The sequence below is a fragment of the Nuphar pumila genome, chromosome 1, assembly GCF_984573655.1.
Source record: "Nuphar pumila chromosome 1, dmNupPumi1.hap1.1, whole genome shotgun sequence".
Taxonomy (NCBI): domain Eukaryota; kingdom Viridiplantae; phylum Streptophyta; class Magnoliopsida; order Nymphaeales; family Nymphaeaceae; genus Nuphar; species Nuphar pumila.
Window position 1 is genome coordinate 153,539,757 of NC_143249.1, and position 72,089 is coordinate 153,611,845.

Sequence of the window (72,089 nt, forward strand, 5' to 3'; positions counted from 1 at the left end):
CATATTAGGAAAGCCTAAAAGGTTGTGCTATGGAGGTGGACAGTAGTATAATGTGAAAAGTATTCAAGCAATGTGTTATAGGAATATCCAGCTGTGTGTTGTAAAAGCACCAGGGGATATGATGTGAAAATATATAGCAACACACTGGTGAGAATATCAATTAATGTGCTGTGAACTTACCGAATTCTAGCAATTCATGAGAAGTTATAGCACCAAGGGAGTACTATGTATTTCTAACCGTCACAACAATTTACAAGAGTGTTGTGAGTTTTTAAGAAATCACAGCAACTCAAGGAGTTGTTGTGAGTTCCTAAGAAGATACAATACTACGAGGGAATTGTGAAGGATCGAATGATACAGTTCGAGGAATCAAGGATGTTACAAAGGTTTCCAATGACATGCTGTGAGGGTATTAAGTGAGAGATTTATGAAAATGTTAACTGAGATGTTGTAGGTAACATGCTGCGAGAGTGATATTGTAGGAAGTGAAGTGCGGGGGATGAAGGGAGAGTACATGTTGGTGCAAGGGATGTGAGTACACAGCAACTATGAGCTGCTGTGAACACTCATAACAGGGAAGGGGTTTGTGTATAGAAGGTGAAGAGGTAAGCTCACAGGCCAAGGTGCTATAAGGGATTGTAGCAATCAAGAGGGTGTAGAAGTAAGCTCGCAGGCCAAGGTGCTACAGAATATTGTAGCAATCAAGAGGGTGTAGAGGTGGCTGGAAGCATAGAGATGCAGTAGGTAAGTATGAGTGTGGTGGAAGTGTTGCAGTGATAGGCGGTGACGAGGTGCAGCAGGGTAAGGGTTGTTGTGCAGCAAGCAAGTGGACACAATATTGTTGTTGTAGATGATGTTGTTGTAAGTAAAGGTGTAGGGAGTGATAAGTGTGATGCAGTGTTGCAGTAGGTAATTCTGAGTGTTGTAGGTAAGTGGCAAGGTGCAAGTGTTATATAGTGAAAGGATGGGTGCAATACACACATGCAGGGATATTACTATGAAGAGGGTGCGTGGACATACAAAAATGTAGAAGTTAAGTGTGGATGCAGTGTTGCAGGTGCCCAGGTGATGTGTAGCATATAAGTGTTGTTGTGTGTAAGTGAAGGCAGCAAGTGTTGAATGTGATTTATCAGAAGTTGATATTGAAAGTGATTTATCAAAAGTTGATGCAGAAATTAAGTATGACATGCAAATGATGTGCTAACTGATAACAAGTGAATCAACTAGTAAAATGATAAAATGCAAGTGGGTTTGGTGATGCAAGTGATAGATGGTGCTATGAGTGATGAAGGTATAGCAGTGAAGTTGTTGTGGGTGATGGTGCGAGTGAAGGAGAATCAGCAGAAACCCCTGGACTTGACACAACCTGTGAAGATGGTGAAGAAAATAGGGAAGGGTTTGAAGCAGGAGATAGAGATGATGCATCCATTTATGTCTTTGTCCACTCAATCTTTTTCAACAGAAAACTTTTGATTATGAGTGCAGCATTACCCAAATGCTAAACAACAGCATACCCATGTCAAAACACAAGCTTTATAGTAAAATTGCATCAACCCCAACTGAAAACCCTAGACCTGTCTTCCACTTCATATTCTGTAAATTCTCTTATTCAATCAAAATGTATTTATGAAATACCTTTGGTGAATGAACCACCCTAGCATTGGCATTGAAAGAAGAGATCCTAGTGCTTAGGTAATGTCCAGAGGCCAATCTTGGATGGTCATATGAGAGGTTTTAGCAGGGAAACCATGATTGCAACTAAAACAATCAGAGCTTTCATAGAGCACCTGTTCTAAATTTTCATCCATGATTATTAACAAGTGTTAAACCAACTTTGAATTCATCTCAGGCTGGTCTGTTTCCAGTGTGGTGAAGTATGGAGCATCAAAAAGGTTATAGAAAACAATTTGTTTTCCCTTGTCACCCAAAAGCTTAAACCTAATAGATTCTGCACACTGAGAGTATGTAACAGGCCTAGTGAACTCAATGTACACTTGGTGGACAATAGTTCAAATCCTTCTACAGAGCGCAGGAGTTCTACACCTTCTAGAGTACCAACATTGTCATTAACAGAGGCAAGAAAACTTACAAAGCCTGAAGCATTCCCAGATGCATTAGTTCACATAGGCAAGAAAATTTACAAAGCCTGAAGCATTCCTAGAAGCACTAGTTCACACAACAAAATTGCTAAACCTGAGAAACCCACCCAGATCTTGTGGCTCATATTCACACCTATTTGTCCCAACTAAATTTTGTTGTTTCCGTAAAGGGTGATATCCCTCAAAATTCACCTTCTTTATTTGAAACAAAATAAAATAGTTGCTTTGCAGCCCTCCTGGAGCACCTTTTTGGATCATAAATGATGCCATGTATTTCGTTTTAGCCATGTAAATGTTCGGAGCAACACTACTACATCCAAGGTGAACAAACACTAAAATCAGGATGCTGAACTGAATTTGATATCGGATGAGGATGATGACCAAATGCAAGGCATATAACGAATTTAAAACTTGCAACAAGCATGGATTGAGTTGAATATTTAGAAGAGACAATCAGAAAATAAAATCAGTATAATTGATATGCTAAAATCAATATAATACGTTACTTGAATATCATCATTCAGCAGATTTGTTTCTCAGATTGTTATGACAGCTTGACAAACTACTTTCAGCCACAAATCAATTCACAGTGAATCGATCTCTGCGAGTTGATCTACGCTGAGCAAAATGATAAATGGCAAAGTAGATGGCTAAGCACTGTGATACAACATTGGCGTAGCAGCTTATTGCCACCATTGATGGTGTCCATGGTGGATGCATAAAACATGGATGGGGTTTAACAATAACAGAAAGGGTTTATAGAATCAGAACATGATGTTGTTGATGCAAATGAAATCCGTTGAATCAAAATGCAACGAGATTTATGAACATCATGCAAGAATTTGAAATGTAGATGATCCACATGACAATACGACATGGATTTATTGGTTCATTATGCAGAATATACATATGATGATGGAGAATGAAGGGATGATGTGCCAATGCAACGATATCGCAATAACAATGCATAACAAGTAAAGAAATGAGATGATGTATAATGTGATGAATATGAAACAGAAAGGATCAGATGAATGCATGATACTACACAGAAATATAAAAAAATGAATATATATTCAAACTACATAAACCAAAGCAATTGCCAAGAAAACAAAGAAAAACACAACAAAAAAAAGGTGTTGGAATGGGATCATTCCAATGCTATCGCATATCTGTAGATCGATTTTGCTATGATCAAATCGATATTACAGGGGTGCTTTAATGGAAAGAACAAGAAAAACCAGGGAAATAAGATAAAAGAGAGAAGGGGGATGGCACTTACCATGACCTTATGTTGCAGAGGTGGTCAACCTTTTTCAACCAACTTAGAGAAATCAAGAGAAAAGAGGTTGAGAAAAGGGAGAAGAGATCAAGAGATGAAGGCAATGGCGAAAGGGAAAGAAGAGGGGAGGAGAAGGGGAGAAGACGATCGTCGGGAGGGAGAGGTGAAAAGCGGATGAGGAGAGACCTCCCTCGCGGCTCTTCTTATAATAGAAAGCCATTGGGGGAGTTTACCAAAGTGGTCCCTCATTTTTTAAAGTTTTCAGAAAGATGGCTTTTGAAAGGAGGTTTTTCAAAACGATGGTTCTATTTGTAAAGTTTTTTTTTTTTCAGAAAAGAGGTTTAGGCTAATTTCTGATTTTTTTTTCTTTTTATATAAGGGAAAACCTGGAAATATACGAGGGAAATACAAGGATTTTTGAAATATTTTTTATAAAATATTTGTTTTAAAATTTAAAAATTTTCTGAAATGAAGTTTTTGAGAAAATACATGGTTAATTTCAAAAATTGGGTTTCAAAACGGGTCTGGATCCGAGATTTTGAGAAAATATCGAGTTTGGATCTTGAATTAAGATTAGATCCAGATACATCTAATTTATTTTTTTGATTTTTTTGAAAAATAGAAGATTCGAGTTCAGAATTGGATTCGAGATTGGGTTAAATATGAAATTTGAATTTGGATTTTGGATCTCCAACCAGTGAATCCGAGAAATGAATAGAAATTGATCAAAAGTTGACCTGATTTATTCAGAAGATGGGGGCCAGAGGCAAAAAGAGAATTTTTGATTTTTTGGGAAAATTTGGGGTGTTCACACCGATATAGTGGCGATTTATGAGATATTATTTTGTTTGTTAATATCAATTTGTAAGCTATTATTGGTGAATTGCCATATATCGATTTGTAAGATGTTATGTGTTTTCTAGTATCGATTTATGAGATATTGTTTTGTTTGTTAATATCGATTAGTAAGCTATTATGGTGAATTATCGTATATCGATTTGTAAGATATTATGTGTTTTCTAGTGTCGATTTGTGAGATATTGTTTTGTTTGTTAATATCGATTTGTAAGTTATTATGTTGAATTGCGGTACATCGATTTGTAAGATATTATGTGTTTTCGAATATCGATTTAGTGATATTGTTTTGTTTGTTAATATCGATCTGTAATATATTATGTTGATTTTTCGTACATTGATTTGGAAGATATTATGCAGAATTGCTGTAAATCGATTTGTAAGATATCAAGCCAAAGAGAAGTGAAAATTCTTAGAAGCTTTCTTAGAAATGGTCACTTTTAGGTCATTAATTTATGAAATAGGGAAAGATTAATCAGTGGGTTCAATCTTTGACTTCTTAGTGTCAGTCTGTTTACTGTTTTTGTCAGCACACCCTCTCTTTTCTCAAGAAAATTAATGAGGCAAAACCTCATTCGCAACCCGCCTTTTTGAGAATGAAGCTTTCTGATATAGTGTCGATTTGTGAGATATTGTTTTGTTTGTTAATATCGATTTGTAAGCTATTATTGGTGAATTGTTGTATATTGATTTGTAAGATGTTATTGTTTTCTAGTATCGATTTGTGAAATATTATTTTGTTTGTTAATATCGATTAGTAAGCTATTATGGTGAATTACTGTATATCGATTTGTAAGCTATTATGCGTTTTCTAGTATCAATTGTTGAGATATTGTTTTATTTGTAAATATCGATTAGTAGGTTATTATGTTGAATTATCGTATATTGATTTGTAAGATATTATACACAATTGTTGTATAGCGATTTATGAGATATTATGTGTTTTCTAAGGATGAGTTTTATGATATTTGTAGTATGATTTCTATTGTAGAATTACAACAAAGAATTATAATGTTACAACAACGAATTTTAGATTTACAACAAAGAATCATAAAATTACAAGAAAGAATTAGCGATTTACAATAATGAATTATAGAATTACAACAAAGAATTACAAAATGCTAAACATTACAACAATTTATACTGATGAAAGTTAAATGCTACAAGTATTTTGTAGATAAAGAATCCACACGTGATTCCTGTATTGTGTTGCTCACTTTTGAATTGAACTGAGCATGTCATTAAACAGAACAATATCAGACACTACAATAAGTTCAACAAGAAATGCAAACATCATTCTAAAATTGTTACATACCAAAAGACTCGTCAAACTCATGCCATCGTTTCATTGAAACAGGTCGGGGGGAATGCAGGTTCCAACATTGTAATGCACATCTGTAGGGTATTGCTGCATGTTAGAAATTACACAAATTAGATATTGATAAGTTGCACGTAATATAATTTACATGGAAAGCAATATACTGTATTACATACTTGTTATTGTGAAGGGCTTGGTTGCTTAAGGGTTGATTGTTTCTTACACATTCTCTTGTAAACCAATTTCAGTGAACCCTTTGTCCTCTAACGACTGTGATCAGAGACATGTTTCCTTTTAATACCCTTCGCTAGGTGAATATTTTCATCATAATGTACAAGGTTTACTCCTGACTTGTCGAAGATGATGTTGATACTTTGGTGCAACTTGTCATAAAAGTCAGGAAAAATATGAATTTCACCTACGCTATTCGATCCCGCTTTCTTAGATTGGTCTTTAGGAGCTGCAACAGACTCATGGTGAATTAATTGCATTTTTTTAAGTGATTCCCTTGACACTTCTCTCATATATACATAGGCTTCTTCTCTTTTCGATGCCAAATCTGCAATATGCATAAGTGACCTACATAGTTGTTGGTAACGGGAGGATATGTGGCACTTCTCATCAACACCAGATGGACTGACATTATTTCTATCCAGCAGTTCAATCTTTGTTTGTCTTGTCCATATTCGCATTATGTATGACTCATGTATTTCTTGTATCTTCTCTTGATTAAGTGCCTTTAATGCATGACGACATAAAATACCTTTGAATTCAAACATTTTGTACGTACATTCAACTATTCTGTTGTCAACATTGTATGTAACATGTGCTTCTTTCTTTTTTGGTTGCTCTTTGCCCTCCCATACCACATGGTATTTGTGCATATTCTCATATTGCACATATCCTTCTATGTTGTAATTCATGACCTGTATAACCTCCTTCTTAGTCCATTCAAATACAGTTAGTGTATACAAATCTGTAGGTAGCCTCAATATTTTCATGCCCAAAGTTACAAGGCAAGTGTTGAAGCATTTCACATCTTGTTCATGATCATTTTGTCTAAGACCGTCAACAAATAATTCATATTGTTCCATGAAGTGAAACATTGTTAAACATGAACACAGTTTTTTTTTCCAGTGTGGCATGCATAAATTCAGCTCTTTGTGTGCTTATCATACATGCACAAAAGTATTGTCTTCCATATGCCAATGCCCACTTGTCTTTGTCTACATATAAATTTTGTAACCACACACAGTCTTCAAGGTCGTACATCTGAATCATTTGCTCTCAATCAGACAGAAAAGTAACCTCGTTCATGCTCTCAAGTACACACTTTCTAAATATTTTATCAAACCCTGACTTCTGATTGTAAATGTGTCATATGTTCTTTGCTGCATTTTGAAAGACATGCCACAATCATAGGCGATAATGTGCATATGACCATACATGAGACATTGCAGTCGCAATTGCATGATCACCATCTGTAAGTACAGCTCCAGGGTGCTTCCCATTCATTGCCTGTGTAAATACTCTGAACAACCACTCAAAGGTTTCCTTGGTCTGGTCATACAAAAAAGCACCGCCTGATATGCAACTCCGTGAGTGATGGTTCACTTCGACAAACTGCGCAAATGACCACTGTTTCATATTAATCTTCACTGTTGTATAAAAAACAAGCACATCATTGAAGCATTCATAATCTACTCTTGACTTTGAATCTGCCCAAAACATATTGAAATGCATACCCATATTCATCCAGTTGCATTGCACTAAAAAAAAAATAGGGTCATTGCTTAAATTCTTATGTAGGTAATCAACCAAAGAACATATTTCTCCATTCTTCATGTTGTCTGACACCTTCCTTTTCAAATGGTTTCTTAGATCCATAGGTGTGAATGGTACATTCTAGCGACCACCATCTATACGCGCACACAAATTATATGTCTTCCTTGGTGCAATGCCGACACTATCAACTATTTCAGCAACTGCAGCATGCACTTCAGTCACTTTACGATGTGACCTTAAGATAGGAGTCAGAAAAGAAGGGGCTAATTCATGGTTATGATCATTGATTAAAGTCCAAACTACATATTTCCCATTCAGAAGTCTTCTTAACACCATTCTCGCTGGACAACCACATCTTGAATCTGACTTGCTCCTTGTTGGATTTCCACTTGACTTCTTCCAACCTTACTTAGAACAAACATATGCCTTTCTCACCACGACACCCTGTGCATCTTTTGCCCAAGAATACCTTCTAACACTGAATCCAAGTTTTAAGGCATAATCGTCATAAAATTTATATGTAGCTTCCTCATTATTAAACTGCATTCTCTCTACGGGAACAGAGTCAAGTGTAATATCATGTAGACTTGAGGTATCTGCATCTTTGTCAAGTGCACTGTCATGATCGTCTACCTCATTATCGAATTGCATTTCGTATGATGGAATATCATTATCGAATTGCATTTCATTTGCTGAAATATTCAAGTCTAGAATGAATCCAATGCCTGCACCCTTATTATCATGTGCATCAATAGTGCACATATTCACTTCTTCAGGTGCATTGATAGTACGAATGCTCGTTGCTCCATGACTTTCCAGTGATTGAGACACATCATCTTCACTGCAACCAGTTGATATACTCAACACTGTCATGAGCAAAACATTAATTTGCGTTAGCCAGCCCATACGTTTACAACAATTCAACAAAATATATTATAAATCGATAATAACAATAAAAAAAATATCTCAAAAATCGACACTGAAAAACAAATAACATCTTATAAATCGATTTACAAAAATTCAACCTAATATATTACAAATCGAGATTAACAAACAAAACAATATCTCACAAATCGATAATAGAAAACACAATATCTTACAGATCGATATATGACAATTCAACATAATATATTACAAATCGATATTAACAAACAAAACAATATTAAACAAATCGGCACTGAAAAACACATAACATCTTACAAATCGATATACGAAAATTCAACAAAATATATTATAAATCGAGATTTTCAACCAAAACAATATCTCATAAATGAATCTAGAAAATACATAATATCTTACAAATCCATATACAACAATTAAGCATAATATATTACAAATCGATATTATCAAGCAAAACAATATATCACAATTTGACACTAGAAAATACATAATATATTACAAACCGATATACGATATTTCAACATAATATATTACAAATCGCTATTAATAAACAAAAAATATCTCACAAATCGATATACGTGTTACTACAACCGCGATTTGCGTTATATTGAATATACTGAGTGAATGGATGATACCGGATGGAGTAGAGGCCCTTGCACGCATCTGTAACCAATCATTATTGTCAACAGGTCCCAGCGTCTTACAAATGTCTTTAAGTTTCCAACTGTTGAAACGATAAAATCTACGTGCAATAACAAAACAATGCCTTAATGACACTCACTACCACATATGTTCTTCAACAATAGCATGATGACATGGAAAAATACTCATAATGTGACCTTAATGGCACTTGTTGGAATGTTTGTGCATCATTGTTTTTTTCCATACTGCCTAACGGAAATGAAGAAGAAAAAACTGTAAAAAGAGATGACTGACAAATCTCCCTATGACGCCCATCAATGATCGAACCAGTCGTTCGATTTATAGTTATCTCCATGAGGTAGGAACGAATCCGAAATTTTTTTCTATATAACACAAGGTAGGAACGAGAAGACGACCATGTGTTGTAACACAAGCTAAAAACAAAGGCAAAACGTGCAAATCTATTTACGGAGAGCAGGAGAATATTTTTGTCTAACACATATCTATCATAGGGGGGACATTTCTGTCAAAAGCATATCTACCTTTTTTATATGTTATTTTATTATAAAGTCATTACGAGCAACATTGGCATATGAATTATCGCGGGTCCCAAAATATTCCTCCGTTCACACAGGAACAGCAATTTGTGTTCCGGGGAAAACACACAACACCCTCTCATCCAAGACTATTAGCATCGCACTCTTCCGAACGAGTTTTGGGCGAGGGAAGTGGCCGAGCTTATGAGCAGCACGTTTCGTACGTTAGCCTTAGCCACAAGGCAGCTCAAACTCGCCCATCTCAGGTCGCCTATCGGACCCGGAGAAAAAAAACCGCAATAAAAACCTAGAAGCCAACCCACCTTCCTTTTATCAGTTTCAGCCCCATTCGTTCGTCGCGTTGTCCAAGGAGCGGGGGCCGTTACAGAAACGCGAGGTGCCTCTCTCTCTCTCTCTATCCTGCTTTTTATTCGTGATAAGCTAACAGTTAGATGGCATCTCTCTATTTTGATGCAATATTGTACCTATTGTTATGATTATCATCTTTTGATGCATGTTGAAAAACCATGAAATACACGATCCATGAATTTCTCTATCTTGACTCCTTTCTCGATTATGATATTCACGGAGCTATATTTTGATTAAATGGGTTGTGCTTTCTCGACGACATTTTTTTGTGTTTTTAGTTCCTTTTTTTTTCTGTTTGCGATTTGGGGTAGGGAGGAGAGGTTGGTGGTTTTTGCTCTGTTTTTTCTATGAAGTTTGTGGTTTGAGGTTGGGAATTGGGAGGCTGTGTGGGGAGAGACTGTGAAAGGGTGGATAATATCTGTGTGTGTGGACTCATGGAGGTGGCTTTTGGGTTGTATGACTATGAATGTGCAGAGGAGGTGGAGAAGGAAGAACCGGTGGGTGGTGGTGGTGGTGGTGTTGCTGTTTCGTCGTGGACGGGGGCCTCTTGATTGTTTTGATATTTTGTTTGGATTGGAAGGATGGGTCCGAGGAGTAGGAGCCCGCCAAGAGTTCACCGTAGCCGCGGAAGCGATCGTTACTCGTACCGTGATGCTCCTTACAGACGGGATTTTCGTGGGAGTTCCAGGTTTCATATGCTTCTTTATCATTTGTTCCTTTATGTGTTTGGGCATGACTAGGGTGTGCATTTTGGTGCATGCTTTATGTGTTTTTCTCTGTGTTGAAGGTTTCCATCTTGTGCGGGTCTGTTTCCCTTTGCTGTCTAGCATATGCTTTTTGTCTATGCTGCATAGTGGAGGAGTCTATTAAGTATTAACTGTTAGATGGTTCTATACACATTCTCATTACATCTTCATATTGGGTATCTTTACATGTTTGATAAGGGTGGAGTTTGAGATACTAGCTTACCTAGGTATGTTGATAAATGAGTGTTGCAATCATGGTTGTGGCAACTTCATTTTTGTTTTATTGAAACCTTTGTATTTGCTACTATAGCCATTTAGACTTTCAGTATGCAGTTACTAGTGTTATCAGTATCGGATCGTGCCGTATGATATGTTGCACTATCGGTAGGAGAACCTACACTATAGTGTCCATGTACCAGAAAATTTATGATTATCGGTCCATATCGGACTGTATCTTACAAGATACAACTACTTTTTCACTTTTTTGGTTGAAAAATTTCAAGTAATTTATTTTGGATATTTTTTCTTTTATTGATAACTTTTTACATAAATAATACTTTATTAGAATCCTATTCACTTCTCTCATATGCTATGTGAACAAAAAATAGATGTTTCCTTTTAATTTATTGGGATTAGTGAAAACAAGAAAGAAGAGAAGTTTTATTATGGAAGAACACATATTATTCAACTCTTGTGCTTATTGTAACTAGTGAAATTAATTAATGAAAGACATTATGAAACTTCTTTTTTCAATGCTTACTACTTAGAAGTGACAGTACATTCTTTTTCTTTTTTACTTTTTAATGACTAATTTCATACCCTTTTGATATATGTAATGATACATTGTTATAACATCATAATTATAGCTTTTATATTTGATAATTTTAATATTTATTCATGCTTAATTTATTTATTAATTACATTTACTTAATATTGTAGTTTGACTACTTCAATGTGTTTTGTTTCAAGTGGTCATATTTTTAATTTTATTTTATTTTTGTATTATATGATTGTTATAGTTTACTTGAAACTTTTTTCTTTTGTTTGTCATCTAACGTGACTCTCTAATAGTAACCCTTTTGTTTTGTTAGTTGTTAGTTTTAATTGTTTATAATGCTTAAAATTGTTTTTTAATTTGTCTTTCTGTTTTTTGTGTATTTTTTATTTTTTCTGAATTTAAAATGTTTTTTTTTCTGTATCTCACTATACAATATGATATGGTATGATACACCCCTATCGCCAACCCTTCCGACACGATAATTACGACATTGACAGTTACATAATTTCCCTACTTTTGATTTGAGATCCACTTCTCTATACCCATATGGAGTGATGTATCTTATATCGTTTCAATATTGAAGGCTAAATGGGTTAATGAATTCTAATCTCAGTTTTGAAGATTTAGTTGCGTCCATTTTGCTAATCCAGCTCTTTTGTTGTGAGCGTTGTTTAGGATTTTAGGGTCTAGAACTTATTTTGTTATGTTGCATCATGTCATTGCAATTGTGGTTTCAAAAGCATCCTTTTTAGGTTGGTTTCAAATTTGTAAAGGCCAGGAATAAGCAAACTAAGGGGAACATTTTGAGGCAAGGGGTATTGATGCATATGCCACAAAAATTGGAAAGAATAAGAAAGCGTAATAGTGCTTGGAATTGAAACCAAATAACAAAAAAATAAAAAACAGCATGGATCTATTGTTAACTGTAGTCTAATGCTCATCATTCTTGTCATGAAATATTTAGAACAAATAAACCAAATTATATTCATAAAAACATTTAATTAAGAATTCCTTGTTTTGAGGGGAAAAAGTGAATATAGTGTAGAAGTACTGAGCATGAATAATTTGTTTCATAGCAATCAAGAAAGAAGAAAACTACTTTCTAGATGAAAAAATAGAAAAAACTGGAATATGAATAATATTAATTTTATAATTTAAGGTAAAACCATAATTTTATGTGATCTAAAGGATTATATGATTAATAACGAACATTAAAATATGCAAAATTCTTGAATAAGAAATCAATACATTAGATAACTTTCATAAAAAAAGAAAAGGAGGTCATAATCTCTATGTGCAAAATTCTTGAATAACTAGAGTTTGGGCCTCTAGTTTCTTTTTTTTGTTTCAAGGGAAAGATCATTTCCATTAAAAAAATGAGGATGAGGGTAGACCCCCTAGATAGGGAAAGCACTAGGAAAACAAAATACAAAGCTATAACTTTCCCAATCTATATAATGACACTTATTCTTGAGACGTAGTTCTATGCAGCATTTTGAATGATTAAATGAATGGGTCTTGGAGAATATTTTGAAACTCCCCAAAACATTGTGGTTTCTTCCTAGCTAGATATGCTACCACATGAGAGAATGCAACAGCTCCCACCTGCATGCTTTATCTTTGTGTTGATGTTTACTTAATTAAATAGAGTAGCTGCCTAATGGAATTGTTCCCATCTTAACAAATTTCCCAGTTATGCCATGTCAACCCTAACCACCTTGCATTAGATCACCCTACATTTGACCTAACACACACATGCATAGAATTTGGGAAAACACTAGGACCAAAGCAACCCGGACCCAACCCTATGCAACCTAGACTTTTGCCTACATGACCTAACAAATGGGAATACACAATGTGAACCTAGTGGTGCAAATCCATCCCAGAATTTACCTACAAACAAACCAACCTATGTCACATAGGTACTAGTGTGTGTTACTTGCATAGTCACAAATATTGGTCTCGGCGAGAAAAGATCTTGACATATTATTATTATTATTTTAATAAATATTGAAAAAGTTTTAGAAAACAAAAAAAAAGGAAAAATTGGAAAAAATAAGAAAAAAATGCATATTTACAAAGAAGCAAGAAAACACGAACATAAATATAAACAAGAAAAAATACATGTTAAGCAAAGAAGCAATAAACCATGAACATAAACCATAAATATAAATTCTTTGAGATTTTCTCGATATTATTGCGATAGATTTAAATTCTTGGTATTTTAAAAATATTGTGAGATTTTTTTTGTATTTTTTTTTTAAATTTTTTTGCATCGATAAATATCATTATATTTGAAAATATCACTGAAATTTGTGGTTATGGTTATAGGGTACGACCTATGTCACATAGACATGGCAACCAAGCAGCCATACCCGTGTCGGCGTACCGGACGTTGCACGAGTACGTGCTGGTCCAGATCGGGTACCCAACCCAATTTTTGTTTTTTTTCTTTTTTTTGCCCTTGGTGAAAGGCAAGGAGGAAGAAGAAAAATGAGGAGCAGGAAGAAGAAAAAGAAAGAGGAAGAGGAGGATTAAGAAGAAAAAAAAAGAAGGAAGAAGAAGAAAAGAAACAAGAGAAGGAAGAAGAAGATGAAAGAGGAAGAGGAAGAGGAAGAGGAGGAGAAGAAGGAAGAAGAGAACGAAAGAGAAAGAGGAAGAGGAGGAGAAGGAAGAAGAGGGCGAAAGAGGAAGAATAAGAGGAGGAGAAGGAAGAAGAGGACGAAAGAGGAAGAGGAAGAGAGGGAGAGAGAAAGGGGGAAGCATGTCTTTTCTTCTTCTTCTTGCAACAATCCGAGAGAGAGAGAGGGGAAAGGGCATGCCTCTTCTTTTTTTCTTCCTACAACAATCAGAGAGAGAGAGAGAGAGAGAGAGAGAGAGAGAGAGAGAGAGAGAGAGAGAGTGAGAGCTCACCTTCCCCTTTTATAAGAGAGAGTGAGAGGAAAGAGTTTGGGTCTGGATCGTATTTGGATCCAGACCCAAACTCTTTCCTCTCTCTGGGTCGTATTTGGATCCATACCCAAACTCTTTCCTCTCTCTCTTATAGATAGAGGAAAGAGTTTGGGTCTGGATTGTAAATGGATCCATACACAAACTCTTTCCTCTTCTATATATATATATAGTTGGCAAACTCGTGACTCGGGGCCGGATCACCCAATACTTGATTCACGAGTCATTGGGTTGACTCGGACGAGTCATGACTCTATAGTTTATAATTTAAGCACATGAATAAGACATGAAAATAACTAAACTTCAAGCTAATGTGTCAACAGTTAAGTTACAAAACCATATAATTATACATGATTATTAATTTTTTTCATTGAACAATATTAGATTCTTAATAACAAGTGACTTTATATAAGAATTGTGCATTAAAATCATAAAATACATGATAAAATTATAATATGCATCAGGGTCAGTAACTTGAATCAGTGACCCATTAGGGGTCCGATCTGAGTTGACTCGGGCGATTTCGGGTCGACTCGTCAGGGTTGCCAACTATGTATATATTAAGTATCAAATAAATTCAAAATAGACTGAGTATAATCTAAATATATATGTTATATCTAAAATATATATAATATTACTGAAAATCTAAAGTTATAAATTGAGAATATAATTATAAATTATAAATTGAATGCAAACTTGTATGTACCCATCGACACGGGGACACGCGTGTCGACACGGGTACAGAGGGCAAAATGGAATGTCCGTGTGACATAGCCTACAAGTGCAAAATCTAATATGGACCACTGTTATAAATCTCATTCTTAGGCTATGTCACAAGGACATACACGAACCATGGCTCAATATGTGCTTGAGACCCAACCTTGCAATTTTTTCCAAGAAATATGACATAAGTACATGGTATTTTTTCATTATTTAGTTCATTAAAAATGTGTTTGATCTTTTAATATAAAAATGTATTTGTTATTGACAATATTATTAAAACTATTTAAAATATCAATAATAGTAAAATATTATGTGTAATTGTCATGTCCTTGCGTCATGTCTTGCCACTAGACACAAGGCTAAAAACGGTGTGTTCTTGTGACATAGTTCCTAGGGTTTTCTTGGCAAGGAAAAGTTGTTTTTTGGGGGAAATATCAGGAAATCTTCTGTAAAGGGTGAAATAAAGAGAAACAAAAAAATATATGATAAAGGAAAACAATTTAAAAAATAATGAGATAAATGAGGACAATGAAATCATGGCATTTGAAGCTTGTTTCAATTGCTAAAGCAAAAAGCGCAAATATTGCTCCTCTTTTTGAGCAATACAATTTCATATGTATTTTGATTGGGATCCACACAACACTTTCCAAAACCTACCCTTGTTCATTATAGAGACATGGTTTTGTAAGTGTAATAGCCATTAAGGCATGAACATCATTCACATCAGGGGCAATGTCATCTTTTCACATCTCAGCTGTCCCATGCCTATGGTTCCACATTTTGTCATCTTTTATCTTCATATTTCATTGTTTGAATTAATCATGTAATGTTAATTATTATATGTTTATTAATATGTTTTGTTATTTGTGCTAAGCTTGCTTAAGTGGCCTTGTTGCCTTCCTTCATCCCTTCACAAATTATTGTGGTAGTAGAGCTACACATCCTTCTTAATCATCTAAGGTAAGTGCATCATCTTCATATATTCCCTGGTTTCTTTATTCCCTTTTCTTCTCTCATTTCTTGTCCCCAAGGAAACTCCCTCTCTCTTCTTCTTTTGCCTTCCCTCTTCTATTACTACTCTACCCTTGGGATTGCCTTACTTCTTACTCCTGTAGTGATGAATGGTGAAAATACCCAATTTCCTACCATGAATGCTATTGGTTCAACTTCTGTTAACATTCCATTGAACCCTAATCAGAATATTAACCCCAGTGCTAGCTTTTTGTGTGTGCTAAATCCCAATCCTAATAAATCTTATTCTAATGATACCCTAATGGGTGTGTCAAATCTCAATCTTAATCCTTATCCATTCCCAAAATTAGGAATAAGTTGAATGATACCAATTATTTTACTTGAAAGGTTACCATGCCACATATTAAGGTTCTTAGGCTCTTGGGTCACATCGAAGGAAGTGGCAATATTCCTCCACCCATTATAACTCATGAGAATATTAAAGAAGATGGTTCTAAACAAGTTCTCATGATTCTAATGTATGATTCTAGACCAAGGGTTGATTGGGTGGATATATTCCACCTTGTCCGATGAGATACTCTCACAAGTTGTTGGGCTCTCTACTTCCCAAGAGTTATGGAATTCAATTCATGAGGCATGCACTCAAGTCTCCGCTGTGAATATTATGCATCTTCAGCAACCTCTAATAGAGTGCAAGAAGGAGAGTAAACCTATTTCCAATTACCTCGCCTACCTTAAGCAAATCTTTGATCAATTAACCATGGTGGAACAACCGGTGAATGAGCACGATAAAGTTTACTATGCCAAACATGGATTAGGTGAAGAACATAAGACTTTGTGGTGAATATATCCATGAGGGATAAATTTCCTACAACCAACAACCAACAACCAACAACCAACAACCAACAAACAACAAACAACCTATGTCACACGGACTTGGCTCCAAGGTCGTCGCACCCGCGTCGACACGCACCGACACGGGTGCGGCTCGGACTCGGTCAACCCGACCCTGGGTGTGGTCAACGCACCCAGGGTCATTTTGGTCCATTTTTTGGAATTTTTTTTTTGAATTTTTTTTTTTAATTTTCTGGGCTACAACTGTAAGGAAAAAAACCCATCACAACTAAAAAACCTGTACACTTTCAAGTTTTAAGTACAGAATGGGCACAACTCAAGTTTTTGTGGTTTTTTCCTGTATGAAGAAAGTGAATTATTACAGTGTATGAAGAAAGTGCCCAAAAGTGAATTATTCCTGTATGAAGAAAGTGTACAGAATGCCTTCACAACTCATCACCTGTCCCCTAATGGGCACAACTTTGACCGAGTCTTATATATATATATATTTTATTTTTTTTTAATATATATATAGCCGAGTCCCCGTGTCCAAAATTTTTGAAATTGCGCCGCACCCGTGTCGCACCCGCACCCGCACCCGCACCCGCACCCATGTGACATAGCAAACAACAACAACAACAACAACAACAACAACAACAACAACCAACAACAACCAACAACCAACAAACAACAAACAACAAACAACAAACAACAAACAACAAACAAAAACAAACAAAAACAACAACAACAACAACAACAACAATTATGGTGGGTATGAACAAAAAGTTAATGGTATATGACAATAGCCCAAATTATGGAAATTAGACATGAAAATTCTTTGAATTTTGCCAATGTGGTGTGTTGAATTTGTGGCAAAAGAGGCATAGCGTTAAGCAATGCTATGATTGTTTCAAGCATGATTCCCCTAATCAATTTGGAATTCATCACCATTCCTTAGCACATGAAGGGAGTAGTGAGCCTACTCATGAAGATGCTATTATCGAAGCAGCTGCCTTTTTCTTTAATTCCATGGCCATCAGTGATCCTCATGGCCTTGCTTGGGTAGTTGATAGTGGTACCACTATCCATGTATTTGGAATCTTGGTATATTTTCTTCCCTCTTCACTTTTATTGGCAAAGGATCCAATCGTTGGAGATAGTTCTTCCCATTCAATCATGTATGTCACATGGGTACGGTTACGGGGTACGACATATGTACAAAAGATATGCCACGGCAATATCTCAAACTGTGGGTATGGAGGATACCTCATCCCTTCTATTGTGGTACTGTACCACCATAACTTACTGTGGTACACTTGATTTACATAGATTTAAGCTCCACAAGCAAAATCTAACCTTTGGATTATGTTTAGCATGTTTTATTTACTATATCCATGTGTTAAAGTTGATTCAAACATGATGTTTTATACCATTTTCAAAACACCCTTATTTTCATGAATTGTGAGTTATTGATCTTTCACCATCTCAAAAATAAAATCTTATAGTGTATTAAATATGATAAAACCTTCTAACATAGCAACTAAATGATGTTAAACACATTTGTACAGTTAGATTTAGCATTTGGTGGCTAGATCTATACAAACAAGTATATAGTTAACATTGGACTCATTTGATTTCAAGTTTTAACTGCACGTTCATTAGATCATTAAATGGATAAAATGAGTAGAATGAAGTCCAAAACTCTGCTCACTCGTACTCGAAGTACCCAAGTACCAGTGTGTGTATGATGGGTACTATGTGTGTATGATGAGTACTACACAAATATGAAGGGCTGGTAGAAATACCCATGTTAAGTAGTCTATCACTTATGTTGGATACAATCATATCATATTGAATAATGTTTTCCTTGTTCCTAACTTTTGAAAGAATCCCATCTCCATTTCTCAAATGTGTAAAGAAAATAATATCTTCTTTATCTTCATTCCTGACTTTCTTTTCTTAAAGATTTGCATTTGGGAGCCACTTTTGCTTTGACATCATGTTATCTCTACTTTTTAGACCACACCACCCTCTAGGGCAGTTTTTTCTCTTGTAGTTGAGAAGGATGCCTATATATGACACCAACATCTTGGCCACTGTAGTTTCAATACCTTAAAGTTCCTATTAGTTGTAACAACCCCAAATTCACCCTGGAAAATATATAGATTTTTTTCCAGAACTAATCTATGGTCCTGCTTTAACCGGACTAAGCCTTAGGGGGTCCGCCTAAGCACATGCACGAGCTTATATTAACTCACTAGAACTAAGTTCACGAAAGAGATACCAAAGACAAAAATCTCTTGTCAAAAAAGAAATACAACTTTTTAAATAAATGCAAAAAACATCTCATGGATCTGATGTCTATCATAGATTAACATCCACCACATCAACCATTCATTTCTAACCATAATTTAAAATAAAATAGTTTCAACCCACAATTAAACTTAACAAACTCTAACTTTAAGTTCACAAGTTTAAATTCAACTCCATCCCAAACGTTTAGAATTCAATCACCAATTCATAAATATCGCCACTCCCAACAAGTCAGCTCCACCATCATGCCTCTCGACTAAGCCTGAGCCTCATTATCAAAAAAATGTTAAATATAATGAGTGAGAATCAACTGTTCTTGTATGAAATCTCACATTACCCAACAGTAAAGGATAAAACATAAATCAAACAAACATATATTTTAGAAAACATTCATAATACACAACAATTTAGATATGCTTGCACACAAACGAATTCTAAAATACTTGCATTATTACATGATACAAGAATCAATTTATATACGTTGCATGTACCATGGCATATATGATGCATGAACCAATGCAAATTGCATGAGTAGCTTTTTTCTCATTATTAACACTTGCTTTTGAATGCATGCACATCTCACTTGTAATTAATTTAAGTTTTCTCTTGACTCCTCAGTGGGTACTATCACCAGTAAAACTCGAAGTTCAAGGCAGTTCCAATGTATCTTAACTACATACAATTATATTTTATTAACTAGGTCTCACATATGTACCTCGACTAACACAATTATATTTTATTAACTGGGTCCCACAGATGTACCTCGGCTAATGTTGGGCACCCTAGCCGGAACATCAGGGCCTCCATACTTGGATGTTGGGACGACAAGAGCATCCACACCCTCCGATGCCACTTTTCTTGGTATACCAATATGCTAACAGCTGAAGCCAACCCTCACTGTTCCCAGGCCAAAATGGTGGAAATGTTCCTTACTACCGTAATTGGGAACATGAACCTCAATATCGGTTTCTTGGAGAAAAAAATACCACAGATTTGATTACCACGTTCCCAACAATAGCACCCTTCCAACGATCCCACGACACACGTAGGGCAACCAAGGAGAAATTAGGTACACTTCGACTAAGCCTGAGCCTCATTATCAGAAAAATGTTAAATATAATGAGTGACACCCAAAACACATGAATCCACAATATTCATAGCAGATCACCATGCTACATGAGCTCCATATCGACTCAAACATGCACATTATCATGCATCATCCGATTGGGCAATCCTTGCTCGGTCACAACAATGTGAACCATCATGTGCCAACAAATGCAATTAATCATATGCATCATAACACAACATAAACAATAGATCTACATGATTATTACAAGATTAATGCACTAGCACATAGCCTCACTTCGATTCACATGTAACTCAATCATAAACCACAATAAAAATTCAGTTCCTCTCTTAAATCGTTTCATGCACATAGGCAAGCATTTCACATAATGAGGCATTCACAAACCACATATCATAACCACATGCTACATATGATCAACATAAGCACATATTTAAAATCACATCATGCTATACATTACCATCATGTTGCATAAACAAGACCTGGTCCACACTTAGAACCCTCATATGCATGCGATTCAACACATCATATTCAATTAGGCCAAAGCAATTTACATTTAAACTATAAAAGCTGAATTTCCTTCTGTTAGTTTTAATTCCGTCATGCCTTAAACTGAATGAAATAAATTCTCAGTTTTTTACTGTAGTTGCACATATGTATTGCTGTAGACAGGAAAAAACTTAGATCCAAACTTATTGTGGATAAGAGAATAATAATTCTTTTACTGAAACCTATTTTTTGTTTATAGAACAAGCATCACCGGTCCAACCTCGCCGAAGAAAAATAAGCCAATGAATTTACAAAATAAAAAAAATTCTGTAATTTTTACTATAGTTAGCTTGGTGTATCTGACACAAGCTCCAAAAAGAATAAAGTCTAAATTCCATCCCAGTAGAAAATTAAAATCACACATTATAGTCTGTTTCTGTTGTTGGACAGACTCTTCTAGGAATTTCAGGTTATGCAATAAACTTTCATGATTTTTAATTCTTAAATCATAATGAATTACTGCATAAGATTTTTATCGTGTTCTTCAATATATAAACTAACACATAAAAATATTAGTCATGAATCTTAAATAGTTTGGGAGCAATAAAATCTATAAAAAACGTGCAACCATTACAGAATTTCTGTCAGGACAAAAATTTTGTGCTGATTTGCAGATGTCGTTTCTCTCAACTAGGAACTCAAATGAGCTCAATTTTTTTTTTGGGATTGCTCCTACATGTCTAGAATATCCTTCTAAATTTTTAAGATTTATGCGTTCATCATTTTGGAGAACCATAATTTTCTTTAAAACTGGTCGGAATAAAAATACAGGACAAGATGTAGTTTTCAAGAAACCAGATTAAGAACTTTAGATTTTTCATCAAAAACATCAAGAACATGCATACAACGAATTTGATTCATCAAAAAAACATCCAAATCATGCGTTCACGTCCAAGCATACTGTAAACACAAAGATTTAATTTATAACATAAATCAAACATACGATCCAACGTTTTTACGTAAGATAATACGTTTGTCCCAAAACCAATTTATGAAAAAGATATCAGCCTTATAAAATCCTCCAAATAAATTTCTAATCCATCAAAACCATATTAAATCCATCCATAAACACATCTAGTATGCTGGAAACATAAAATATAACATGAAACATGCATTTAATCACGAATCTACATCATTTTTCTTTGGTAAATGGGTTAAACTAATTTTACGATTAAAAACAATTAGATCAAAAGCGAAATAGGACTTTTAAAATCAATATAGCATATATCGAATTGTAGGAATACAATCTCATGCTTGATTGACTTGTACTAAACCCTAAACATGTTGAATAATGAGAAACTTCGTACCTTTGATGTGTAAACGAACAAATAATACAACAAACACGCGAACGAGTATCGATCCACGATGAAAAACAATCAACACACCGAAAGAACACGAAAGAGATATGAAATCTCTTTCCTAACACTAGTGGTTGTTGTCCAAGGCCAAGGTACAAACCTTGTATCAGATCCAACACACAAAAATGAATAAAAACATGAGTATGAACGGATCCTACGGCCAATCACCGAAAAAAATCACGGGAAAAAAAATTGTTACACAGGGTTGGCCGATCTTCTTCTCCCTTGGCTCTCTTCCTCTCTAAAATATGTTTCTCTCTCTCCCCTTCTCAAAAACGTGAATAGTGTTTTCTAATAAGGAGGCTCAACCTTCTTTATACAGAGGATGATTGGGTTTCATATTGGGGAAGGGTTTCTTAGTAGGACTTTGTAACAAAATGGTGGTCTTCCACGAGCGCCCTTGGAACACTCAAAAGCAATGTCTAAAAGACACTTTAAGCAAAATCCTTAAAAAGGGTAAAATAGGAACAACACACATAAATAAATAATTTTTATTTATGTAAAAAGATACTTGAATAGCATTACAAGAAGTATTTCTACAAGAGGGGCTGCACCCCTATTTATACAAGAGCTATTGGGAGAGCTCATAAGGAGCTCTCCCTTCTAGTCGTTGGACTAGTCCAACGGCTAGAAATCTAGCCGTTGAACTAGTTCCAACCACTAGCTTTTTGGTTAAGTTACAAGTGGAACTTAACCAAACTAGTTATTATCTAGTTCGATACGAACTAGCTAATATTTATTGTATAAAAAATTAAAAGAAAATAAAAAAATAAAAATGATAAATATATATATTACATTTTAACACTCTCCCTCAAACTTACGGTACAATGAGCGAAAGTTTGTCTAAAAGGAAGTGAAATCTGGGAGCCGCAAGAGGTTTGGTGAAGAAATCTGCTAGCTCTTTAAATATCTAATAATGCGTAAGACTGCTCCTATGTGAAGAGAGATGGGAGCATGTTGAAATTGACTAGCTGCGTGGACAACATGTGCAATGTCTAGCCGAGTGATAGAAAGGTAAGAAAGAGCTCCAACAAGTTGTCTAAATGGAGTAGGATCTTCAAGTCGTTCTCCATCATCAATTTTCATCTTAACATTGACTACTTTTGGAGTATCTACTTTCTATTCATCCGAGATGCCCGACCTGCAAATAATGTCAGAAGCAAATTTAGATTGAGATATCAAGTACCCTCTAGGAGAATAAGCAACTTCTATTCCTAGGAAATATCGTAATAGTTCTAGGTCAGACATCTCAAAATGAGTTTTAAGAAGAGTTTTGATATTAGCTACTCCCTGTTTATCACTTTCACTGATGATCACATCATCATCATAAAGAAGAAGAATGATGATACCTGCATCAGATTGTTTAATAAACAAGACAGTGTCAGTCAAACAAGAACAAAAACCAATATCAGTCATAACATGACTAAACCTGTCATACCAGGCTTTTGGTGCCTCTTTAAGACCATAAAGCGTTTTCTCAAGACGAAGAATTTTACCCTTAGGAAGACTAATACCAAGAGGAGCTTCCATGTATACTTCTTTAACAAGACTCTCATTTAAGAAGACATTTTTAACGTTCATTTGAAATATAGGCCATTTTTTAATAGAGGCTAAGGCAATTAAAGTTGGTCATTCGAGCCACAGGAGCAAAGGTTTCTTCGTAATCAATGCCATACTCTTGAGCATAGCCTTTGGCTACAAGTCGTGCCTTATATCTTTTTAGGGTCCTATCACTTTTGGTTTTGACTTTATAGATCCATCGACAACCTATAGGTTTCTTTCCAAGAGGTAGATCTTGGATAAACCAAGTATTGGCCTTTTCTAAAGCATCTAGCTCTAATTTCATAGCTTTAATCCATTTTGCATGATTTTGGCTTCAAAATATGAGGAAGGTTCAACATAGGATTGAATTAAAGCAAGAGCTACCCTATATGAGGGAGAAAAGGATTCATAAGACACAAACTTCCTGGAGGGTCTAGAGATTCTAGAAGTCCTACGAGGAGGAGCTTCAGAAAATCTTTCTAATGCACATGGGGGGCGTTGCTCTCCAATTCTTCGTTTTGAATATTGAAAACTAACATCCTTACTAGTTTGATCTTCAATATCATGTTCATAGCTAGTAAGGCTTTGATCATTGTCAAAATTACATTCAAAATCCTCTTCATCGGATTTGGAAGTTAAGTCAATTAAAAAGGAATATTCAGTAATATCCTTGGGTTTTTCACTTTCAAAAAATTTTTCCTTTTCAAGGAAGGTCACATTCCTTGACACATATAACTTATTATTTTGAACATCGTAACATCTGTACCCTTTTTGGTTTTCGGCATATCCTAAAAAGGCACATGGAATAGCACGAGGACTATGTCATATGGGTGCGAGTGCGGGGATTCGACACTTCCAAAAAACCTGGGTGCGGGGGTGCGGCAGGGGCAAAAATGTAAAATATATAAGGGGGGGACTGGGGGTTCCCCAACGCGGGTCCCGCTGCGCGGTCAACGGGCGGGTCCCGCAGTGCCTCCTCCCCAAGATTTTTTTAAAAAAATTCCGCAGCCCATTTCATAGGGCAATTTTTAAAAAAAAAATCCAAAAAAAATAGACCGAAATGACCCTGGGTGCAGTCAACGCACCCAGGGTCGGGTTGACTGCACCCGCGTCGAGTTGCGTCGACGCGGATGCGGCACCCTGCTAGCCGAATCCCTGTTACATAGCGCGAGGAGAGAATTTATCATTTTTGTCTGTAAATACAAAACATTTGCAACCAAATACTCTTAGTCTGGAGTAGTCGGGAGCTAAGGTATAAAGTTTTTCAATCGGAGATATGTTTTCTAAAGAAGAAGATGGCATTCGATTTATGAGATAAGTAGCACTTAAAGTTGCTTCAGCCCAAAACCCTTTTGGCACTTGACTTGCTATCAGCAAAGTCCGAGTGGTCTCCATAATGTGACGATGTTTGCGTTCTGCAAGACCATTCTATTGCGGGGTATTTGGGCAAGATCGTTGATGAATAATGCCATATGAATTAAGATAATTTTTAAACTCTGCAGACATAAATTCTTCCCCTGAAACAGTGCGAAAAATGGAGACATTACTTTGAAATTTTTTTGTGACCATTTCATGAAATATTTGAAAGTGAGTAAAAACTTCGGATTTATGTTTAAGAAAATAAATCCAAGTATGTCTAGTAAAATCATCTATAAAAATGACATAATATGCAAAACCACCTTTAGAAATCACTGGTGCGGGTCCCCAAACATCCGAATGTATTAACTTAAGAGGTATTGAAGAGACAAAAGTTCTACTAGAGAAAGGTAATCTTTTCATTTTTCCAAGAATGCATTCTTTACAAACAAAATTTTCATATTTACAAAACTTTCCCAAACTTAAAAAATATTGGATTTTAGACATATGAGGATGACCAAGTCTTTTGTATCATAAGTCTGTTTCCAATTTCTGAACATTTAAGCAAAAAACATTCTTGGGTAGTTTCAAAAAGTCCATGTAATATAGTCCTCCTTCTCTATGGCCTTCCCACCTGACTGGCGATCCTGTATCCAGCAACCATCAGAAGAGAAGGATATACTACATCCATAATCAGAAATTTGAAAAACAGATAAGAGATTTAAATTGAGTTTTGGGATATATCTAACTTCTGGAACACAACAAGTTTTGGTTTTTTCAAAACACCCAATTCCCTTTATTTCAACAGATGTTCCATCTGCTGTAAAGACTTTTGAAATACTTGAGTTATTTTTAAGACATTCAGATAAGTATTTATAATGTGGGGTCATGTGAAATGAGACACCAGAATCTAAAAGCCAAGAAAAGTTACCTGAATCGGAAACAGATACAACTACCACTCCAGTTGAGGCTTCAACGGAAGAAGAGACCCTTTGAAGAAGAGGCTGAAGAATCTCCATAAGTTGAGCCATAAAAACAGGTGCATCTTGGTCTTTTGATTCTTTAACTGATGCAACTTTCTTTTCATCTCTTTTCTTTAATTTTGGACATTGAGGCCTATAGTGCCCCGGTTTATGACAGTGATGACAAATCACTTTTCTTTTATCAAACTCGCCATTGTCTCCAAAACTGAGGTGGCCTGTAGGTGCGAGTATGATTCCCAGGCCTAGATACAGCTAGGACGGAATCATCATCAACTTTAGAGGAACCTTTCCGGAGACGATTTTTCTCCATTGTTAATTCTTCAATAGTTTCAACATTGGAAGGAATTTTTCTCTGGTGAAGAAGGGCCGATTTGGTGGTTTCAAATTTCAGACTTAATCAAGTTATAAACTGGTAAAAGTGTTCAACATCGAGTTGCTTTTGGCGAATCTTGATGTCTTCGGCACAATGCCACTTTGGTTCTAAGATAGAAAGTTCTTCCTAAAGTTCTGACAATCCATTGTAGTATTCACGAATCGTTTTATTTCCTTGGGTCATTATTCGAACTCTTTCTTGGAGGTTGCACACACGTGCAATATCTTTAAGGGAATACATATTTTTAAGGCACGACATGATCAAACTTGGCAAGGCTTGAGCACTTTTTAATGTCAACGCTATTGATAAGCCATGGCATTATTTTTGCATGAGCCATTCTCCACTCTTTCCATTTTTTCTCATAAAAGGCTAGGGCCTTGATTTTCTGGGACCTCTTTATCTCCTTCTTTTTTGGTAAGAGATAGTTTAGGTTCCGAATCGGAACCATCCACAATCCCCCAAAGACCTTTTCCCCATATATGATGTTTCATGATTCAAGCCCATGTTACATAGTTCGTATCACTTAATTTCAAGGGAATGATGGTGACTTTATCATTGTCATCCATCGATTACAAGGGAAGAGAAAGAATAGGGATAGAAGAGAAGAACAATAAAAGAATGAAAAAGAAAGAGATACAAGATGCAGGAGCTCTTTCAATGAAGTGATAAAACACTTCTCTTCAAGTGGCAAAATACTTTTCAAAGGGCATGGAAACCGATGCAGCTTTTCTTCAATATCTAGTATTTCAGTTGCTCTGATACCATGTAGCGAAATGGTGGTCTTCCACGAACGCCCTTGGAACACTCAAAATAAGTGTCTAGAAGACACTTTAAGCAAAACCCTTAAAAAGGGTAAAATAGGAACAACACACATAAATAAATAATTTTTATTTATGTAAAGAGATGCTTGGAAAGCATTACAAGAAGTATTTCTACAAGAGGGGCTGCACCCCTATTTATACAAGAGCTATTGGGAGAGCTCATAAGGAGCTCTCCCTTCTAGTCGTTGGACTAGTCCAACGACTAGAAATCTAGTCGTTGGACTAGTTCCAACGACTAACTTTTAACCAAACTAGTTATTATCTAGTTCGATACGAACTAGATAATATTTATTGTACAAAAATTAAAATAAAATAAAAAAAATAAAAATGATAAATATATATATATATATATATATATATATATATATATATATATATATTACATTTTAACAGACTCTTCTCTTACATGGACTATGGATTCTATCTAAAGAGTCCACGATCCAATATAGGATCCACTCCCATGATCCAACTTGATATACTAACCTATATTATTAATTAAATATTAATTATTAATGAATTCACATTAAAAATTGCTATTAAATTGAATTAAATAAATTCTTGATTTTTAGAAAAATGCTAAGTATTACATTAGTTCTGGTTTTGTTAATATGAGTAGCCATAGTATGGATCCTTATAAGCTTTGTTAATGTTTTCAACTAGGAAGACATACTTGTTTGTCCTTTTCAGTCAACGAAATAGAAATTCTCATCCTTTGGAACTTATTCATTTTGATGTATGGATCTTGCTCTTGTTGCTTATTTGTTTAGTTCCAAACACAGTCACCGATAATATCGCCATTTTATCAGTATTTTTAGGTAAGCCAATAATATTGGAAAAATATCGCCAAAGAATAAATATTGCAAAATTATTGTGATATTTTGTCAAGTTTTTGAAAAAATTCCTATTTTTATATGCCATCATTTTTTTGAGAGAGAGGAGGGCGTACCTTTACTCTTCCCCTCTCCTTCTCATTCTTTTTCTCCTCTGCCTTTTCCTCATCTTTGTTCTTTTTCTTTCTCTTTTATGAAAGAAAGAGAGAAGGGTTTTTTACTCCCTTTCCTCTTCTCTTCTTTTAAGAAACAAAGAGAGAAAGGGGGTTGTACTCCCTTTACTTTTGTTATTTTAATAAATAGGGGTTGTACTCCTTGTACTCTTTTGTTCTTTTAATAAAAGGGGTTGTACTCTCTTTCCTCTTTTCTTCTTTTAATAAAAGAAAGGACTGTTTCCTAAGAGGCAAAGAGGTCCTTACCCTCTTTTCTCTTCTCTTTTTGTTATGAAAAATAGCACAATATAGAAAAAGGAAGAAGGTTTTAGTAATCCCCTTCTTTTCCTTTCATTTTAAGGAGAAATCCATTAGAGAGAGTTGGTGAGATTTGACAAAAGTCAAAAGTACCCCTACTATGTCACATGGGTGCGGGTGTGGAGATGCGACACTTTAAAAAAACTTGGATGCGGGGGTGCGGGAGGGAAAAAATATAAAAAATTATATATATATATTATATATATATATAATTTTTAAGTTTTAACAGTTAACAACAATAACACTAATGAAATAAAAAACAACTATGCTTTCCTTTTTAATTGGTGTGTGTGCGTGTCACAAATATCACCCACATTTTGAAAATATTGCGATAAATTAGTGATATTTTCAAATGACAATATTGTAACAAAAAATAATATTTATTATTTTTAAAATATTATCTATTTCTTGTTAAATTAATTCAGTCCAAAGCATGTTGCTTAGTGAGTAAGCAATTATAAACATATCTACAGGTTTGGATTAAGCATTAAACACATGTAAATAAGAGTTTTAAAGGAATTTGATATATATATATATATATATATATATATATATATATATATATATATATATATATATATATATATATATATATATATATTAGGCCTAATTTCTCGTTTTGCCCCATTCTGCCCCATAGTTTTGAAGTGTCTTATGATAGATCTGAACCATTAGATGTGTTTAACATGCTCGATTTAGTGAGAATCGACTCTTGGATCATGATTTTTTGATGAAAAAATATGTTTTTATGAGCAAAAAAACTGATACCTTCATACTTCATAGCCATTGATTTTGATTCTTGAATCACTGGAAAAACCTGTATACAGGTCAGATTCCGGTGATCCAAAAGTTGGTTCCCACTAAACAAAACCTATATATCACATCTATGGTGTTGAATGTGAGAAAAAACACCAAAAAACTGTGATTTTGAGCTGAGAACAAGAAAGTGGGCAGAACCAACATAGTACGGGGAGAGAGAGATTGAGAGACGAGGGGAGAGAGAGATTGAAGGAGAGAATGAGAGAGAGAATGCATACCGGACTTCGGTGGTAGTTCGAGGTCGTCGCTGGCATCGGGGTCTGGAGATGGGTTGGGGTCGGGAGGATTAGGGTAAATTTTTTTGCCCTAATCCTCCTCTCAGCCCATTTCATTGAGTTTTTTTTTTAAGTCCAAAATTTGGACATTTATGACCTTGTGTGCGTTGACCGCACCGGGTGCCTCACCCACACGCGCACCCGCGTTGCATCGTGTCGACGCGGGTGCGGCACCTGGTTGGCCCAATCCCTGTGACATAGTACCCCTACTAACAAAACTTCTCAATATGGATCCATCCTAACTGGATCCATATTCACACTCAAAAGAAAAAATAATACAAAAGTTTTATTTCATATTTCTTTCATTATATTTTATATTTTCATAATCCTTTAGTATTCCAAGATTTTTCAGATTTTTCAAGAAAAACCACTCATTGAAAGAAACTCTGAGAAAAACCCTTGGGTGAGAAACTGCTTTATACAATACATGTGACTATGGTTCTAAATATTATGTTACTTTCATTGATGATTTAACGAGGCACACATTGATTTTCTTTCTGAAACATACGTTTGATGATTTCACGTGACACACTTCATTACCCATTGGTTCTTTCATGAACGACGGAGGTGGTGAATACTCATCTTTGATGTTCTGTGACTTTCTATGGGACAATGGGATAGAGGGTCTGGTTTCTTTTCCTTGCACCACTAAGCAAAATAAGGGGTGTAGTGAGGAAATACATGCATATAAATGGGGATATGGACTGAAGCTTTTCATACTGCTGTTCATATTATCAATACACTCCCTACACTTGCTTTGAAAAATAAGTCACTTTATGAACTTTATGGAAGGATTCTTCATTATGATTTATTAAAGTGTTTGGCTGTCTTTATGTTCATGTTGATGTTAGCCGGAAAACAACTTGCAACCGAAGGCAATCCTATGTATATTCAATGGCTACTCTGTCCATCACAAAGGATATCAATGTTATGATCTAGTGTAGGACAAAATGCATATTATCTTGCCACGTTATGATTGATGAGATCACCATTTATAGGCTACCTTAAATGCCACAAGAAGATTATCAGCTTAATGCTGTCAGCAAAGGTTTCCAAGAAAGAAATGGGCCTTTCTTTGCAGCCTCCAATGAATTCACAAGGTGCATGCATTAGGATGAAGATGAGCCTATAGCGGTGCACACAAATCCCGGTGAAGAATTTGAATATATGTATAAAAAGAATGAATATAATTTAGAGAGCGTGGTTCAACATAATGTGGTCAATGATAAAAATAATGAAGCACACACCATAACAGATTAATAAAACACAATCTCTATGTATCCTTCCCAAGATCGTATTATTGAAGCTATGTCTCCTCTGCTAGAGAGACCAAAGATTTAGAATGTTTACAGGAGAAGGGCAAAAATGAACAAGACTAAAGCTGGTTCAACCAATGAAGGATTGCACAGGTCCACAAGAGAGGGACATCCCATTGAGAGGCTTGTCTCATACGAAGACTTCACACATGATTTCCAAATAAATTTTTATCTGATAAACAAAATCAAGGACCCAACATCCTACCACCAAGCTGTCAGATGAGAAAGATGGATCAATGCGATGAGTGAAGAAATGGAAGCTATGCTATTGAACCAAACATGGACCATAGTCCCAAGACCTGAAAACAAAAAAGTTATGGAGAGCAAATGGGTATACAAAGTAAAATGCAAATTTGATGGGATATTTGAAAGGCACAAAGCAAAATTAGTAGTTAAATGATTCAAGCAACAACATGAAATGAATTATGAAAAAGCATTCGGTCGCGGTGAAGATGGTTTCAGTTCATGTTCTATCCCTTCCTCTTTCATTTTGTTATCCATTATATTAGCCTGATGTCAAACATGCCTTTATTCATGGAGAATTAAAAAAAAGTATAATGGAACAACCATTAGATACTATGAAGTCGACTCAAGATAATTTGTATGCAAGCTTAAGAGATCGATATATGGCTTGAAACAAGCATCTCACACATGGTTCCAATGCTTCTACCATGCTATGAAAGGCAAAGGTTTTAAAAGATCAATGTCAAATAACTCTCTTTTCAATTATGGAGGCAAAGACGTTGTCATTGTATTGCTTTATTTGCTATCATTATCATGGGGAATTCAGGAAGGTTAACTTTTTTATAAGGTAAAGGAATTTTTGCACAAGAAGTTCAAAATAAAGGACATGGGATCTCTTAGTTATTTCCTTGGGATTGAGATCGATAGAGACAAAGATAACATGAGGCTAACTCAGCAAAAGTATATAGTGGATATCCTAAAAGAGCTTAGTGTAGTTGTTTGTAAGCCCATTACCACTTCAGTTGCTTTTGGGAAGAAATTATGAAAATTTGATGGCAAAAAATAGAATGCTGAGATATATAGAAATATGGCTGGTGCCCTTCAGTATACTGATCATTACATGCCTTGGCATTGCTCATGTAGTTAATCAAGCTTGTTAGTTCATGCATTACCCCACAAAATCCCATCTAGTGTTACCAAAGTGAATAATGAAATATGTCAAGACTACTCTATACATGGGTTCATATTCCATAAAGTAGATACAAAAACATGAGAATTAACCTATGTCACATGGGTGCGGGTGCGACATGGGTGCGGCGCAATTTTAAAAATTTTGGACACAGGGACTCGGCTATATATATATATATATTTAAAAAAAAAAGTGCACAGTCTGTGACTGTGCACCCAGCACAACCTGCAGTGTGACTGTGCACACAACAAAGTCACTGTGACTGTGAACACAGCACAGTCACTGTGACTGTGCACAGTACAGTCTCTTTATATATATATATATATATTTAAAAAAATATATAAAAAAATTCAGTTTTTTTAGTTTTTTCTTCCTAAAAATGGACGAATATAGACTCGGTCAATGTTGACCGAGTCCAAAACGAGGACGGACTCAGTCTCGATTAATTGACTGAGTCTGACTCGTCGTTGACCAAGTGCGGATCGTGTCCTAAGTCGCACCCGTGTCAGGGCGTGTCGACTTGGGTGCGGCGCCTCCCTAGCCGAGTCCGTGTGACTTAGGAATTAACTCTCTCTCCCTTGACTCTTGAAGGACCGTTTCTGGTTATTGCATTTTCATGAGAAACAATTTGATATCATGGAAAAGAATCCGAAAAGCATAACTAGATAAAGTACAAAGGCATAATACAGGTCATTTCAAAAGTTGCATTGATCAATAGCTTCATGCATGACTTGGCATTAGAACTGGACATTCAACAATTTATTGTGATATGAAGAGGGCTTCAACATTGATGCCAACCTTATTTTCTATTATAGACAAAAGATATTCAGATTGATTATCTTTTTGTGTGAGAAAAGGTGGAGAATCAGGAGGCAAAGACTGAGTATGTTAGAAAAGAGCTACAGATAGCTGATATATTCACTAAGGGCCTCTCCAAGGACAGATTCAGAATTCTTAAAAGCATGTTGTGCATGTTGGAGCTTGATGCACAATTTGAGGGGGACTACTAAGGTGTGAACCATGGTTGCCCGTTGAGGAAGCGGGAAGCGAGGCACTTTCAAAATTTTAGGAAGCGGGAAGCGTGGGACCACTTAGGAGTGAGTCGGGAATCGTCTCGGAAGCGAACCGGAAGCGACCTAGAAAGAGAGGGGGAAGCGAAAAAAAAAGTAAAAAAAAAAATAAAAATACAAAAAAATTGAAAAAAATTGGAGAAGCGTGGGGGAAGTGTGAAGCGTGCTTCCCATTTAAAAGTGGCGCTTTCCCGCACGCTTCGGAAGCGTGACGTTTCGCGCTTCCGAAGCACGCTTCGGGGAAGCGCGCTTCCCCTTTTACCTAGGTGCTTTCGGTAACTCTGGTGTTAACAACATTTGCATCAAGGGCAATATAATCTTTTCACATCTCAGCTGTCTCATGCTTACAGTCCCACATCTTTCATCTTTTATCTCCATGGTTCATTGTTTGAGTTAGTCATATTATATGTTTGTTATTTGTGCTAAGCTTACTTAAGTGGCATTGTTGTAATTATCCAAGTTCTGTTTACTTTATTGTACCGCCTTATCAGGACTTCTCTTATTATTAAGAGAAAGAGGGTGCAGCCCACTTGAGAGAAAAGATTGGTTATTTTGAGGCTTCACTTTCTTCCTTTCTTACAAGTTACTAGTAGATTCCATTATCGCAGCAGGATTTAAGAGGTGTGGCGTTGTATGTTGATGACCTTGTTGGGGCAGTAATTTTTGTTCAAATGAGGAAATGAAGGAATATTTATATCACTATTCAAGGTTTTTGAGTGGTAAAAACATTGTTTTTCAAGTGTTTAGTTCGATGACAGGGATCACTGATATTTCTCTGACATGTTAGAGAGCAGATGCATTAGATTGTGGACCAAAGTCTTTGAAAAGGTGAAGGATAGTGCACACATAATGAAGAAATGTATGCCAACATTCTGCCTTCACAATGATAAGCTTTTAATGCTAGATGCTGTCGTCGCCCTTAACTAAAGGTGCATTTGTGTATTGAGGGAAATCAATGATGAAAAGGAATCCTATTTGATGAGACTTCTAAAGTCTTGGACATGCGACATATAAGCTACTATGAGCTCTACCATTTTAGGAAATTGTTACCATTTGTATAGGTAGTAATGCTGGAAACTGTTGAAATGATTGTACCAGATTTTAAATCTTGCCTATTTTCTTAATTCTTTTTAATTCAGTTTTTTTCTTCTAATATATATCTTGGTATGGCTTTCAGCATTGAGAACAAAAATGATTAGCATGATGAATCTTGGCATGGTTCTGATTCCTCCTCCCCCTCTCTGTCACTTTCGTTGCTCGTCTCATGAGAAAGGGGGGTGTTTGATCATTCATTTTTACATGTTTTGCATCAGGAATAGTTGTCTGCGAACCCTTGACATTCTACAGTAAAATACTAATGAAACTCTTAAACTCATGATGGAAAAGTATGTGAGATTTTTCCTTTTTTTTTCTCCACTATGATTTATTTCTCAACCTGACATTTCTCCTGCTCGACATGACACCATACACCATGTGGTACTTGTACCCCTCATTTTTGAGATGTAATATATGTAGTTTTTTGAACCAGGATTAAAGTAGCATGTCCTGTGGTTGCATTGCTCACTGTTTGATTCAACTTCAAATGCTCAACTGCATTCTATGCTGAGGTCATGCTATACACAGATGACATTGATACGTTTCATATTCAGGCAACTCAATTTAAGATATTTTATAAGAGTTCAAGGAAAGATCCTCAATGCTTTTCATCACAATTCACACAAATTAGGTAACCTTACGATAGATGGTGTGACTTTTATGAAAATGATTTTTAAAACAATATTTTTAATAAAAACGAAGTGAAAACCGGATACAAAAAATATAAAACTGGCTCGCACGAGTGGACTCCAGATCGATCTCAGGGAACGGAAAATACTTTGTATTCAAATCTAAATTACGTTTTATTGCCTTGAAAAATAAAAAATTTAATTAACTAAATAAACAAAAGAGTGCTGACAAATAATTAAAGTGCCTTATTACAAACCCAATTGAATTAAATAAAGGAAATCCTAATATAAAAAGAAAGAAAAATGATCTTCAGTGCTAGAGGCTTTTATAGTCTAAAGACTATATTTGCTTCCCTTCATCCTTCCCTCTGTGTACCTTTGGGTAATTAGGTTAAACACTTTTTGGTGTATGAGGGCTCCTTGAGGGCACTTCTGAGAGACTGAAGGGACCTCATAGGGCACTTTGGGGGTACGAAAAGGGGCTCACCGTATGTCCAAATGCGTCCCTGCAAAACACAAAAACAAAACACAATAGTACGAATGAAATTAAACAAGAATTGATTAGCTAATGACAAAAATAAATCAACAAGATTAAGAATTAAACTAACTAAAATAAACTAATAACATGAACTAACCTATGAACTACTTGTAACAACCTACCACTAAAAGACAAAATAACAAAACAACCTAACTAACTAAAACAACTTCAATCACCTCAACTAATGAATCAAACTCTGAAATAACCAACTAAAGTTTGCATCTAATGAATTGCTTGAAATAATTAAAATAAGCTAACTAATACTGGAACTACCTAAACAATTACTAATGCTAAATAACGTAACTAATTAAGGAATAACGAGAGCCTAAACAAACAGCAATTGGGAAGAACTAAACCAATGAATAATGAAAGCACTGCAAATCTGGAATAAACAAACAAAACAATCAATAACTAAAGCAAACAATGACTAATGAAATCAGTGACTAGAACATATAACTAATGAAATAAATCATTCAACTCATATTCTGCACCCCAAAAAAAATGTTAACTATAAACTGTAGCTATGACGATAGCTATGAACTAAGCACACAATGACTAAAAGAAAACGTTGAACCAACCTACTCAAACAATATAATATTACCTAATTATAATAAAAACAACTAAGTTAATTTCTAACTAACTACTATGTTACTGAATAAAACAAAACGTTGATGCAGCTGGAATCATAAAAACGTGATGAACAAAAACTATCAAAGATGTTGCTCTAAATAATAATAAAAAGACGCTGAATCTTAACAAAAAAAACGCTGTATGCAAATCTAGAAACGACACTGGTATTGACTAAAGAAAAAACTGAAGCTGAATGAATATTAAGCAAAACGCTGAAACTAAAGCCGATTGAGTAAAAAAAATTTAACAAGCAATTTGACACAAGAAGATGCTGCACTATGCTTTCGATTTTTTCTGTCTTTTAATCTAATAAACAATCTAATGAACTAAAACTAATCTAATATTTGATTAAACTTAATGGCAAGTATTGAACAACAAATAAAACAAAGAAGCACGATCTAATTGACGCACAAAAAAAAAATATTAATTCGGCAACCATCGATTTACCTTAATCAAGATTATTCAAGGCTTAGATCAAGAAACTGGCTAAACTACTTAAAACGAAATCTATTTTTTTCTTTTTATTTTTCAGATGCACATGAATTAAACTATATTAACATGCAGATGATGCAATGATCTCACAAAACTACATGCGATGCTATGCTTTATGCGATGCAAAACTAGATCTGCTGTGAAACGGAAGAGAAAGAAACAAACCCTCGCAGATCCCCTCTGACAGATTTGATGAGAAGAGAAGGTGGCTAATCTTCGCTGAACACATGCCTCCTCGACGAAAAGAACGGTTGCTGTCGACAGATTGGATGAGAAGAGAAAAAGAAAAAAGAAGAATAAGAAGAGAACAAGAGAGGGGGAGAAATCAACAAGGATCGAAAACAAGGGAGAAAGAAAAGAGAGGGAGGGAGCAAAGGAGGGCTTGAAGTTGCTGGAAAAAATAACTTATTTGCTGGAAAAAGAACTATTTATAAGCTATTTTAGGTCAAAACACAAATTTTCAAAGAAGGTCCGAAATATTTTCGCAATTTTTCAAGAGGGTCCACCTCAAAAACGTGTTTTTCAAAAGGGTTTTTTCCTAAAACTAATTAAAAACAATTAATTAAGTCCTAATATAACTAAATTATAATTACGAAAACTCTAAAACTAATAAAAATACCAAAAAACGCAGGGCAAGCTTTGAAATACACTATTTTCTGATAATTTCTATTTAAATACGATTTCTCGAAACTAACAATAAAAATGGGTTTTTAATGCGATTTTTCATTGAATCATGCATAAAATAAGATGAATAAAATGCAAAATATATGCATGATTAAATACCCCCATGCTTATCGTTTGCTAGTCCTCGAGCAAACTGAAGCAAAAATGCTAAACTAATCAAAACAAAAACCTAACTCACTTTCGTAAGAATCACGGTTGCATTTAGCGTACGCACCAAGCCCTTTAAATCCCTGGGTTACCCCAGTGGACGAGGAAGGTCTCGTGAGGGTTTACAGTGATGCTACCCATAAACATATCTGTCATGTATGCATAAACTTATCAACTTTAAAAAGCATTAGACAGTTAAGGAGTTCGTTTTCACAAATATTTCATGCCATTACATTATCAAAACATAATTAGAGTCTTTTACAGGCTACTATAAAATAAAACATTTTTCTTCTACTTTTCTAAATATCATAATCATTTACGTTTTTTTCTCAGAAAATCAAATATTTACATGTCATTATTTACTAATTCTCACTTATATGTTTTCTGCATAGGTTTTATCAAAATTTGCTTCTAAGCAGTGAACTTTTCTCTTTTATGCTCTTTTTCCTTAATTTTCAATTTTTTACCCTTTTTCTTTCTTTTTTTGTTGAGCACTATATTAAATTTCAAGTTTTTGTGACCCGTGTAACGAGCTTTGGGTCAGTGACTCTAAGGCCAAATGACTTTAGGGCACCAGATACAAAGTATCCCTCAAACTTAATTGCTCGAGTCACTAGACCTTCCATTCTCATAGTTTTACGTATATCTTGCTTCTCTATCATGCGCAATGTCAACATCTATTAGGTTCTCTATAAAGTCCATGTAACGGGCTTTCAGGCCGGTGGCTCCCAAGCCGGATGGCTTTAGGGCACTAGGCCTAAACACCTCTTAGGCTCTACTTGCTCGAACAAAATAGGCCACAGATATCAACTTAGACAAAAAATTGACTTCTTTCGTTATCTTTTTCGACATAGAACTCAAACACTTCAACTTGTGTCTAAGCCCAGCTATTAGAGAATACAAAGAGATCAAACAACTAAACATATGCTCTTTTCACTTTTTGAACTCATGAATGCAATGTTGTTCATTAACTTAGTTTTTCAAAAATAAAACTGTGCATATTCATACTTGTGATTCAAAATAAACTCTAACATGCATATATCGTCATCTCTTTGAAATCCACATAAACAACCACAGTTTTCTAGTCGGTGTCAAATTTTTTTTTCTCATGGGGCTTAAAAATCCTCTAAAAACATTAAATTTTGCAAAGCAGTCATATAAGTTCAAACTCGTTCCTTAAAAGCTCAATTTTTATGAGTTGTCATCAAAAGTGCAAGTACAAAGATAGAAAAAGTTTGGGTGTGCAAACTATACCCTCCCCCGTGCATGAATGACACTATCCTTAGTGGTACTCCTCCATGCTTGCATGAAACTGAGTGAATGCATACAAGAACAAAAATAAATGGGAGAAAAGTAGTAGAAGTCACCTAATCTATGCTGCGGAACCTTACCTGATATGACATGTGAATGGTTCTGCAGATGTTCCACCTGTCTCACAGTTTGCAACTCATAAAAATACACACTAAAAATGCAATGCATACAGGATCGGGCATCAAACTCATGAAAGAATAAAACTTTCTAAAAACAAAAAAACTACGAAGACTACTAATAGTACATCACAAATATGGGCTGCCTTCCATAAAGCGCTAAGTTTTACGTCCTCAGCCAGACTGATCTCTAGAGACCCTCCATCATCCATGAGATCAATAGATGTGAAGTCATGCTCAATCAGGGGCTTTGAGGAAAAGAGTGTCATCTGTGACTAGGGGTGGCAATCGGGTCGGGTTGGCGGGTTGTGTCGGCGGGTCAACATACCTCAACACGAACCCGACCCGTTTATTAAACGGGTCGGCTGTGGCAAACATGAATCCGACCCATTTATTAAACGGGTAACCTGACACGGTTAACCTGTTTAATAAACTGGTTGGGTCGGGTAAACAGGTTGGCGGATTAGCGGGCAGGTTGGCAGGTCGGGTTCGGGTAAACGGGTTGACCTGCCCGCCTAATCCGTTTATTAAACGAGTCAGCCGGGTTGGCATACCCCGAACACGAACTCGACCCGTTTAATAAACGAGTTAGGTAGGTCGACCCGTTTACGACACGAACCCGTTTAAGCCAAACCCGAACCCGCTTAAGAAGCGGGTTGGCGGGTCGTGTCAGATTTTTTCACCCCTATCTGTGATACTGCACTATATGTTTCCTTCAACTTTACCCTTCTGGACACTACGATGACTCTCTAAACTAGTAGGAAGAACGAGATTAGTCTCCAAATGGAGACTAGTCTGAAATTATGGTGAGTCATAAACCGAACAACTATCAAGACACACATCCAACTATGGATCGGATTGCTTTCCTGTGACGGCTGTCACTTGGAAACAATCGTCATGTCCTGTCACTCGTGGCAACATCAAAGATATGTAATAGTAAACGCTTGTTGCCGGAAGAAACCTTCATCTTCCTAGTATGACAATCGATACGAGCATGAGCAGTAACCAAGAATGATCTGCCCAGAATAATAGGGATATGATGAGTGACATCAGTGCCTCCTATGTTCAGAACAAGAAAATCGACAGGAAAGTAAAAGTCCTCGACATTGACTAACACATCTTCCAAGATTTCTCGTGGACGCTTGGTAGACCTGTCAGCCAACTGCAAGACCATAGTCATGGGCTTCAAATTCCCAATTCCAAAGGTGTCATATAAGGAATCTGGCCATATGTTCACGCTTGCCCCAAGATCGAGCAATCCACGCTCGATAGTCATGTTCCCTATAACACGAGATGATCGGTGCCCCAAGATCCTTGAGCTTGGGTGGGGCTTGGTGCCGAAATACGGAGCTCACCTGCTTAGTCAAGAAGATCGTCTTGGGCAACGACCTCGCTTTTCTTTTCTACGTGCAAAGTTCTTTGAGGAACTTTGCATAGGCCGTACCTGTTGGATGGCATCAAGTAGGGGGATGTTTATGTGAACCTGCTTAAACATGTCAAGCATTTCGTGCATGTGCGCCCCTTGCTTGTCGAGAGCAATCAATTTTTCTAAGGCTTGAGGAAAAGGGGCTCGAGGGATATACGAAGAAGGCACAGGCTGTGGGCCCTGACCATTCTCCTTGGGCCTGGTGGAGGAGATCGACTGGTCAATAGGTGTGGCAATGGGCTCTCCAGTCGACTCCGGAGTAGGGTGAAATGCCTTCACACTCTAAAGGGTCATAACAGAGTTGGCATGCTCTTGGTGGGACTATGTGAGGTGCAGGTCGTGATATATGGGTTTCTTACCCTTCGGGTTGACGATAAACTGACTCAGGAGGCTTTCTTCGTTTCGCTTGCTCAAGGTCTCAACCAACTGTCTCATCTGGGTCTCTAGCTTCGCTATTGACTGTGTGTGGGAACTGAGGTTGGCCTTAATGTCAGAAAAGGCCTCGAGCAGCTTCTCCTGAAAAGATGGGCTCAGTGTGGGCTCTTGAGGAGAAGGCAAGCTAAGCTGGCGATGAGCCTGTGGAAATGTGGGACGTGGGTAACCTTGTAGGAGGTTACTCTGTCTGTGCTGTGTTTGAGAATCTAACGACCCCAACTCATACCCCTTGGAAATGCGTTTTTTTAAAATCATTGCAGAAATCTTCCTAGAAACTCGGGGCCTTTATAGTTTCACTCTCAATTGGATAAAACAACCAACCACAATAGAGCTTATAATTATCATCCGTACCAAACCAAACATTTATTGAATAATAAGTGATAAGTCTCGAGGCAATGACATAAATGAAGAATTCAGAGTGCAGTAACCACTAAATGTAAAAGGAAAAATAAAGAAGACCGAGCCACACTGTTCCTCTGTGAACTGTCTAGCAAAAACGTGACACCCGTAGCTCTCCCAGAAGCTAGTCGTTTCACTGATCTCCTGCGTCTGCGAAAAACCATAGAAAGAGGGTGTCAGAAATTCGAGGAATTCTGCGTACAAATCTCTCTAATGAAATAAATGAGCATAAAGAACACAGATAAAATTTCATGCAATAATTTAGGGGAATGCAATTATAACAATTATTATATAATTCAATTAAGCATTCATGCAACAAGAAACATTTATTAAGCATGAAGAAACATGTAAGTAATGACAGAGATCACTATTTAAGCAATACGGTCATATGACATGTAATAGAGAACAATATTATGCATTCACCAACATTTAACAATTAAGAAAACAGGTAAAATGTGCATGATCTAATGCATAACAAGAATATGCATGATTTAAGTGTACTTTGTTATCTTCCATTAAAGTTTTTCTTTTCCATATGCATGCCCTATTAAATATACACAATTTAAGTTTATCTTTTTAATTAACGTTGCCCGCGGATATACCAAACGAGTACAATTTTTCGAGGTCAAGTAGGGTTTATCAAGGTAACTTAGCACACAAGTTTATTTTATTATTGGGTTTCAAACTTAGCCCTCGACCGAATCACCTTCGGAACATTATACCTCCACATTTAATGTCGGGACATCAGGGACCCTCCACGCTTACAAGTGTCACTTTCTTGATATACCAAAACAACAACAGCTGTGTCTACACACCACTCCAGGTAAAATGACGTATTCTCCCTAAAATTATGGTCAGGAGAAAGAACCTCAATATCGAGTTCAGGGGTAAAAGCAAAGTAAAAAGAGTTTTTGTATCCTCGTGGTCTCCCAAAACCGAATATCTAAGATTCACATTCTTTCGATGGGAGATCCCAGAACGTATATTACACTGTTTTTATTCATTATCTTTTTATTAAAAGCCAATTATTGAGTTTTGCAATTCAGCATGCAAAAGCAGAATCATCACGAGACTCCCGCCTGTGAAAACACATAGAAAAGTACAATAAAAATAACTGTGATTTTTGCGATGCATTTAAAAGTAAATAAAGAGGGAGCAAACCATAGCTCGAGGCCCATCAAGCTCACGAATATTTATTTTGATCATCGATACACCATATGCAAAAACCATAACATCATAACATAGTTGACACAATTCACATGTTTCAAATGCATATTAATATATGCAACCCTTTATCATGCGTATGGAACAAAAATATTCATTAACATGTATTGACTTAATTCATGCACAGCTATGTCAACTGTATTCTTTCATTTGCATATACGTATCCTTTGAATATAGGTTCTCATGTAAATGCATATCCCCATCAATCATGCATGTTCATGTCAATTGCATGATATCAATAAACTTGCATGAACATATCAAAGCTTCTTCCCATCATGTGCATACATACTTGTCAATGCATGTTTTTCATTGAAATAAACATCACATGCTCATTTTTATTAAGTGCATATGTAACTATCAATGCACTGATTCTATTTGAAATAAACATTAATGCATAGTTTTCTTCAAAGTGCGTGTATAGCTGTAAATGCAATGCTTCCTTATGAAATGCACATACACGTCTCACCTTACACACTGTAATTGCCCGGTTTCTTTTCGTGAAAAGAACATGTACCCACCAATGCATATATTTGCTAATGCACTGTGTAACTCAAATCATTGATTTAAATCACATACATATACGTTAACTATAACATATTTATCATTAATACACATGTATATATGTATATCTTTTTTTTGTATACCTGCCCAGCCGAACCACTTGGCTGAGCCCCCCAGCGGCCAGACAGGACCTGGCAGGCCAAGCCTATCAGGTGCGGCCAGGTCTGGTCAGACCCTAGCTGGCCTGGCAAGAGATTGCCAGGCCGGTACCAGTCCAGCCAGGAGGCTGGACTGGCCCTGACCGGACCCTGCCAGCTCAGTCGGCTGGGCCTGACAGATCATACACAGGCTCAGCCTGGGTCTGTATGTGATCTGCCAGGGCCTGGCTGGCAGCCGAGCAACATCCTTCTGACTGTCAGCCATCTACAATATATATATATATATACTCAGCTAGCCAACTGAGCATGGCTTGACTGGTCTGCTGGCCAGCCACCACCCTGCACAGGCCTAGCCTGTGCAGGTCTGCAGATCTTGACAGGCCAGCCGAGCATGCCTCGGCTGGGCTGCTCTCAAGCCCTGTAACGACCAATAAAAAGAAACTAAAATACCCTCCCAATAGGAGGCTGCAAAAGAAGGTAAAGCATGAGCATATTTTTTTTGAGCCGGCTCAGCCGAGTCACTCGGCTGTGCCCCTGCGGCTTAACAGGCCTTGTCAGGGTGGCTGGGCTCGGTCCAGCTGAGCCTGTCAGACCTGTCAGATCATTGCCAGGTCTGGCCAGACCTGGCCAGCAGAGTCATGCTTGGCTGGTCTGGTCGGCCAGGCCTTCAGGTCCAAAACAGAGGGAGAGGGTCCATTAATGACCCAACTTCCTACTCTTTAAAACTATGTACGCACTGTGCATGGTTTTACAAATGAAAACATGTATTAACCAATGTGGGATTTACACCTGCATGATTTTACACATTTATTACCGAGATATGCATGTTTTAAGCCATGATCAGACAATGATCCTGAACACAAAAGTTTACAACACAGTTTACAACTTCAGAAATATAATATAAGCAACAAACTTAGCCAAGAATACTCATTCATAAGTGCATGCATAATCAATTTTCTCAATGGTATCACATTATGCACACTTTTGCTGAGCAGTACATAAGTACAATGTGGTTGCAACATTTATTACCAATGTATCTAACTAACCCATATCCAGATCCAGCCAAAGAATCGATATTCACAAGGAGAGTTCTAAAGGAACCACTCCTATGTCAAAAACAGTTTCCATTATAACATATATAGAAATCTTTTTTTTTTTTGGTCTGAGAGGATGGAAAAACCAAAACGCATCCATGGAAAGAGGATCCATGAATCCTCTTCCGCATATCTTAGGGTGATCACCTAGATCTACCCCTTTTTACCATGGTTTACACCAAGATATAGCATGAGAATCAAATCGGTATTTGATTTCTTACTTAGATCAAGAGAGGAGACCCATACCTTTGCGTGGATTGAGAAAAGAACAAGGTTGATGGTGGAAAATGGTTGGATGATAGAAGAAGATGGCCTTCTTCTTATTCTCCTTCCTCCTTCCTTCTTCTCTTTCTCTCCTCTTTTCCCTCTTTCTCTTTCTCTTTTTCCTTCTCTCCCCCTTTTTTTTTCTCTTGTGCAAAATGAATGAGAGAGGGGGTGACGCCCCCCTCCCCTCTTTTCTCCATCCCTCTCTAAGAGAGTTCCCTAGAGAAACCTCTCTCTCTCCTTGTTTCCTATTTTTTTTTTAAATTACTACCAAATGTCGACTTTTCAAAACAAACTTCCTATCCCTTTAAAACTCTTTCCTAACCTCTCTTAGGTAAGAATAGGACTCTTTTAGAGAGTCCCACTCAGCCTAAAAATAAAAATTCGGAAATGATATTAATTAATTAAAATTATCTAAAAACTTTCAAAAATAACCAAATTAACCCAAAACGCTTCTTAACTTTATTAAACCCCAAATTAAGGCTTTATATTGAATTTAAAGCTGGGAAAACGTTGGGCTTGGATTTGGGTTTGGATTCGGATCCAAGATCCAAACCTATACCCAAAACGAAAATGGATCAAGACCTAGATCAAATCCAGATTTAAGTAGGACCTAAATAGAACCCAAATCCATAAAAATTCAGATTCTAGGCCTTGGATCCAATCCGATCCAACTCCAGATCCATTTCGACAAACTGCTCAATTTTTAGAAAAATACAATTTTTGGGCAAACTGGAACTCAAAATCAAGAAAACAAAATATTGTTGCGCACAAAATTTCGAGATGCATCCAACGATATGTTACACGAATACTAAATTTTGAATTTCGCCTGAAAATAACCCGAATTTCGCTTGAATTTAAAGGTAAAAAATAAAACTCTTTCTCACGCTTCGATTGGCTCGTTACGACCTTGTCGATGAGACCTGGGCCAAGCCCGGACTCAAAGACATCAGTCTAAAAATCCTGCCTCAAACGATTTTTCTCCCGAACTTAGCCAAATTTTTAAAAATCTTCAAATTTAACTAAGTGTGAAAATACATGATATTGCAGGGAAGGCATGTGGGGGTGGCACATGTGAATTTTGCCACGCAAAGTTGAAATGATTTCGCCATCCCGGGTTATAGGTAGGTGCATAAGGGTCGTGCACCGGTTTGACGAAACCTTGAACAACATTCACTTACTCCTAAACGAATTCAGGATAGAGTGGTGCTACCAGACACTCAGAAACAAAGTGTGCAGGGCTAGCGCATAGTTCGCACACTTTTTCTACTTGATTCGATGAAGCTGGGTTGGCCAGTAATTGATCAACTTTCCTGGTCAACTGGTCCACTTTGATTTGTAGATCATGTTCGGACCCAACTTCATAAATCCCTCCCTTCTTAGGACCACTAGGAACATGTGCAATCCTATCAAGCCGCGAGGATATGGCATGGTGTATAGCATTTTCGCTCAATGTATCAAATAATATCCATGCCTCATTATCGCTCTTGAGCATGAATGTGCCCCCATACGAAAAATCAACCATTTGCCTATCATTCTCGGTCAAGCTATCATAAAAATACTGCACCAGCTGCCAACGGGGCATCTGGTGGTGGGGACACTTCCGGAGAAGATCTTTCATCTACTCTCAGATCTCATGGAATTGTTCTCCCTCAATTTGAGAGAAATTGGTAATGGCTTTACGAAACTGGTTTGCCTTACCAATTGAAAAATACTTCTTGAAGAACTAATGCTGCATGTGTTCCCAAGTGGTAATCTGAACAATATCGAAGGCCTTTAGCTAGTGCTTGGCTTCGTCCTTGAGGGAGAACGGGAACAACATCAACCTCAATGCGTCATCCTCAAAATTATTGATCCGCACGGTAGAGCAGATCTCGAGGAACTCATCGAGATGACGGTAAGGGTCTTCGCTGTTCAGGCAATAGAAAGATGGTAGCATTTGTATAATGCTAACTTTAATCTCAAACTGCAGTGCTCCTACAACGGATCTCGCAATGCAGGAGGCCGGAGTGTAAGCATTGAGAGTGAAATACTCCTTAAGAGGACGAGTCAACTGTTGATCCTGAGCCATGGGGCCGGATCGATGTACTCTCCTAATAAGGGACTCGGGGTCTTCGACTATCTCCGCAAGCTCGAGGTCAAGCGAGCGTCGGCCTTGCATGCACCTCAGGGTAGATCGGTGCAACAACCATCCTAAGTAAAAGACTTTCTACCTACCTAACGTGCAATGCGACCAAACCACATCAAACCACAAAGCAGGTAAAAGAAAAATAAAATAAGACTAAAAAACGGTAAATAAAAAAACACCACACTTGCACCCAACATATATTTTGCGAAAAGCAAACTATGGGCACGGTACCAATCGTGCATAGTCACCTCTAAGCTATGTCACAGGGACTCTTCAACTAGGTGTTGCACCCGCGTCTCACACCCACACCCGATGCGGTCAACCTGACCCTGGGTGTAGTCAATGCACTCAGGGTCATTTATGTCCAACTTTTAGACTTTATTATATATATATATATATATATATATATATATATATATATATATATATATATATATATATATATATATTTGCCGCACCCCCGCACCCAAGTTTTTTGAAAGTGCCGCACCCGCACCCATGTGACATAGCCTCTAAGGGTATCCTAATAGGTGGGCCGTGCAAGAAAGGTAAACTGGTATCTAGAGTGTGCAAACACGTGGTTTTAAGCCTAAGTACGGAAAGAAAACTAAACAATCCTAAATATGAAGCATGAATTAAACTAAACAACCTAAACAATAAACAAAAAGTAAACTAGCAACCTACAAAACGTAAACAAAGACTAACAATAAAGTGAATACTCGTATAATTCGCCGTTCTTCGACAACGACGCCAAAATTTGGTGTGAGTTTTATGAAAACAGTTTTTAAAACAATATTTTTAATAAAAACTAAGTGAAAGCCAGACACAAAAAATATAAAAACTGGCTTGCACGAGTGGTGGAGTCCGGGTTGATCTCAGGGAATGAAAAATACTTTGTATTCAACACACAATCTAAACTACGCTTTATTGCCTTGAAAATTGAAAATTTTAATTAACTAAATAAACAAGAGAGTGTTGCCCAACAAATAATTAAAGTGCCTTATTACAAACTCAATTGAATTAAATAAAGAAAATCCTAATCTAAAAAGAAAGGAAAATGATCTTCAGTGCTTGAGGCTTTTATAGTCTTGAGACTATATTTGCTTCCCTTTATCCTTCCCTCTGTGTACCCTTTGGTTACTAGGTTGAACACTTTTTGGTCTCTAAGGGCTCCCTGAGGGCACTTCTGAGAGCTTGAAGGGACCTTAGAGGGTACTTCGGGGGTACGAAAAGGGGATCACCGCACGTCCAAAAGCTTCCCTGCAAAACACAAAAACAAAATACAGCAGTACGAATGAAATTAAACAAGAATTGATTAGCTAATGACAAAAATAAATCAACAAGATTAAGAATTAAACTAACTAAAATAAACTAATAACATGAACTAACCTATGAACTACTTGTAACAACCTACCACTAAAAGACAAAATAACAAAACAACCTAACTAACTAAAACAACTTCAATCACCTCAACTAATGAATCAAACTCTGAAATAACCAACTAAAGTTTACATTAATGAATTGCTTGAAATAATTAAAATAAGCTAACTAATACTGAAACTACCTAAACAATTACTAATGCTAAAGAACGTAACTAATTAAGGAATAACGAGAGCCTAAACAAACAACAATTGGGAAGAACTAAACCAATGAATAATGAAAGCACTGCAAATCTGGAATAAACAAACACAACAATCAATAACTAAGTCAAACAATGACTAATGAAATCAATGACCAGAACATATAACTAATGAAATAAATCATTTAACTCATATTCTGCACCCCAAAAAAAATTTAACTATAAACTGTAGCTATGAACTAAGCATAACCAACTCAAACAATATAATATTACCTAATTATAATAAAAACAACTAAGTTAATTTCTAACTAACTACTATGCTACTGAATAAAACAAAACGCCAATGCAGCTGGAATCATAAAAACGTGATGAACAAAAACTATCAAAGATGTTGCTCTAAATAATAATAAAAAGACGCTGAACCTTCTTAACAAAAGAAAACGTTGTATGCAAATCTAGAAACGACGTTGGTATTGAATAAAAAAAAACTGAAGCTGAATGAATACTAAGCAAAATGCTGAAACTAAAGCCGATTGAGTAAAAAAAAATTAACATGCAAATTGACACAAGAAGACGCTGCACTATGCTTTCAATTTTTTTCTTTTTCTTTTAATCTAATAAACAATCTAACGAACTAAAACTAATCTAATATTTGATTAAACTTAATGGCAAGTATTGAACAACAAATAAAACAAAGAAGCAAGATCTAATTGACGCACAAAAAAAAATATTAATTCGGAAAACTATGCTAAAACCATCGATTTACCTTAATCAAGATTATTCAAGTCTTAGATCAAGAAACCGGCTAAGCTACTTAAAATGAAATCTATTTTTTTCTTTTTATTTTTCAGATGCACAACATGAATTAAACTATATTAACATGCAGATGATGCAATGATCTCATAAAACTACATGCGATGCTATGCATTATGCGATGCAAAACTAGATCTACGGTGAAACGAGAGAGGAAGAAGCAAACCATCACGGATCGCCTCCGACAGATTGAAATGAGAAGAGAAGGTGGCTAATCCCAGCTGAACATACGCCTCCCCGACGAAAAGAACGGTTGCCGACGACAGATTGGATGAGAAGAGAAAAAGAGAAAGAAGAAGAAGAAGAAGAAGAAGAGAGGGGGAGAAATCGACAATGATCGAAAACAAGGGAGAAAGAGAAGAGAGGGAGGGAGCAAAGGATGGCTTGAAGCTGCTGGAAAAAACAACTTATTTGCTGGAAAAAGAACTATTTATAAGCTATTCTAGGTCAAAACATGATTTTCAAAGAAGGTTCAAAATATTTTCGCAATTTCCCAAGAGGGTCTTCCTTAAAAACGTGTTTTTCAAAAGGTTTTTTTCCTAAAACTAATTAAAAATAATTAATTAAGTCCTAATCTAACTAATTTATAATGATGAAAACTCTAAAACTAATAAAAATATTGAAAAACGCAGGGCAAGCTTTGAAATACACGATTTTCTGGTAATTTCTTTTTCAATATGGTTTCTCGAAACTAACAATAAAAATGAGTTTTTAATGCGATTTTCGACTGGATCATGTATAAAATAAGATGAATAAAATGCAAAATATATGCATGATCAATAGACATGATATATAAATGTAACGCCATAAATTTTTCAACTTGAAATAACGTCAAATTTCAACCCAATTTTATTATTAGTTTTTTTGAAATGTAACATAGCGGAATTTGTTGGGGGTTTAAAGTTGGACAACTCTGGCGGGTTACAGAAATATAAAGTCTAAGCTAGACTAGATCCAATTCCTACTTGGATTTGGATCTAGGTCCGCATACAAAATAATCTCAATGGGACAAGTGCTTTCAAGAAGCATAACCATACATAACTTAATGATAAATCCGATATTTCCAAAATGAAGATAACATGTTCACAATGTAAAAGAAATAAAAATAACATCTCAGTCTAACTGAGATGAACAAAAGTTCCTAGGTTCGACAATGAGTAACAAAAACATGGCCCCCGACTTCACTACCACATCTCACAATCGCACCTATTTACTCATCACCTGCATTCTCATGAAACATGGTCAAATTCTTTTGAGCATGTAGAATAAACTACATATATAAAGTTTAAACAATGCCTGAACATTCATCAAATTATGATATCACAGCTTAACAGTTTAACACTATCATGATCTCATAAGCACAACGGTTAACATAATCATGATCTACCTTGAACAGAACTACTGAAACTATATATCTATACATTGATATGCCAACATAAGATTTGTTTTTCTTGATTACACCTCCAGGTACATGGAGAGTGAGTCACATAATCTGTTGAGGTCGCTACGGGTGTTGGTTATGCTATATGATTTGTTTGCCCGTAGTGTTTAACAGACCAGATCCCATCTCCAAGCGGGCAGTCGGTGACCGAGAGAAAAACCCGTAAGGTTCCAACATTTAACACAAATTGCAATCCAGACTATTTGCTGTAGTTGAGGTATATTCCATGGACAACCCCGACCTCCTTAACTTCGAGTGACCGGGGGCCCAAGGGACGCCATTGCTACCAAACGAGGTACGACATGTAAATGAATCTACATGCGATCAGGTCACTCGAAGCTCTACCGATCTATCTTCTCCAATAGACCATTAGTATAAATGGGTTACAAGTATTTCTTAATTAATATGATTGCCATTCTAAGTACTTCCTTTCATGAGGCAAACAACGCTTAGTAGTCTGAATACTTTCTTAGGGTAATAGTCATATGATAACACAGGTATGTACTCAACCCATTCACGCTACTCCGGTTCCTTTAGCCCATATGAGCGTCTCACCGATGAGAGCGAGATCAAACCAAGCTTGGTTGTATGCCTTTATAATGGTACGACCTTGCATACCTTATTGGTTCTTGACCCACCCAAGCTCATTCCAGAGCTATCAAGCATAAATATAACATAGCTCAAATGCGTAATTGTAACAATTGCGTAAATAAGTAAATCCGCACAAGTGTTCATCAATACTGGAAGGTTCCTTGAACCATGCGCTTTACACAAGAAACAATCGCGTGAACATGTATCACAAGTATTGCGCATTCATAACATAATAACTTCATGTTTCACATTCACACCATGCACTACTCATAGCATAATCAAAATATGTAGTTATAGCACACATCATTCATTGCATACATGCAGGCTATATATATATGTATATATATATATATATGTGTGTGTGTGTGTGTGTGTGTGTGTGTGCCAAAACCCAATTTACTCATTTGAGAGTACACATAAAAGTTCTGAATCGCATTTTCACACAAGTGTTGTCCATATAAGTGAATGCATATTATTGCACCATATATATATATATAAACATACATAAACATGTATATATTTCTTTCCTTTGAAATCAACATCATAAATATATATTTCTTTTTTTTATTATGGATATGAGTCAAAACAATATAGAATTATTACTAAAACCTAAACACAACATTTTAATCATAGGCATGGGTTAGAAAATGTTGAATCACCGTTAAGATTTGAAGAACATTTTTAACTATGGCAAAAGTTAAAAATGTCAAATCTCTTATGAAAATATCAAACACCACGTTTTTAACCATAGGCATGGGTTAGAAAATGTTGAATCACCCTTAAAATTTGAACATTTTAAACTATGGCAAGAGTTAAAAAATGTAGAATCTCTTATGGAAAATCCAAACACCACATTTTTAAACATAGGCATGAGTTAGAAAATATTGAATCACCCTTAAGATTTGAAGAACATTTTTAACTATGGCAAAAGTTAAAAATGTAGAATCCCTTATGGAAAATCCAAACACTACATTTTTAACTATAGGTATGGGTTAGAAAATGTTGAATCACCCTTGAGATTTGAAGAACAACAATTTTTAACTATGGAAAAAGTAAAAATGTGGAATCTCTTACGGAAAATCCAAATACCACGTTTTTAACCATAGGCATGAGTTAAAAAATGTTGAATCACCCTTAAAATTTGAAGAACAACATTTTTAACTATAGCAAAAGTTAAAAATGTCGAATCTCTTATGAAAAATCCAAACACTGCGATTTTAACCATAGACATGGGTTAGAAAAGGTTGAATCACCCTTAAAATTTGAACAACATTTTTAACTATGGCAAGAGTTAACGTAGAATCTCTTATGGAAAATCCAAACACCACGTTTTTAACCATAGGCATGGGTTAGAAAATGTTGAATCACCCTTAAGATTTGAAGAACAACATTTTTAACTATGTCCAAAGTTAAAAATATCGAATCTCTTATAAAAAATCTAAACACTACATTTTTTAACCATAGGCATGGGTTAAAAATGTAGTATTACCATTGAAAACTCAATAACACATTTTTAACCATGGCCAAGAGTTAAAAATGTAAATATCACTTACTAAAAATTCAAACACATCATTCTTAACCAGAGTTACCAGAAGCGCCCCTACTATAGGAGAAGCGCGCTTCCCCGATACGTGCTTCGGAAGCGCGAAACGCGGCGCTTCCGAAACGCGTGGGGAAGCGCACACTTATGACAGGAAGCGCATCCCCCTTTAATGGGGTACGCGTACCCCATTAAAGGGGGACGAGTAACACATTAGAGGGGTACGCGTACCCCATTAGAGGGTACGCGTACCCCATTAAAGGGGTACGCATTTTACCATTTTACCCTTTTTTTTAAAAGTTTTTTTTTTCTTTAAGGGTAAAATGGGAAATTTCAAAAAATTGTGAAATAAAAACTCGAAAGAGCGGCTTAGGGTTTTTTTTTTCACTCCTCTTTCGAGCCTCTCCTCCTCCCTCTCTCGCTCAGCCAATTTAGCAACCTTTTTCGGCTATATTCTCCGACGACCTTCTCCGGTGACCTCCGACATCCGACAATCAGTTGAGTGGTTGATTTTCTATCGATTTTTTGGTGATTTTTGGATATTGAGGTTTCTTATGTCCAGATTTGGTTTTTTGTTTAATGTAATCCAATCGGTGAGTGTTTGGGTCTCGGATGGATTGTATTTTGGTCGTTTTGATGTATACCATCAGACAAACGTGATTTGGGTTGATATTATTCATGTTTGGCTGAGTTCTCGTGATGCTTATGAAGTGGTACTAGAGGCGGTAACCTGGATTTGGCTTGATGAGCTTATCGGCATTGTGAGGTAAGTTCATCTCATTGTATTGATGGCTTGGATATCATGTATGATATTTGTGGTAGTATGGATGTGATATACTCAGTTTGGATGTGAACTTATTGTTAGTTCTCGCTTACTTTTGGTGCCTATAGTTGAGTATTCATATTCATATGAAGCTATAGGTATGATATTTTATTGGTGTTATCATGCCGAGTTTTAGATATATTCTGCATATTTTTTCTTGGTGTTCTATTTGTAGTTATACACTGCCGGTCCCAAGCCCGGATAAAGGAGGAGGGTTGCGGTAGGCCTGTGACAGCCAGCATAAAAACTTTGTCATATCCTATGAAAATGAACCAATATGAGAATTTCGTTGGGGCGTTCCCTACTGAGCGACGCGCTGTACTCTCTAGGCCCGGAGGCAGTGATAAATGTGCAAGGGTTGCTAGGTCGTCGCCCAGAAGCGACGCGTCACACCGGCGCCCGGGTGTGGTGTCAAATAGGCAAGGGTTCCCTCACTTTGTTGGACGGGTGGGGGTAAAGAAGTTAGTCCAAGACCATAAAATTAGGTTAGCCACTTGGAACATAGGGTCTTTAACTGGTAAGTTGGTAGAGTTAGTAGATGTTATGTGTAGGAGAAAGATTGATATTTTATGTCTTCAAGAGACCAAATGGGTAGGTGAGAAAGCTAAAGTGATAGAACCTTGGGGATATAAGATTTGGTATACAGGAATAAATAGGAATAGGAATGGAGTAGGGATTGTTATGAGTCGTCAGTTTATAGATAATGTAGTTGAGGTCCGTAGGAAGGGTGATAGAATTTTACTTATTAAATTAGTATTAGGTACGGATATTATTAATATTATTAGTGTTTATGCACCTCAAGTAGGTTTAGATGATTCCATTAAGCATCAATTTTGGGAAGATTTAGATGGAGTAGTACAAGAGACATCTTATGGAGAAAAGCTTTTCATCGGCGGTGACCTTAATGGACATGTAGGCATTAGTAGGGATGGATTTGAGAATATCCATGGAGGCTATGGTATAGGAGAAAGAAATGAAAGTGGAGAAAGGATTTTAGATTTTTGTTTGTCCTATGATATGATCTTAGCAAACACTTGGTTTAGGAAGAGGGAGTCTCACCTAGTAACATTTAAAAGTGGGGTTAATACGAGTCAGATAGATTTTTTCCTACTTAGAAAGAGAGATAGGGGTTGTTGCATCGATTGTAAGGTTATACCAGGAGAAAGTGTAGCTACACAACATAGAGTCTTAATTTTAGATCTTAGAATTAGACAATGCCGCAAAAGGGATAGACATAGGATAGATCCTAGAATTAAGTGGTGGGCACTGAAAGGAGCTAAACAAGGAATGTTTGTAGAGCAGGTAGTTAAGGAAGTTGATTGGTGTCTCGAGGAGGATTCAGAATCAATGTGGAATAAGATAGCGGGTGGTATGAGAAAAGTAGCTAAGGAGGTATTGGGTGAGTCTAAAGGCGGTGCACCACTAGGTAAGGATACATCATGGTGGAACGAGGATGTCAAATTAGCTATTAAGGTTAAAAGAGAGTGTTATAGAAATCTAAGTAAGAGTCGTGATAATGAGAATTTGGAGAAGTATATGATAGCAAAGAAGGAAGCTAAAAAAGTTGTTCGAAACGCGAGGGCTAAGGTATATAAGGAGGTTTATGACAAGTTGGATACCAAAGAAGGCGAGAAGGATATTTATAGGCTTGCAAAGATGAGAGATAGGAAATCGAAGGATTTGGGTATGGTTAGATGTATCAAAGATGAAACGCAAAGGGTTTTAGTCAAAGATGAGGAGATTAAGGAGAGATGGAAAGATTATTTTGATAAGCTATTTAATGATAGTCATGCTCAAGATCTTGGAGACTTCTCCATTCCTTTTCATGAGATAAATCGTGACTTCATGCGCAAGATTCAAAAGAAAGAAATTGCAGAGGCTTTGAAGAAAATGAAATCAAGAAGGGCAGTTGGCCCAGATGGTATACCTATCGAGGCTTGGAAATGCTTGGGAGAGAAAGGTTTAGAATGGTTGACAAATCTTTTTAACTTGATTTGGCGAACAAATAAGATGCCTAATGAGTGGAGGAAGAGTACTTTGGTGCCTTTATATAAGAATAAGGGTGATATACAAGATTGCACAAACTATCGTGGTATAAAATTCATGAGTCATACTATGAAACTTTGGGAGAGGGTGATTGAGTCTAGGTTGAGGAAGGTTGTCATGATATCGGAGAATCAATTTGGTTTTATGCCTGGAAGATCAACTATGGAAGCTATACATCTTCTTAGACAACTTATTGAAAGATATAGAGAGAGGAACAAAGATTTGCATATGGTTTTTATTGATTTAGAGAAGGCATACGATAGAGTACCTAGGGTCGTTCTCTGGTGGACAATGATGAAGAAAGGTGTTTCTCTCAAGTACATTAGTATAATTAAAGATATGTATGAAGGAGTAGTAACCAATGTCCGCACTTGTGGAGGGGTGACAACCAATTTCCCGATAACGGTTGGGTTACATCAAGGATCTGCTTTAAGCCCTTTCCTATTTGCGATAGTGATGGATGAGCTTACGAGATCAATTCAAGAAAATGTACCGTAGTGTATGTTGTTTGCTGATGATATTGTTTTGATTGATGAGTCTAGAGCTGGGGTTAATGCTAAGTTAGAATTATGGAGACAGACATTGGAAGCTAGAGGTTTTAAGTTGAGTAAGAGTAAGACTGAATATATGGAATGTCGGTTTAGTAAGCAACAAAGTAGTGATGGGAGTGTAGTGAAGCTTGGTGAGCAAGATATACCGGTGAATGATTATTTCAAATATTTGGGATCCATCATTCAAAAGTATGGAGAAATTGATGGAGATGTAAATCATAGGATAAAGGTTGGGTGGATGAAATGGAAAAGTGCTACTGGAGTGCTGTGCGATCGTAGAATGCCATTGCGGTTGAAGGGAAAGTTTTATAGGACGACTATTAGACCCGCTTTACTATATGGTACGGAATGTTGGGCTGCCAAGAGACATCATATTCAAAAAATGAGTGTAGCTGAGATGCGGATGCTTAGATGGATGTGTGGAAATACAATAAAAGATAAGATTCGGAACGAAGAGATACGTAAGAAGGTAGGTGTTGCACCCATTGAAAATAAGATGCGAGAGAATCGTTTACGGTGGTTTGGACATATTCGGCGAAGGCCTAATGATGCTCCAGTTAGAAGGTTGGAGAAATGGGAAAATATATTAGTTAAAAGAGGTCGGGGTAGGCCTAGGAAGACTTGGATGGAGATGATAGGAAAGGATATGAATGCTTTGAACCTCACCGAGGACATGGCGTTGGATAGAAATGATTGGAGGAAAAGGATTCATGTGGAAGACCCAAAATGAATTTCTTTTTTGGTTCATATCGCTGACCCCAATTGTTTTGGGATGAAGGCGTAGTTGTTGTTGTTTGTTGTTGTTGTTCTATTTGTGTGCAGGGACATTAACAACAAATACAATATCTCGAATCTCCAATGCTCAGCCAATTTTATAATGATGAACACTAAATTCATGTATATGATCTGGCAATCAATATAAAATAAAAAAAAACAATAAAAATTGGGAATCATATCCCAAAATCGCTTCCCTTTCGCTTCTCATTTGAATCCTATGTCGCTTCCTTTTTCGTTTCTTAGGTCGCTTCCGGTTCACTTCCTATATCACTTTCGAGACGCTTCCTAGGTCGCTTCCGAGACGCTTCCCGGTTCGCTCCTAAGTCGTCCCGCGCTTCTCGCTTCCTAAAATTTTAGAAGTACCTTGCTTCTCGCTTCCGCTTCCCGTATCGCTTTCCGCTCCCGCTTCCTCAACTGGCAACTCTGTTCTTAACCATACATAAAAAAAATACATTGTTATCATAAAACGACATTTAAGAACAATAATTTTTTTTAACATAAGCATGGGTTAAAATTGCAAGATTACCATAAATAATCTAAGAACATTTTTTTCACCATTAAGCATAAATTAAAAATACAATGTCATCATTAAAAATCTAAGAGCAACAATATAAACCATAATCATAAATTAAAAAGTGATACTACCACTAAGAGAATGAAGAGTATCAACAAGATTAAATGTCCATACTCATACCCGCATGTATTACATGAATACATGTGTGTAATGATAGAAAGACAAATAGAACAAGCATTGAACAACTCTAATGTGGAATGAAACTTACCCTTGATAGAAAAATTAACAATAAGAACAACTAAACACCAAAAACCACAAAAATGTGTAGGATGAAGTCCACAATGGTACCTCACCCTACACCTATGTGTATAGTGGTGGAGACCAAACCCGAATCCTCTAAGAAATTCCGTAGAGAGAGAGAGAGAGAGAGAGAGAGAGAGAGAGAGAGAGAGAGAGAGAGAGAGAGAGAGAGAGAGAGAGAGAGAGAGAGAGTTTTTGAAATCCAAGGAATGGGCCCTATCATTGCCTTAGGAGGGGTATTTATAGGGTGAAATGGGCTGAGATTAGATGTGTGGTGTAGCATACATGGGGGAGGATGGAGGGCTGGGATGAAATCTAGCCTCTACTCCCAAAACTCGATTTTTGGGCTGGACCATTTTTTACAAAATTCAAAATTTCTCTTTTCTAATTTCACAAAAAAAGAATGTTCCTTTTGTCCTTTCAAAAGATCTCATCTTCTTTGGGACAAAACTTGAGATTCTCACACATGGAATCACCTTGGGAGTGGCATGAGAGGAAGATCTTCTCATGCGTCCAAAGGTGTCTCTCCTCTCCATATGCACATGACATAGGGGAGGGCCCCACATGGGAAACTTGCCCCCCCTTGGTGGGCTAGTTGGTTCAATCCCAACTAGACCAACCAACCAAGTTTACTTTATTATATATATATATATATCGATTACATATTCATGTATTTAGTAATTTGCTTGAAATTCCTAAGTTAATTTCAATTCTATAATGGATCCCCAATTGGACTCGAATCCAAACCCAAACCCCAATGAATTTATTCATTCATTACAACAACAGTTTAATTAACTTACATAGTTGATTTTCATCTAGCTACCAATTTATTTGCAACTTAATAATCACATGAAATTGTCAGTTACTTAGACTCTTAATTTTAATTATTAATTAGGCACTAATTAACATTAATGCCTAAGTTAAACCCTAAATTTAGTTTTTCAAAACAAATCAAGCACTCTCATAAATTTAACAGTAGAAATGAAATATTCCGCACTAAACATCAAAATCCTTGTTTAGAATTACTGAAATTTTGTGGGTCTTACAATAAATAAGATGAAGCATTGTCTTGACAAGGAATACAGTTTCATTTTTTATCCCTCGAAACTAGAAGTCTATTCATTGACAAAAAGTTGTGATATGACAATGTATCCGTGTGAATGACTTGCTATTCACTTGTTACTGAGTCATAAGTAATAAGGTTATGTAGGAGAGATGGCTGAGTGGTTCAAAGCACACCATCGAAAATGTTACGTAGACTTTTATCTACCGAGGATTGAATCCCTCTCTCTTTCCGTAGCCTCTTCTAATTCACCAATGTTACCAACCGCATAATATATCAAATACCAATTGATACTCTTATTCTAATAAGAGTAAGACCTTCCTTTATGGAGATTTATTTTCTACTCCTAATTACTGTGTTATGGAAAAGGAAAAGCATGGAAAGATGTTTTTTTTAATGCTTATGAATGTGCCAGGACATTATTCATCTTGATGATTTTTCACTTCTTATCTCTTGGGGCATTATTGAATTTGTATTTTAATAATTGCAGGTCAAGCAATTTATGCAATAACTGTAAGCGTCCTGGACATTATGCTAAAGAGTGCCCAAATGTGTCTGTTTGCAACAACTGTGGCCTTCCTGGGTGATGCTGACATATGCCATTTGCTGTGTTTTTCCTTTTCCAACGTATATACTGGTTTGATCTGTATGTTTGCTAATTTAGTTTTATTTTATCTTGTTCAGGCACATTGCTTCTGAATGCAGTACCAAGTCTCTGTGTTGGAATTGTAGGGAGCCAGGTCATGTGGCTAGTGAGTGCCCTAATGAAGCCATCTGTCACACTTGTGGGAAAGTTGGTCACCTTGCTAGAGAGTGTTCGGCTCCAGCACTTCCACCTGGTGATCTGAGGCTCTGTAACAACTGTTACAAACAAGGTCATATTGCTGCTGACTGTACAAATGACAAGGCATGCAACAATTGCCGGAAGACAGGTCATCTTGCACGCGATTGTCCAAACGAGCCAGTTTGTAACTTGTGCAATGTTTCTGGGCATGTTGCCAGGCAGTGCCCTAAGGGGGAAATGATTGGAGAGCGCGGAGAGCGTGGTGTTGGCATAGGGCGGGGTGGTGGTTTCCGGGATGTAATCTGCAGGAACTGTAATCAAGTAGGCCATTTGAGCAGGGATTGCATGCCGCCCATGATGATCTGTCACAACTGTGGTGGCCGTGGGCATGTAGCATATGAATGTCCTTCAGGTAGGCTTAGTGATCGTGGACTACGCAGGTACTGATCATTGAAGACAAGCCTTTGAATGATTGAAAAGGTAAAGTTCAGAAACATGAAATAGGTGTGCTTGATATGAATTTACTATTTACATTTATGGTTGAAATGTGTTTGATTCTTATGCAGAATCTGCAGCATAAGGGGGGATATATTGATATCTATCAGGGATTGTGAGAACTACTTGGTTTCAGTTTCTGGGTTTCTCAGATGTACGACTGAGCACTCGACAAAATGACTCGTACTACGAGAACTACTTGGTTTCAGTTTGAAGGTTTTTTCATATAAATTTGGAACGCTGTAGATTTGAAATTTCTTGGTCTCCAAAATCAAGAGATTTCATCTGATATTTGGTTTTTTCAAGTCAGACAATTTGAATAAGTTGAATGATGTAGTGAATCTCACATGTCCAGGCATTAGCTTTGCTTATAAAAATTGCTTTAAATGTTTTGCTGGATGCACATTGGTTGCATAATACTTATGATTAACTCTTGTTCATGCGATCCCTTAGGAGGTTGTGTTTGATTTGCGGGATGCACACCTCCATGGTGTGCATCCCACGTTTGATTTGTGCTCCGCATGCTGTCCGGGTCAGGACAAACTGTGACCCATGCAATGTGTTGATAACGTCAGTGTGGGATGCACCAGTCACACACCTGGGGGTGTGACTGAAAAAACAGTGTTTGATCCACGTGGTGTTTGTCTGGTGTATCAAACGCAACATCGGTTTTGCTATCACTAACCCTAAAAAAGGGTGGGCCTTTCCTCTAGCCTGACGCATGGCGAAAAGTTTCTAATGCATCCAAGAATCAAAATTTTAGGGTGTGTTGCATGTTGAATCATATTTGCTGCAGTTTGTAAGTACGCTCTCTTTTTTTGGGTTGTTTTTCCTAAAACTAACCGCACAGATGTGATTTACATGTTTTTTTAGTGCTAATTAGCTATTAGATCGATTACGATACATAAGCAGGTTCTGTAAGGCTTCAAAAATCAATGGCCTACAATGTGCAGTACTTTCTTGAGTCATAAAATCTTGTTTTTTCGTTAAAGGAACTAATTGAAAAGTCAATCTCTACTGTTCTGGATATGGTGATCCATCTCTATGGTCTGATTGGATCAAAACAACTTGCACCATGGTGATCCAGAGGTATTTGTACGTACAAATCTTTGTAGCAGACATTTTCCTGCTTAAAAATGTACTTGTGAACCTTGTACCATGGACCCATTTTGCTTGGGAGGTAATGATTGGTGGTGTATCATAGAAAACTTTGGAAAGATTACTCTATTTTTACATAAAAGTGGATCGCTGCATTATTTGGGAATGGATCTTCTCATTTTTGGTGAGGAAGGACGTTTTAGGAAAGAGCCACCGGTGAAAGATTTTAGATGGTGCTGAGTCTTGTAACATGACCTATCAAAAAAAAAAAGATCTGGCAATAGGTCTTATTCCCTGAATATGGGTACCCAAGCACTAGGCCTCAAATTTCCTGGAAGTGCAGTTCCCTGCTTCCTGTTTCAGTCGAGCTGATTTTTTAGGCCGAGGGAAGACTGTGCAGAAAAAGTACAAAGCTGGACTCCAATCAGATCGAGACTTATTTGTGTGTCTACCCCATTACACTTGGAAGAGCTTGTCTGTTGAGCAACCGTTTTTCGTACTTGTGGAGTTTCTGCTTGCTGTACCCTGGCATTGGTTCTGGGGCATCTCGAGGGACTCTCAATGCCCTGTTCGGAAGTGGGGAGAAGATAGGAAAGTTCTATAAGAAAAATGGAACACAAAATCTTTCAATACGTATGTCTTGATTTCAAGAATGAAAATGTTCACTTTCATATTTTTGTAGGGTTTCCACGTCTATGCAAATAAAAATCGGGAAAACGACCGTGTAGTCTTTGCAAAATGGCACGTTTTCTAAAATGCTCAACAATTTATGAAACCCACCCATGCCCACAATTGCGGATGCCCTGCCTTTTTAGGACATTTTTACCCTTCACACTAGCGAATCTCCTGAGGTTCACATGATATATAGGTATGCTATAGGAAGCTGACAACCTTTCACTCAGAAATAGATTTACACAATAGTTTTGCAGACTTCATGATTTTTGCATAGCCAAATTTGCGAACTTGGCTAGTTTTAACTAAAAAATAGATTCACATGATAGTTTCACGGACATTCACATATATAACATGATATTTGTGAGCTACCATGCAAAGCTCTTTTAAGTAATTGATCCTCAAGGAGGTATGCAAATGTGTGGTGACATTCACACACACAGATCTATATATATATATATATATATATATATATATATATATATATATATATATATATATATATATATATATATATATATATATATATATATATATATATATATATATATATATATGAATGTCTGCGACGTTCGCACTATGATACAACTTTCGCAAATATGATACTACCATCACAAATGTGGTATGACCTTTGTGTGAAGTTCCTGCGAATCTCTCAGGATGAATTTCTCTTCAATGAATTCTGCAAATGTGTGTTCTTACCAAAATTTCTTCTACAAATGTTCATACATTCGCATGCTTGCTCATTCATATATATAAATGCATTGCCGTTCTTTTTTTTTTTTCATTTGTTTCTGATTAAAACCTTAACCATTTTCCTTCTAGAACTCTAACCCTTTTGCCTCTTTCCTTGTTGAGATTCTTGTGAAATCTTTTTGCCGCATTCCAATAAAGTTGAGGTATCCTTTTCATCGATTTTCTCAGTTAGGTCGAAAGGTAAGTTCCATACAAATAATATATACATAGTTTTATTTCATTCCAAAGTTTTTTTATAAAATAAGCATTTAATAGTCGTGTAGTATTTTTGTTTGCTTGTTGTTGTGGATGTTTTATGTATGTTTTTCTGTGTTTTATTTAATATTTGGCATCAAATATATTGTTTACGGCGCATTTGTGTCACATAAGAGAGCTCCTCTATAAGTGTTACCATGGAACACTCCTCATGAGAAGCATTACCGCAAAAAGGGGGGGGGGGGGGGGCATTGAATTTGGGGCCTCCTTTCGCGCAGAAGGGCGTTCCCCCATTTGCTTAACTATCATGGGCCCCATGAAAATGCATGGAATACCATGCATTTTTGCGAAAACCCCTGGCTTTCTACACTATGCAAACGAGCCTTTAGGGTATTCTTCATAGATATATACATATATTTGTTGATATTGTAGATGAGTTATATTTGTTTGCTTGTCTTTTATGTAATATTTAGTGGTTTTGTCTTGGGTAATGGCATTAGGATTGATTGCACATAGGCATTTAATTAGTGTGATGGGATTGGGGTTGACTATGTGCAAGCATTGAATAAGGTTTAAGGTTATTGTAGGTAGTTAGTTTAGAGAGTGGTTGTTGTAAGTAGTTGGTTTACTGAGTGGTTGTTGTAGGTAGTTTTGTTAATTGAATAAATAAAAGGTATATAAATGGCCTTTTTTTACATACTATTTCCAATTTGTAACACCCCAAAATTTCTAACTTTAAAATTTTGCATAAATTTTTTTTAATGATTCGATGAATCAAATTGATAACACAACGAAAAACATTTGATGGTTCTAAGTTGGCAAATCTTGGGTGAGTTATAGGTAAACACATGATTACAAGTATTGGATCTCAATTTTTATTGGACTTGGATCCAAAAACCCATGCACACCATTTTGTCTCAAAATTCAAACTCTATTCTTTTCAAACCATAATTGAATTAAAAGTTGGTAGACATTTGAGTTAACATTCTCAAAATTAAAATAGTTTAGACATTCAATAAAAATATAAAAAACCAAGGATCGCATAGAGTGTGGTTCTTTGACTCGTTGCTCCATCCAGCCATCGCAAGATTAGCCAACTCATTTGCTACTTAAAATGTTTAATATTGAAGGGGTCAGACTACATCTAGTCTGCTAGGTATACACGAATCACATAATAATCATATCAAACTAAAATATACATCAAAATTATGGTCCTTACAAACCACATGTCACCTCCATAATCCATTCAATCACATATCACTGATATCATAATCCCTTCTAATACTTATCAATGATAGATTTTACACAAGATAAGGGTAAAGCGTTTGTCATAATATTCAAAAGAAATTTTATATGACAATATACCAAGATAATACCAACTCCATAGACTCAACATCTGGTTTGCACAAAGACTTTCATGACAATCAATGACATGTAGTATTATCATAACAAGTAAAAGATCATGCTTTGAATGTTCGAATTATTAGAATATATTTTCACTCATGTTTATCATAAAGTAAAGCGATCAAGTATAAGTTTTTATTTCTCTTAGTTACCAGTTCCAATGGGTACTTATGGAACAACCCGAAACAAAAAAGACCACACTGGGCATTTATTATGCTATGTATTTTATTTTTTTGGGTGATTAACTGAATCGTAACGGCCAATGCAGGTGGTCCGAGACTGAGAGAAGCTCCCTACAAAGGTCATCAAATTTAGGATATATCCTATACTACTACAACAGTCATGAAAAACTACCTCCCTAGGATAATAATTGGGTAGAATCCAGCCCTCTAAATCTGATGACTGAGGATGCTGAGCTATTGCCACTCGAGAACATGATAATCAATTCAAATATCCATCAAAGTTTGTACCACTTACCCTGTCCATGGTAAACATCTACTGAATGGGTTATTGGGTCTATTATTATTAACAAGGTATTATATTTCATCACATATGCCTCTTATAATTTTGGCAAATCAGGGCTCAATGGCCCAAGCTCTCTTCAACGTAACTTTCATATTATTATTTTTTCTTGCTTATAACCCATTCAATAATCTCTGAAGCCTTTAAACTAGTTCAGTAAATTATGTATGCAAGAATTTTCATAACTGGTGTGCCTCTCGCACCCCAAGGGTTTTTATTAATCATGTGTACATGCATGCTCATCTATGCCTAACAGTACCACAATAATTCTCATGCCTATATATCAAATAAACATTTAAGGAACTAAAATGGTTTTCTTGAACTACAAGCTCTATTATGAGCTATAAGCCGTGTATGCATATATTTAAAATGCAAAATTTTAATATGTTATGATAGCATCTAATCACATGCCTAACATAATGACATAGCCATATTTGATATCTTGCTTTAAACATATATCCAATATAAGCATTATCGTAAATTAGATATCATCATTCATAATTACCTTTGCATAAGTGTTCTTACCTAGCATAACCACTTACCATGATCAACACATTACTTAATAAAATCAGATTTCACTACGTACAGGAAATCAGATTTCAAACTTAAGACAAAAGTTCGATTTCAAACTTAGGACAAAAATCAGATTTTCAAACTTAAGATAGAAATCAGATTTCAAACTTAGGACAAAAATCAGATTTCAAACTTAGGACAAAAATTAAATTTCCAAACTTAAGACAAAAATTAAAATTTTAAACTTAGGATTGAAATCGGATTTCAATACTAAATGCATTTATATACATATTTAAAACTAAATGCACACATACATTTTCAAAATACATATACCTACATATTTAAAACTAAATGCATGTACATACATATTCAAACTAAATGCATGTACATACATATTAAAAATGCATATACATTCATATTTAAAACCAAATGCATGTTGAAAAAAAATCACATGTAGATATAATAAAAAAAATCTACATATGTATATAGACATAATCAAACATGCATATTTTAAAAATCACTAGACATAATAAAAATCTACACACATAAATCACATTTAGACAAGAATCAACATTTACACATTCTAAAAATCAATGTAAGAATTTTAGAAAAATATAGTCTTATATTTAATTTTTGGAAAAATATAGCCTTGTATTTGAATTTTGAAAAATGTAACCATGTATATAAATTTTAGAAAAATATAACCTTGTATATGAATTTTGAAAAAAAATAACCTTGTATATGATTTTCGAAAAGTGTGACCTTGTAAATGAATTTTTGAAAGTATAGCATTGTAATTAAATTTTGGAAAATACAAGATTCAATATGAAATTATCTTAAAGCAAGTAAGAATATTTCAAGAAATAAAAAGGACAACTAAATAGTTAGAATCTAATTAAAAGAAATAATATACAACTAAAAAAGTAACTAAAAAGTATAAATTAGGTAGAAATTACCAATTTCATTCAACCAAATGCAAGTACACTAGAGGGGGGCAATTTTTCGTAATGATGAGATTGGATTTTCTAAATTCAATGAAATCTCTAAAATATCTTCTAAGAAGTTAAAATATCTAGCTTAATAGGTCTTCATAATAGGATCAAGGGTTATGCTTGGGAGAAAAGTGTTGGAGAATTGAAATGATTTAATCTCAACCTTTTATTCCTTGTAATTCATCTCAACCCTCCATTTAAAAAGTAATCATTACCCTCCCCGTATACACCATCAAATTGAGAGTTTCAAGCATCAAAGAGCTTCTCTCTTCCTTCTCTTTCTTGTTTTCTTCTCCCTTTTTGGTTTTTGAAGTTGTTCTTCTTTCTTCACTTGAGAGTAGTGAAGGGTGCCTCTCTAGGAACTTTTCTTTATTCTCTTAGCACTTTGAAAGAACCAAAGCAAGAAGAAGTTCAAGCCTAAGTCCCAAGTTAAGGTAAGTGAAGTTATTCTTTATGCATCTTGATAATATTCAATTTCTATTTTCTCTCCTAATCACCATCCTCAACCATATAGGCATGTGCTTTCATAACATATATAGTGATAAGAAATGAGTAGTAATTATACTTTTTATTTGTTTTATCCCTTCTCAAGATACATGATTTTCTTTGTTAAGTCATGCTTCACCCAAATTTAAGAAGCTTTTGAAAATCCATGTGCTAATGAAAAAGGAAAATTTTACTCTTAAGAATTCATGTGAAATGATATGTCTTGATTATTCTTGAAATCTTGAATTTTATTTATGTGAATATGAAAAAATGTATGCTCAAAATTTGTATGATGTGAAAATCAACTTTTGAGAAAATCGTGCAACCATGATCATTAGAATCATGCCCAAAGTATAGTAGATGAATTGAAGATTCAAAGTAAAGAAATTTGGATAGTTATGGTTCATCTAATCAAAAGGAAAATAGATTTTTGAAAATTCAAATTTCTTAAAATAAAAATCAGATTTCGTTTTGAATGAGTATAGGTTTTGGAATAAATGAATTTGGATATTCTCTAATTGGATATTCAATTTGGATTTGGATTTGGATTTGGATTTTTATAAGTGGATTTGGATCTTCTCAAATGGACTTTTGGATTTGTATTTACTTAATTGAATTTTGGATTTGGACTCACCCAAATGGATTTTGGTTTTTGGATCTATCCAAATGGATTTGGATCCTCTCAAATAGATTTGGATTTTCTCTAATTGGATTTTGGATTTATATTTTTGCTAATTGGATTTTGAATTTGGACTCACATAAATGGATTTTGGTTTTTTGATCTATCCAAATGGATTTGGATTTTCTCTAATTAAATTTTGGATTTGGATTTTTTTTTCAAATGGATATTGGATTTAGATCTACTAAAATGAATTTTATTCATGTGAATATGAGAAAATGTACGCTCAAAATTTGTATGATGTGAAAATCAACTTTTGAGAAAATCGTGCAACCATGATCATTAGAATCATGCCCAAAGTAAAATAGATGAATTGAAGATTCAAAGTAAAGAAATTTGGATAGTTATGGTTCATCTAATCAAAAGAAAAATAGATTTTTGGAAATTCAAATTTCTTAAAATAAAAACCAGATTTCTTTTTGAATGAGTATAGGTTTTGGAATAAATGAATTTGGACTTTCTCTAATTGGATTTTCGATTTGGATTTTCTCCAATTGGATTTTGGATTTGGATTTGGATTTGGATTTTTATAAGTGGATTTGGATCTTCTCAAATGGACTTTTGGCTTTGTATTTACTTAATTGAATTTTGGATTTGGACTCACCCAAATGGATTTTCGTTTTTGGATCTATCCAAATGGATTTGGATACTCTCAAATAGATTTGGATTTTCTCTAATTAGATTTTGGATTTATATTTTCTCTAATTGGATTTTGGATTTGGACTCACGTAAATGGATTTTGTTTTTTTGATCTATCCAAATGGATTTGGATTTTCTCTAATTAAATTTTGGTTTTGGATTTTTTCTAAATGGATATTGGATTCAGATCTACTCAAATGAATTTGGATTCTTGTTATCATTGTAAAATTTTACTTTTGCAAGTCAAACTAACCTTTGAAAAAGATTTTGAAAATAACTCGCCTCCATTTTAAAATGCAGGATAATTTTGAAGAATGGGACTCGCCTGTCGGTACAAGGTTCAACCGTTCCTGGTGCCATAACTAGGAGTAATTGAAACAAAGATCAACCTTGTGCTTTGCTTTGCTCAACTTGTCTAAATCGATGTTCTATTCCTAAATGAACAAAGAATTAGGCATGCGCTATGAATTTCAAAAAATTACAGGTTGAAAAACATGATGTTTGCTTGGAATAATTGGAAAATACTTGAAAGAAGGAGATACTTTGGAAATCGTGAATTGCATTTGAAAAACATTTCTGAAGAAAAGGAAAATCGATTTTTGAAGAAATCCTGAGGTTTTGAGAAAATCGATTTTGAAGAAATTTAAATAACTATGAGAAAATTAATTTTTGTTGAGATTAAATGGGAAAACATCAAAAGCTATGGGCGTGTAGCCCTGTGAAAACTATTCATGATGCAATCTAACTTAGATGAATGAATGAATGCAGTTTGCAAAAATATTTTCTGAAGAATTTGAGGAAAATCTTTAAAAAAGAGATTTTTGTGCCTTATAGAATTTTGATGAAGTAAATTCTCTACATATCCTTGACTATGGCCATGAATATGTATTGAATAATATCTCATTTGGTTCTAAAAGAAGAAAATATTTAGAAAAAAACTTTCAAATATGCAATGATTTTTAAAGATGTCTAAGAGTGTAGGCTATTTGTGGCTTAGAAAAAGATGATAAATCTAGGGTTTGTTCGTATTCTGACTATGGCCACAAATACGAAACCCACCGAGTTTATTGTTGAGAAACTCTATTTTGATGTCACATAATATGATACACTATCGTATTTGATTTTATATAATATGATAATATGTCTTCTTGAAAAATGTTATATTATGACTGAATATGTTTTGCCATATATCTAACGAGTATTTGATGCAAGGATATCTCACTCAAAAAGGATGGAGACCTCCTGTTCAAGTACAACTATGGTGCAATCATACTCCTTGAAGAAAATGCTTGATGAGCCATGCATTCCTAAAGACCATCTAAAAAGATCGGCTACCTCAAGTTGAAGACTTTTTTCTTCTTTAGAGTCATATGTAACAGAACCTTCAGAAGCATGCATATTGCATATTACATACTCATTCAGAAAAGCTATTTCATAAAAGTATACGATAGTTTCAAAAAGCTCCTTTTTTGAAAACCAATAATTGTACCTTCTTACAAACCTTTATGGAAAATGTATTTTGACATGATATAATTCATGATTTTAAAAAGCAATAATTGTACCTTCTATCATATACAAGACAACTTGAAAAGTAATGATTTTAAAAGTAGGAAAAAGACAAAACATGGAAATCGGCTACACAAAGAAAAACAAATATAATACTTGTTGAAAAGACTTTAGTCACCTTTTTAAAGAAATGATTTCAAATGTGTAGGAAAAAGACAAAACATGAAAATCGGCTACACAAAGAAAAACAAATATAATACTTGGTGAAAAGACTTTAGTTACCTTTTTACAAACCCATAGAATGTCGACTTACTTGAAGTCATCATTCTCTTTGTATAGCATTAAATACCTCCTGTAAGAAATCCTTGTTAATATCCATCTCAAGAATGTCGACTTGTTTAAAGTCTTCATTCTCTCTGTAGACATTGAAAAACACATCATAAAGAAAACTCTTGATATGACTATGTACAAATAAATATCTCAAAGCATTTATTGTACTTACACTCATTTAAAGTAAAGAAGTACTTATGTACCACAAATCATTAATTAGGATAAAGACAAAACTACATGACAACCTACAATCCAACATTCAATGTACTATTGTAAGAAATAGACTTTTTACATAAAATATATATTACCTAAAATATTAAACGACTATTGTACCCTATATTTTACTTTTATGGAAAGAAGACTTTTTCGAAAACTCATAAATTTGGTTTTTGAAATGACATGACATTTCACATATCAAAAAGACTATGATTTCAAATAAGTAACGACTACTTTTTTAAAGCTATATAAACACACTCAATTGAACAATTCCAACATGAAAATGGATATGTGAGCTTACAACGTGAAAAATTCCTATTCGATATTTGAAAGAGAGCCTAGAAAAAGAAAGAGAAAAGAAAGAGAAAAAGTCAAGAATAGCTCTTTGACAAAGAGTATCTTCTGAGTGAAAAGAACAGAACATTCTGAGAATCCTTCATTCGTGCATTCATATCATTCTGAAGGTTCTATAGGAAGTATTGTAACTTTCTGTTATTCACTGTATTCCTTCTTTGTTGAAAGAAGTAGACCTCTGAGAAAGAGGGTGTTGCCCTTCTCTGTTGAGAGAAGAAGACCTCTGTGAAAGAGGGTGTTGTCCTTCTCTGTTGAGAGAAGAAGACCTCCGTGGAAGAGGGTGTGCCCCTTCTCTGTTGAGAGAAGAAGACCTCTGTGGAAGAGGGTGTGCCCCTTCTCTGTTGAGAGAAGAAGACCTCTGAGGAAGAGGGTGTTGTACTATTTATCCGGTGACTCGGATGTTATAGTGGAAAGCTCAAGTGGTTTGCTTGGGGACTGGATGTAGGTCAGGGTTTTGTCCGAACCAGTATATATTCTGTGTTTATGTGTTGTGCCTTTATTGCATCATATTTTTAATTTATCGATCTGTTTAGTAATTCCCTATTCACCCCCCCTCTAGTGGAATTTCATTTGGTATCAGAGCAGGTTTCCTGGTTTCGACATAACAAGTCTTCCAGCACAAATGGCATCTACCTCCTATGCTCGTGATATTGAAGGTCAACACGCATCTCATCCTCCTTTCTTCAATGGCTCCAACTATGGATACTAGAAGTGCAGAATGACTATATTTCTCAAGTCCATAGATTTTGCTGTATGGAAAATTGTTGAGCATCCATACACGTCTCCATCCACAGACTATAGCTTATGGTCTGATGAAGAAAAGAAAATGGCAAATTTAAATGCAAAGGCTATGAATGCCTTATATTGTGTCATTGATCAGAATGAATTCAATAGAATATCTATATGTGAATCTGCATATGATATTTGACATTCTTTGGAGGTTATTCATGAAGGAACCAACAAAGTGAAAGAAGCCAAAATCTCATCTCTTGTCAGAAAATATGAGTTGTTCAAAATGAACGAAGATGAACCCATCACAGAGATGTTCACCAGATTCACCAACATCACCAACGATCTGAAATCTCTGGGTGTAACCCACTCTCAGACAGAAAAGATGAAGAAAATCTTGAGATCTCTCACAACTGATTGGGAGAAAAAGACTACTGCTATTGAAGAAGCTCAAGATTTGTCCAAGCTTACCCTGGATGATTTAATAGGCAATCTTATGGCCTATGAAGTCCACATGAAGGAAAGAAGGGAAGAGGAACAACCTTTAAAGAAAACTCTAGCCTTCCCAGCTCTATCTGAGGATGAGGACTCAGAAAAAGAAACTGAGATTGAACTACTCACCAGAAAATTCCAGCGCTTTATGAGAAGGAACCAGCTTCCAAATAAGCACAAAGAAAGAAAAGACCCAAAGCAAGATTCTATGTGCTACTAGTGTAATAAGCCAGGTCACTTGAGACGTGACTGTCCTCTTCTCAAAAGAAAATCCAAGACTAAGGAACCAAAGAAAAGGTTCTTCAAGAAAAAGGCTCTGCATGCTCAATGGGATGATTCAGAACCATCCACAAGTGAAGAGTCAAATGATGATGAAGTAGAAACCGCCAACATGTGCTTCATGGCAGAAAGCTCTGTAAGTGAATCCCTTGATTTCTCCTTTGAAGAACTTCAAAATGCTTTTCAGGAACTTTTTGAAGAATCAAGGAAAACGATTCTCAAAAATAGACATTTGAAATATGAGAATCTAGAGCTCATTCTGAAAAATGAAAAACTCAGTATTGAAAATTCTGAGTTACAAAAGAAAAATCTTCTTATTACTTCTGAAATCTCTTCTACTAGCTCCAAGACTAAAAATCTGCAAGTAGAAATTTCAAAATTAAAAAGTAAAACTGAGAACCTTATGAAAACGGTTTTCAAGTTTACTAAAGGAAAAGAGAACTTGGATAAACTCCTATCCTCTCAAAAAGTCTCTTTCTATAAGAATGGTATTGGCTACTCTCATTTCAACAAGCCTTCTTGTATGAATTAAAAGACCACTT

General features: G+C 35.8%; 1 protein-coding gene across 1 annotated transcript; it reads left to right on the plus strand.

The window, feature by feature from the left end:
* The first annotated feature begins 9,678 nt into the window (after positions 1 to 9,678).
* LOC149849229 (uncharacterized) lies at positions 9,679 to 60,088 on the plus strand. Its single transcript, XM_089999027.1, has 5 exons — positions 9,679 to 9,811; positions 10,258 to 10,471; positions 58,897 to 58,989; positions 59,091 to 59,670; positions 59,757 to 60,088. The coding sequence occupies exons 2-4, from the start codon at positions 10,365 to 10,367 to the stop codon at positions 59,635 to 59,637; spliced, it is 747 nt and encodes a 248-aa protein (XP_089855153.1). The 5' UTR covers positions 9,679 to 9,811; positions 10,258 to 10,364; the 3' UTR covers positions 59,638 to 59,670; positions 59,757 to 60,088.
* The last annotated feature ends 12,001 nt before the right edge of the window (positions 60,089 to 72,089 follow it).

Excerpts from the sequence above, each read along its gene's own strand:
- LOC149849229 (XM_089999027.1), top strand. The coding sequence starts at position 10,365 with ATGGGTCCGAGGAGTAGGAGCCCGCCAAGAGTTCACCGTAGCCGCGGA. Across the intron at positions 10,472-58,896 it reads GATTTTCGTGGGAGTTCCAG|GTCAAGCAATTTATGCAATA; the intron begins GTTTCATATGCT and ends TAATAATTGCAG. Across the intron at positions 58,990-59,090 it reads AACAACTGTGGCCTTCCTGG|GCACATTGCTTCTGAATGCA; the intron begins GTGATGCTGACA and ends TATCTTGTTCAG.